The 70,625-nt window shown below is 48.9% G+C and overlaps 2 protein-coding genes across 3 annotated transcripts; one reads left to right on the forward strand and one right to left on the reverse strand.

The window, feature by feature from the left end:
* Nucleotides 1–2,045: 2,045 nt before the first annotated feature.
* Nucleotides 2,046–25,321, reverse strand: PGAP4 (post-GPI attachment to proteins GalNAc transferase 4). The gene is made up of 2 exons (XM_065406213.1): nucleotides 25,158–25,321; nucleotides 2,046–6,535 (listed from the first exon to the last, which is right to left on the reverse strand). Exon 2 carries the CDS (start codon nucleotides 6,408–6,410, stop codon nucleotides 5,223–5,225), a length of 1,188 nt encoding a protein of 395 aa, XP_065262285.1. The 5' UTR covers nucleotides 6,411–6,535; nucleotides 25,158–25,321; the 3' UTR covers nucleotides 2,046–5,222.
* Nucleotides 25,322–43,894: 18,573 nt separating this feature from the next.
* On the forward strand, nucleotides 43,895–70,302 carry RNF20 (ring finger protein 20). 2 transcript variants are annotated; one of them, XM_065405991.1, is made up of 21 exons: nucleotides 43,895–43,937; nucleotides 48,200–48,253; nucleotides 50,734–50,894; nucleotides 51,125–51,292; nucleotides 51,397–51,544; nucleotides 51,720–51,902; nucleotides 53,076–53,194; nucleotides 53,555–53,701; nucleotides 53,979–54,056; nucleotides 54,426–54,545; nucleotides 55,858–56,037; nucleotides 56,284–56,419; nucleotides 60,392–60,513; nucleotides 60,923–61,311; nucleotides 61,904–62,021; nucleotides 64,279–64,428; nucleotides 65,642–65,854; nucleotides 66,856–66,981; nucleotides 68,138–68,278; nucleotides 68,729–68,830; nucleotides 69,093–70,302. In XM_065405991.1, the coding sequence occupies exons 3-21, from the start codon at nucleotides 50,766–50,768 to the stop codon at nucleotides 69,267–69,269; spliced, it is 2,946 nt and encodes a 981-aa protein (XP_065262063.1). In that variant the 5' UTR covers nucleotides 43,895–43,937; nucleotides 48,200–48,253; nucleotides 50,734–50,765; the 3' UTR covers nucleotides 69,270–70,302. The 2 variants fall into 2 exon arrangements, with proteins under 2 accessions (XP_065262063.1, XP_065262064.1); XM_065405992.1 differs by having other exon boundaries at nucleotides 43,914–43,962.
* Nucleotides 70,303–70,625: the final 323 nt, after the last annotated feature.

Consider the following 70,625-nt stretch of genomic DNA (forward strand, 5'->3'; position numbering starts at 1 on the left):
AGAACCAACATTTAGGATTATTTTAAATTCTTTGGGGCAGGGTCTGTGTGTGTGTGTATATATGTTTCTACAGGGCCTAGCCCAACATGTCCCTAATACTCCTAAGACCGGCCTTACTGGGTCAGACCAAATGTCCATCTAGCCCAGTGTCCTGTCTTCCGACAGTGGTCAATGCCAGGTGCTCCAGAGGGATGAACAGAACAGATAATCATCAAGTGATCCATCCCATTGCCCATTCCCAGCTTCTGGCAAATAGACTTAAGTCCAGAAGGAACCATCATGATTGCAGGCCACAGAACCTCACCCACCCATTCCTGTCCTAGACCTCTAACCTCTGGCTGAGTTACTGATGTCCTCAAATCTTGATTTAAAGATTGCAAGTTACAGAGAATCCACCATTTACTCTAGTTCAAACCAGCAAGTGACATGTGCCCCATGCTGGAGTGAAAAACTTCCAAGATCGCTCTCAATCTGACCTGGCGGAAAATTCCTTCCCAACCTCAAATACTGATTGAGGCCTTTACATCCTACCCTAATATAAGTATTTAAATAAAGATTGATGATGATGCAAGGAAGGAAAACTGTGCCCTAAGCTTGGGGAAAAGGAACGTGATGGCTGAAGTTGCCTCACACCATTTCACAATCTGCCACCACATCAGAAATGGACAAGAAGGTTAGATTAAAACCCAGTCTGCACCGTAAAACCTGTCCTTAGCCTTGGCAACACTTGTACGCCTGGTTATGCCCATAAAGTGACTGAAATGGAACTGGAAATATACTGACTGGTGGAAGTGTGTGTGAGCGTGTATGTGTGTACACGTGGAAACACAGGACTGACAGAGCATGGAGAGGGTGCTCTGTGCATGGTGGGGTTAAAGTGTGATCTGATGTAGATTAGTATTCATGCGTGACTGTTTACCTTTCATCTCTCCTCTCACGTTGGCAAGAGCTGCCATGTAGCTGATTTCTGTGCCTTAGGGTCTTGCTCAACCGTCTCAAAGTCCAGCTGGTTTGTCGCTATCTAATCAGGGAAGTTGTTTGTTAAAGTGGTCTGTTTTCCCACTCCACCCCACAATCCTCATCTCAGAAATACTGGCCTTTAATCAGCGTTATGAGAAATCTTCCGCAGTCGTGGCTCCACAGCAATCAGCGCAGCCTCCCGGCAAACCTGTCAGGGAGCTAGTCATGTGGGGTGCCTCTGCCTCATGTCAGCAGGAGCACCAGCAGGCACTGTGGATCCCAGATCCCCTTATCTACAGAGGGAATGGGCTTGCTGCACCATCCCTGCACAGTACACTCCTCTCTGCATCTGGCCAGCTCCACCAGCATGGGCAGAAGGGGAGAGGCCCTCAGCCTGGCCTCTACCCCACCTGCGTGTGGATTACTTACACCCAAAGAGGCACTAGGAGGGACTGCAGTTTCCCTAAAGAGAATCTATGTGAAATATATATTGTGTGTGGGCCTGATGTGACTAGAAAGACTCCCGCTGTGGGCTTTGGAGAAGGCACCAAATGAGCAATGCATTGCTTCAGAGACACTATCCAAATGGAGAGGTACACTCCTGCACCTAGCAATGTCATTTGGCTGCGTAATCTTAAGAGGGCTCCCTGCCTTTATCTAGCTGCAAGCTGGCTGGGTATAATAATCCTTGCTTGAATGAAGACAGAGGGCTTGAGTGTTTAAACAGAGCTAGCATCCCTTCCCAGGGGCAAACATGCAACCTATGCATCCCTGCTTCTGGAAAGCCCTTAATGCCTGTGCCTTGTGGGCTGCCCAAAGTGATTTAGGCCAATTCTATGCTACAAAGTTAGGTCAGCCCAGCTATATTGCTCAGGGATATTTAAATCTACATTTCCGAGGGATGTAATTAAGCCACCCTAACCCCCAGTGTAGACAGTGCTAGGTTGATGGAAGAATTTTCAGATTTAAAGAGTCTGATGCAGCATCCACTGAAATCATTAGAAAATTTCCCACGGACTTCAGGGGGCATTGGCTCGGGCCCGTAGTGGTAAGGAAGAAAAGTAACATGCTGACAAAATGATGAATCATTTCCCACACCAGAACATTTATTAACTGAGCATTATCACTTGGTTCTTTCTCTCTCTCTTTTTTAAGCCAAACAATTTGTAACTCCTTGCTGGGGGCTTTTGTTTTGCACTAACATGAACAACCAAGCACCAAAAAATGGGGTGTTGTTCTGGATCCATACAGTACAAAGATTAAAAAACAAACCCCACATCTGAAACATTCAACACTCAAGGCAGCATAAATAGATAGTCACCTTTCCCTCTATGTGCCCAGGCACTTAGTGAAATAAATTCACAATGACCCCCAAATTCTACAACCTGACAAAGAACAACACTACCGAGAAGATATTTGTGTGTGTGGCTCTCTGCGAGGGAGACACAGGGAAGCCAGATACCAGCTGCACTTAGTCTGGGAACAGGTTTCAGCATCTGTCCTGATGGATGCTGGTGACTGCTGTGTCGAAATAAAATGTAATGTTTTGTCAGCTCTTACAGTCCATGCCCTTGTGCATGCAAGGCAAGGCATGCCCTTGTGCAAACAACAGTGATCCTCTAAAATAATCCCAGCTGATCTAGCAAGAGGCAAAGTTCAGGTGCTTGAGCTGGCATTGTTCTGTGCTCTAGTGACACCCTGTGACTGACTGCCTATCTCCTTTGTGCTGAACACTTTACAAGTCAGTTGCCCCTCCCAGCCTGAAAAGGAACTATAGCCCACGAAAGCTTATGCCCAAATAAATTTGTTAGTCTCTAAGGTGCCACAAGGACTCCTCGTCGTTTTTGTGTGAAATTTACTTCTTAGGAGGCTTGTGCAAATATTTTCTTTGGTTTCAGTCCACAAGGGTTCACACACAGACACACATCTACCCTTATTACTCCTAGTTTTACCATGAGTTCCAGGCTCTGACAAACGAAAGAAAGAAAACTGAAAGTGGAACTCTTTTCCCCCCCAAAACTGTTTCACTTGGTTCATTCTGAAGCCAGGAAAATTTGTGATTTGCACACAGTTTCACCCAAATGCCACTCAAAACTGGGCGTAGGTCTCCTCATATAGTGCCTGGTCCAAAGCACCCTAAAATCGATAAAAAGACTCTGACTGCAATGGGCTGTAGATCAGGGCCATGGGGTACAAACTTTTCAAAGGCAGTTTTGAATTTGTAACAATCCCCAAGATCTTATTTCTCATGTGGTTTCTGTTTTCAATGCACCCAGAACAGTTCTGCTAGAAAGCAGCCAACTCTTGGAAACCATCCAAACTCCCCGCCAGTTGGATCAGAAGATTAGTTATTTAACGTGTCTATTTAGAAGTGGCCCCTTCAACATGACACATTACTGAAACTTGCTCATCTGACCATGCCCAGCTATTCATGGTAGGAGCAGTGAACTGTGTCTTCTGCAGCTGTCAGCTATATCTAACTGCAGGCTGAGGCAAGATAAGTGCACTGTGACACCATGCTGCTGCAACTGTTCCTTCACCTTTCCCGTAAATAACATGATCATGCTGGATCATTCATTGGGCTGCCCAAGGCAAACTGGAGCTTCTCCATGCTGCAGGTGGAATCCATGGAAAATCAGGATGGGTGGCAACCCGTCTAGGGCCAGTTTTAAGGGCTTGCACTCAATAAAGCTAATGAGTGAGCTCCCGGTGATACAGGATCAGGGCCTAAATGGGGAATCTGCTCTTCCTCACCTATGAGAGGTAGCTGTATGTGCAATCTCAAAGATTGTTCTGATGTGAGGCTGTGTGGGTGTGTGTGAGTATGTGCATGGGCCAGCGAATCCAAGCCACATACAGCGAGCGGGAGGTTGTTTGGTTTTAGTGTTCTTGGCTCCATCGGGGACCCCAGCTGAAGCAATGGAGAAGAACATGGACTTTATGTTTCAGATCCTCTGCTCCAAGGTGAAAAGAGAGCTTTGGGGGAAGAGGCATGTTACCCATGAAATAAAAGTATTCTACTTAACTGCCAGGGGGCAAATTTGTCACGTACACATGGGAGATATATAGCACAGCTATGCATAGTCTTAACTCAGGAAGTTCCTTCGAGAGGAAATGTAGCCAAACTCTAAACCTGGAGACAATGGAATTTTCTGTGCCTGCGTCCTGTAGATAACTAACTGCTTGGTTTGCAAAATAACGCGGGGGGGCGGGCAAGTAGATGAACAATAAGGGGTCACAAGAAGGGCAGATATATGTAGCTTGCTAATTATGTATGGTAATGATAGCAAATTTTGGCCAATCATAGAGTGATAGATTATCATAGTCAACTGCATATAATGCTTTGGTGTAAGTGTTTTCTTTGTTCTTGCTGACTTATGAGCTCGAACCCAATTGCAATTGAAATAAACGGATCGCCCCTCCTGGGGCTCCCTGCTTGATTAACTGTGTCCGCCTCTCCTTATTCTTCAGCTGGAACGGACAGGAATTTCTAGGACACCCACATAGGAGAAGATCTGGAGGTGCTGAAGCAGCATGAAACATGTTCGCAGAACCATGTGCAGAATGTGGGGTAAGGAGCTCATTATATGCATCGTGCCTCTTGTAAAGGTCATCAGGGTAAGATATGGAGAAGGTTGGGGGAAACAAGGGCTATTCTCCAGCTCCATATTTCCTCCTAGGTCAGCTTGTGCCTGATGCACTCACCCTGGCTAGCATTTCCAGTACCTTGAGACTGGGACATATGTGACCACAGGAGTGGCATTGACTAGCATGGAGGGAATTGAGACAGGGCCATTGTAGGTGAGGAAGGACGCGGGGTGGGGGAGGTGCATGAGGCAGCTAAAAAGACAAAGGAGATCTCAAACATCAGCTGATACAGCCAAACTGTCTCGGGTCTGTGATACCAGAGACTGGTTGTTGGATACTGCTGTAGGAGGCACATTCACGTGCAAATGGCCAGTGTGTGTGTGTGTGTGTGTGTGTGTGTGTGTGTATATTGGGGTCTCCCCCCCAAAATGACTAAGAATAGTAGCAAAGCTTCCCCTTCCCTGAAAACCTCCACCCTCCTTTCACTTCATTATAAAATAAATGTAGCTATAGGTTTAACTTTTTTTTAAAGTTCCTTTCCCTCCACTAGGTGGCGCTGGTAGTTCTGAGCACAGTTGCAAGTGGCATGACATCTGGAGTCACACCTGATATGTCTGTCCAAGGACAAGGCTCCCTTGGCTCCCAGTCTTTCCATAAAGGCATTTCTCGGTGGGTCACAGTAGCTTAGGGCTGTCATTTGGCCTGAGGCTGGAAAACATCCCCACGTGCCTGACCAGATTGGGCTCCACCACGTAGGCCCTCTCACCCTTGGTGCGCAACAGGGAGTAGAGTGCAGTGTCCTTGGCAAAACCCCGACGGCAGTGCAGCTCCTGAAGGTAACCCAAGACACGGTGGGCGGAAGGGGAGGAGAACAGCATGGCGGGCGTGCAGCACTCGGTGACCGGCACCACATTGTAGAGCACAGGGGCCAGCCGGCGCAGCTCCAGCAGGTAGTGGCGACCCACCAGCTCTGCTAGTGCCATGCTGTACAAGGCAAAGAACAGGACAATGGGCCAGGTAAGGCTTGGGCGGCCAGACACCCAGGAGTACAGAAAGCTCAGCAGGGGGCCCAGAAACATGCCCAGGCCGAGCCACTCCAGGATCCTCATGGGCTCCGGGTTGATATAGCGCTGAAGTCGCTCGGGATGGTACAACTTCAGGTAGAGGGCATCTTTGAGGTGTGGCTTTGAGAGCCGTGCCAGCAGCAGGTGCTGCAGGACAGGGAATATCTCCTCTTCGGGAACAGCATCGTCTTCCACCAGAAGGACGTACTCTGGACTGTAGGCCAAGAGCGACTGCTCCAAGCAGAAGGCATAGTCCCGCTTCTCCTTCTCAAACTGGTTCAATGCGGCATCGGGGTCCTCCCAGTTTTTGTAGCGGCTGACCATTGCAAAGAAGTTACCCAACAGCCTGGCATCCTGGTGGCTGCCCGGGTCCTGCTCTACGTTACAGAGAAAGACCTGGTGGCTCCGGCAGTGAGGGCCACACTGCTGGAGGAGGCGGTGGAAGCGGGAAGCCACCTGCAGGACGTAGTGGAACTCATTCCGCCTCTGCACGGTGATGATGGTGACGAGCAGCCATGGTCTGAGGGCCTTGTCGCCTGAGATCTCCGAGGAGTTAGGAGTCCGCAGGTCCTCAAAGTAACGGAGGGCAGTCTGGCCATCCTCCTGGTTCTGCTTCAGGAACTCCTGGCTCATGGGGTTCAGATGCCAGCGGCGTAAGTAAAAATAGGAGTGGAGGAGCTGGTGGCAAATCAAGGGAGCCAACACGCCAAATGTCACCACAGTTAAGGTAAGGAGCTGAGTAATGGGACTGGAAAAACGGCACCACTTCCCATAGAGCCGCAGTCCTCGGAGGAGCATGGCTGCCGGATACAGGGTGTGGCCCCCGTGTGCTCATGCCCCAATTCATTCACTCCTCTGCTTCTGCTCAGAGTAGCAAGCCATCAGTGGTGCAACATAAGTGAGGCCCAACCAATGCAGCCGACCTACAGGGAAAGAAGGAAACATTTAAAAACATGCACAAATCCACCAGTATCAAAGGAAGAACTTCCAGACCTAACAATCTGGTGAGAGCAAAAATCTGTGATGAGCTCATGGGGAAATGAATGCCATGCCACTGAAGCAGCAGTGGGAAAAGGTCCCTAGGCATCATGCTCAATGGGTCCCATATTGGGACAGCATAAGAAATAATAGGGTGACTTATGAAGGACTCCAGGGATCCTTCCTGAGTCGCTGAGCTCATTGGGGCTATTACATCACAAACAATGGCCAGAGAGTCCCATGAGATTGCTGGGGACTCTGATCTTGTTAGTAACATTATTATTATAGAAGCACGTAGAGGCCCCAACTGAGATTGGGACCCTACTGTATTCGGTGCTGTACATATACCTGTGTCTGCCTCAAAGAGCTTGCAATCTAAGTAGACAACTCAGACTCAGTGGAAGAATGCATTATTAACCCTATTGTCTAGATGAGGAACTGAGGCACGGAGAAATTACATGACTTGGTCAAGGTCACCCAGTGAGTGTGTGGCAGAGCCAAGATCTAAACCCAAATCTCCAGAGTCCCAGCCCAGTGCCATAACTAGAAGACCATACTTCCGGTCCTGATAGAAACATGTACTTCTCTTCTGTAGCTCATGATTTCACAAGTATTCTTTGCTTCTCTCCGGTGCTGTGAGGCTTAATGCATTGTGGAGTCTGATGGCAGTAAATGAATGTCTGAACCAGGCTCAGGCACATAACCATGAATCTCCCCCTCCGTCTATTAAATAAAGCAATTCCGATCCCCTACTCCCAGGTTGCTCCCTCTTTCTGGACTACTTTGAAGAGGCAGATCAAGTCTCTCAAGCTGTGTCTACATTACAGCCCTTATAGCGGCACAGCTGTACCGCTGCAGCTGCGCCACTGTACGGTGTCCCATGGAGCCGCTCTGCCATTGGCATAATTAAACCCCCCCAATGAATGGCGGCAGCTCTGTCAGCAGGGGAGCATCTCCCGCCAATACAGGGCTGTGCACACCGGCACTTTTGTGGGCAAAACTTATGTCGGTCAGGGAGAAAAAGTTTTACCGACAAAAGTGCTAGTATAGACAAAGACTCAGGAGCAACCGGATGTATCTTCTGATTGAACAGTTAACTCAGATTTAGAATTAAGAGTTTGCATTAAACATTTGAATTAAAAGTTGAACCAATCAACCCCCTCTAACTTCCTAAAAATTAGTATTTGTCCATCTACTCTGCCCCACTCTTCTGGGCTGCCACTAGCCCTGTCATAACTATAAAGGGAAGGGTGGCAGCTCTCCTGTGTACAGTACTAAAATCCCTCCTGGCCAGAGACTCCAAATCCTTTTACCTGTAAAGGGTTAAGAAGCTCGGGTAACCTGGCTGACACCTGACCCAAAGGACCAATAAGGGGACAAGATACTTTCAAAACTTTGGGGGGGGGGGGGGGAAGGCTTTTGTGTGTGCTCTTTGTTTTAAGGGGTTGTTCGCTCTTGGGACTGAGAGGGACCAGACATCAATCCAGGTTCTCCCCATCTTTCTAAACAAGTCTCTCCTATTTCAAACTTGTAAGTAAAAAAGCCAGGCAAGGCGTCTTAGTTTTACTTTGTTTTCTCAACTTGTAAATGTACCTTTTACTAGAGTGTTTATCTTTGTTTGCTGTACTTTGAACCTAAGACAGAGGGGGGTCCTCTGAGCTCTTTAAGTTTGATTACCCTGTAAAGTTATTTTCCATACTGATTTTACAGAGATGATTTTTACCTTTTTCTTTAATTAAAAGCCTTCTTTTTAAGAACCTGATTAATTTCTCCTTGTTTTAAGATCCAAGGGGGTTTGGATCTGTATCCACCAGGAGTTGGTGAAAGGAAGGAGGGGGGAAGGGTCAATTTCTCCTTGTTTTAAGATCCAAGGAGTTTGGATCTGTATTCACCAGGGAATTGGTGAGAGGTTTCTAAAAGCTTCCCAGGGTAGGGAATGGTGGCAGCGGACCAGAACTAAGCTGGTAGTTAAGCTTAGAAGTCCTCATGCAGGCCCCCACACTTGTACCCTAAAGTTCAAAGTGGGGATACAGCCTTGACAAGCCCACTCTTAACAGTCTCACTGCGCCTAGTTTACACAAAGTTAGTGTAACCTTTGGGTGGGCTATAGTTCACTTCATTGCCCTTCTCCAGTGCCTAAAAAACCCCAACTCCCATAGAAAAGTAGCTGGAGACCCAGAGTTCAGGCTCTAAGGATTTTCAGCAAGGATTGCACAGGGTTAACCTCCCCACATTCAACTCCGCAAAGGAACTAAATAAATGAATTTAATTAAATAACTTTATCAAATCTTATGGTAAAGAAACAAATAATCTAATTTTTACAGCATAACATGCCTATTTTATAATCCACAGACATTCCCTTCAGTTATACATAAACATAAATAAAGAAAACAAATTAAAATCTGAACAGTTCAGTCCCCACAGAAACACAGTGAGAAGTAACTGAAAGTTCCCAAAAGCTTAGGTTTTGTTCACCTAAATCTCAGTTAGCGTCTTTGATCACCAAACCTATCAATCTGCTGAATCTAAAACAACATCTTCCCTCCCCTGGCTTGTAGGAACCTTCAGCTGGAATCCGTGCAGACTCTTCCTCTGGTGAAATCACTGCTAGCCGGTCAGCTGACTGATTAACCAACCACTCACTTAAGTGTTTAGATTTAAACAAAACCCTGTTACAAGAAAATACAAAACTGAGAATAGTAAAATAGAAATGACTCTTTCCTCATTACTACATTTAAAGAAAAGTTCCTGAATCAGACTAGTTGAGACAATTTAACTAGAACGGTTTGGCTAAAATCAAAACCACAAAGCGTACAATTAAAATAGAAGTTCTTTTTCCCTCCCAATTTCCCCTGGCTATAATTAGCATTGCCCAGGCTTCCCTGTTGGAGGGTAACAATATCCCTAACCTGCTGCAAAGTGCTTCAGAGTTAGGGACAACAGCCTGCTTCCTGCTCCTGACTCAGCTTCTCCTAGGGTGACCAGACAGCAAGTGTGAAAAATCGGGACATTCCTCAGCTGGAACGGACAGGAAGGTTGGGGGTAATAGGAGCCTATACAAGAAAAAGACCCAAAAATCAGGACTGTCCCTATAAAAATCAGGACATCTGGTCACCCTAGCTTCTCCCAACTCACCCAGGGCACATATTGGCCTTTTGTAAAGCAGCTGCCTTGACTGCTCCCCCTCACGGAGTCTGACCCCAGCAACAGGGAACCTATTGGAGCAGACCCAACACTACTGTCCACACACAATTCCAGAAGCTTCTGGACGTGGAGTGCTTAATCGGCCTAGCAACAGTGACCCAGACACAGCTCACTCCTACCTCCCCACAGTGGGTCTCTTAAGGAGATATCTCCCTATTAGGCACATGGGTTACATTAGCACATGTAGCTGCTCAGTGGGTAGCAGTAATTTTCCTTTCTAATTGCCCTTTTGACACTTCTTTATACTTTCCTTCTCTGTCCTTTAACTGGCTTTCCTTCTCCCATACTCTTCTCTTTGACTCTGCATTTTTTCTACTTCCTGTGAGCCTAATTCTTGTACCACAGCTCTCTTCTCCAGTGGAGGAGTTCCTGCTGGGGCTGCTGCACTGTTTGCTATCTTCTCCTCTCACCTATTGTTAAATCTCAGTTAACCTCCCAGGTCTAACTTTTGTTACTCGCACCCTTGCCATGTGATGTAACTAACATTCTGCTTGAGGCTTGATGCTGGGGGCTCTTTTGCACCCTCCTGTTAATTAGTGTTGTTCCCTCGTTTGCTCCAGCCCTGCTGTGAGATGCTAGAGGAGCATTGGTTTCATGGTCATCTAACTCCCCATCACAGACAGGCTATGATACCAGTTTCCGTACACACTGATCTTCCTCTTTCCTCCTGGGGATGGGCACCAGAATCTTGGAGACTGAATGATTTTGCCCAGGAAGCATCAGTGCCCTGTGAGCAGCAGAAGGTGCTAGCTGAACTTTGATGCATAGTTTTGGAGGAGACAGGGCTTGGTAGCACTTACCTATCCCAGAAGAGAGTATGGTTAGAGGTGGGGATGCTGTCTGCCAGAAAGTTTGACCAGGATCGGTCAGTCGCTATAGGGATGGGTCAGTCGTTATTGAGCACACAACGGGCCTAATTCTGGGGCCACGTTGTGACTCCAGCCAGCGCGATAGTCACTGGATTTGCAGTGTTTACTGTGAAGAGGGTTACACTTCCTGCAGCATGAACAGCACTTTGACATCCTTAGATGAAAGGCCTTATATTGGTATAAGTGCAAAATATGATGGATTTATCCCACCTCTGTTTGTTTTCTCTGGCTTTGTTTCAGACCAGGCTTCTTCTCGCTGCAGGATAGTAAAGAACTTCTGGCTAGACAATGACATTACAGTGCTGTGTCACTCCATAACTCGTGACAGTGCATGGACCTGCATGGACTCTGGCTGATTTCTGCATTGGCGGTTCTTTCCTTCTCTGATAACCGGGTTTTGTTTTATGTATAACCTATTGTGTTGAATGTATGAGCTTTGCAAGAGTGTTAGAGCAGAGAATTGTACTCTGCATATGGGGCCAGGGTCCTCAGGACTCAGGGCATGAGGACCCGAAGGCCCAAGGACACTAGGGACTTGAGGACCACTTCTGAAGCGATCTTGGGCTAATTTGGTGAATGCACTGCCCCTGCTCCTCAGTTTGTCAGGCGCAGTGGTGAAAGGAGCACTTGCATGAAGGGCCGGATGCTGCAAAGCCTCACTCGCACAAGTACATGGGTGAGGGCCCATTGATATCAGCAGGGCTGCTTGTGTCTGTAAGGCCCTGCAGGATCAGGACCCGCATCTGTGGGTGGGGAGCACAATCAATGGTGGCATTAACATTCTCAGCGCTGGAGGAGCTGTGGGCCCGCAGCAAGCTGTTCTGGCTCTGTAGTTTTCAGGAACACATACTTGGGTGCTAGGAAATCCCTGTCTGAGCAGGTCCCTGCCCCCAAAGATGAGCATTATCTGAGGGTGGCGTGTCTGAAGCAGGGAAGAGCAGGAAGTGGATGCCACCTATTCTTCACACACCCTTCAGGAGAGGCATCTTTGAACTATTTGGGAGAGAGAGGAATGCAGGACTGGCTGCCAGCTCAACAGATGCTTGGATGGAACACAGTTTGGTGAATCAGAGGTACCCTGACACCTGTGCCCTTGCATAGGGTCTCGCTGTCTTGGATCCTTGCTATGCACACACAGCCAGTCATCAGGGTGCCATCCCCAGATCGCTGTACCTGCAGGTCACCCCAGAGATGCTTGCAATTCCCTGTCTTTCTCCTGGCCTGGAAAGTTGTGTTGTGGCTCCATCTACTGACTTCCTGTTCACATAGCAGAAGTAAAAGGGTCACCAAGACATAAACAGGTGAAGGAGGGGAATTACCACAACTTGTGGGACTGGTGCGCAGCCAGATGGGAGCAGAGAGGCGGTTTCCTGGGTATGTAGAGATATGGGGGGGGGGGGAGGGAACTCAAGTCAAATGGGCCAAGAGAACTAGACCGGCCCCATAATGGCCTGCCAAAGGCTAGCAGGCCCTTTAAGGAAAGTCAGCCTCAGCCTTGCCTGTTACTTAGCAGTTACCCCCCAGCAGATCCTGATCGGGTGGCTTAATTACCAGTAATGACCCCAGCTGGGAAAGGGTCAGGGAGGACTATGTAGAGAAAGAACTTTGTCAGAAAGGGGAACTCTAGGACAGAGGAGCGATAGAAGTGCCAGCTCTCTGGGAAGAGTCTGGTGAAGGCAGGGTAGAGAGAACCACAGGGAGCAGGAGAGGGTCTAAGAAGCAGGGAGGTCCCTGGTAGAAGTTACCAGAGTCCCCAGGAAGGGGAGGTAGTGCTGACTCAAAGGAGCAAAGAAATAACTCTGCAGTGCCCAGGAGCTGGGGTGAAAAGCAGAGAACTTCAGTACAGCTTGAGAGGGACAGAAGGAGCTCTGTTTGGGTGTTGGTGTGGATTCTTTAGCTGGAAAGAGACAGAACTGCAAAGAGAGGACATGGCTGGAAGGCTGGGCCATGAAAGATGAAGACAGAAATAGGCCATTGCAGAGCCAAAGAAGTGGTCAACTGGGGTGCTAGAAATGGACACTCCCTGCCCCCCCCTCCAAAAAAAGCCAGGGGGCGCTACAATGGTGAGTGGAACCGCTTAAACGGCCAGATCCCAAAGGTCAGGGTTGTTGGAGGCCGCGCTTTTTAGAGATTGGTTCTGGTCCCACTCTCGGGCATTAACCTGGATGTAGACTCTCATTTCAGGCTCTTCTCTACTTATTAGAATGCTTCATATTTTGGCATTACCCCCATTTTTCAGATGTGTTATCAATGTTCTCACTGAAATACTCATTTTACAGTTCTCTATGTAATCTCCCTTAAGATTTTAGTGATATTTGTGGTGGACTTTAAATGCATTTTCAGTAAAATATTTATCCAGGGCATGACTGGATTTTGTAATTTTTTTAAACCCTCCCCCACGTACAATGGCTGTATGTTTTTGTTGTAACAGTGTAAATGCTTTCAACTGATACTACTCTTATAAAGCTCTACAGGAGTGTGTATATCAGTTTCAGCTTATGATAGATTTCTTGTCTGAACGCTTAGCTGAAAAATATAACTTGACCTCACTCGCTTTTTTAGGGACCATCAGCCCCATGACAACATCCTTCCAGAGATGTGGCACTGCGTACAAATCAAATCCCCTTCCCGTATTTATCATATCCCCATTTACTCTGAACTACATTGTGCCACTCAGGCACAGCCTGAAGTCAGGGGGGAGTAAAGCTTCCACACTGCCCCCGTGGTAGCTCAGAGACACCCTGCCTAGCAGGACTGCGGTTGTGCTGGGGGGTGGAGGAAGGAAGACATATGTAACACCCCTCTTCAGGGTGCAGCATATTCTCCTCTGTATTGGTGTGGAGGGGTGGACAGCCATGGTTCTGCCGCCTCCACGCCTGCTCCGTGGGGAGCCCACGTATAGTCACCACAACAGAGGGATTCCTTACTTCCCACTATGTGCTCATGTAAAACAAGGCCACAATCTAGTCCTTTACCATTAAATGGCACCTTGGGTAATCCCACTCTGCCACCCTAAAATTTGTTCACTGGAAAAGCTATTCTTCCATTCCCCTCCTACCATAACAAAACCTGTTCTCCAAAGTCACTGCTTTAGAGTTCCACCTGAAAGTGACCACACTTCCTGATGAGCTCCCTTTGGGAACCATATTGTTCTTCTTCGAGTGCTTGCTCATATCCATTCCAGTCAGGTGTGCGCGCGCCGCGTGCACGATCGTCGGAAAACTTTTACCCTAGCAACACCCGGTGGGTCGGCTGTGGAGCCCCCTGGAGTGGCGCCCTCATGGCGCCGGATATATACCGCAGCCGACCCAGCGCCCCCTCAGTTCCTTCTTACCGCCCCTGACGGTCGTTGGAACTACGGAGCACAGCTTAGCTGGTCTCCACACTCCCTAGCGTCTAGCTTATTTCTGTAGATAGTTTAGATAGTTGTATAGTAGTTAGAGTCTTTAGATAGTTGTTATTTAGCTGGTAGCTGTTATAAATTGTGAGCGGGGGTTAAGGGGGTTGTTCTCCCCCCTTTTTTCCCCCCGGAGCATACCGGGCTCATGCCCAAGGCTCCTGGCTTTAAGCCGTGCGCGTCCTGCGCGAAGCCGATGCCAACAAGTGACCCGCACGCCTCCTGCTTGAAGTGCCTCGGGGAAGCCCATCACGCAGATAAGTGCCCAATCTGCAAGGCCTTCAAGCCTCGAACGAGGAAGGAGCGGGACTTTCGGCTTCGGCAGCTCCTCATGGAGGCGGCGCTCAGCCCGGATCCTCCCTCGGCGCGCCCGACCCCGGCACCGAGCGCGTCGGTGCGCAGCGCCCCAGCGGCTCCGACCGGCGCCGCGGACAAGTCCTCCCGGCACCGGCAGACTTCGGCACCGCGCCCACCTCAGGGGACTCGGCGCCGATCCCTCTCTCCAGGCCATAAGAAGGCCCGCAAGGCTCAGGACACTGCTGCCCTGAAGACGCCGGCTCCCCCTGTGCCGGGGGTAGAGCCGCGTCCGCCTTTGGACCGCCAAAAGCAGGCGGCCACACCGTCGACTCCGGCACCGAGGCCGTTGAGTCCGGTACGGACTGCTTCCCCACCTAGGCTGGTGGTGGAACCTTGTCTCCCCTCGACTCCGGAGACGTTTAATACCGCGAGGGACCTGATCGCACTCACGGAGCCGGCACCGTCGCAGCTCCCGGCACCGGTGGCTCCGCGCATTGTGCAGTCGAGAGGCAAGCCTGCACTGGTGCGCCCACCGTCTCCAACCGTGGACTCTCGGCACCGCTCCAGGTCTCGGAGCAGGTCCCGACGCCGCTCGGAGTCCCGGCGCCGACTATCACCTCGGCGCCGGTCGTACTCGCGGTCGAGGTCCTCTTCGCGGCGCCGCTCCACATCTCGGCACCGTCGCGACCGCCGGCACCGATCGGACTCGAGGCGCACCTCCCGGTACCGGTATGAGCGCCGATCGAGGGACCGCTCCCGGCACCGGGTGTCGTCGCGATCGTCGTCCCGCTCCAGATCCGGATCGCGGCACCGGCGGGGCTACCGGCACCGATCCCGATCCAGGCACCATTCTCCGGCACGCTGGGACAGATCGTCCTACGACCGGCACCGACCGGCACCGCACCAGCCGGGGACGGATGCTTCGCGTTCGGCACCGCCATGGCCGTCAAGATCCGCGTCCCACTCCTCTGAAGGGGCCTCTAGATCGGCCTACCCTCCACAGGGACAGGCGGCTTCGGCGGACTTCGGGCACTCGCAGGACATGGCAGAGGACCCTACGCAGGGACCTGCTCACTGGTCCTTTTGGACCCCATGGGCCTATCACCAAGCCCAAGGGGCCCCACCGTCTGCCTCCCGCTCGGCACGCTCTGAGCCCAGAGCCCCGGAGGCCACCATCTCCCGCCCCCCGCCAGGGGGCATGGAGGCTCCAGTGCCCACGCCGGCGCAGGCCATAGACACTGGGACGAGCGAGGCCCAGCTCCAGGAGCACCTGGAGCAAGACTTGCCTTTGGACCCCTTGCCACCGGGCGTATCCTCCTCCTCCTCGCCTGATGAGGCGGTAGCGGGGACATCCGCCATGGGTCCGCCCCCCATAGACCTCCGGGCCCACCAGGACCTGTTGCGCCGGGTGGCGCGCAATATGGACCTTCAGATGGAGGAGATCGTGGAGGTTCACGACCCGATCGTGAACATCCTTTCAGCGGACACCCCATCCAGGGTCGCGTTACCGCTGATTCGCTCCATTCAGACCAATGCCACCTCCATCTGGCAAACCCCGGCCTCTATTCCCCCCACGGCCAAGGGCGTGGAGAGGAAGTACTTTGTACCCTCCAAGGACCATGAGTACTTGTACACTCACCCTCAACCGTGCTCGCTGGTGGTCTCATCAGTAAATGCACGGGAGCGCCATGGTCAGCAGGCGGCAGCGCCGAAATCGAAGGACGCTAAGCGCTTCGATTTGTTCGGGCGCAAGGTCTATTCCGCGGGGGGGCTTCAGCTTAGGGCGGCCAACCAGCAGGCGCTCCTAAGCCGATATAGTTTTAACACCTGGTCCTCCATGGAGAAGTTCAAGGAACTGGTTCCCCAGGAATCTAGGGAAGAGTTCGGAACTTTGGTAGAGGAGGGTAAGCGGGTGGCACGCACCTCCCTACAGACCTCACTGGATATAGCCGACTCGGCCGCTAGGACCCTAGCGTCGGGTATAGCTATGAGGCGAACCTCCTGGCTCCAGGTGTCGGGCCTGCCACCTGAACTGCAGCAGACCCTCCAGGACTTGCCCTTTGAGGGTCAGGGCCTGTTTTCGGAAAAGACAGACTCGAGGCTCCAAAACCTTAAGGACTCTCGAACAATGATGCGCTCTCTGGGGATGCACGTCCCGGGTCCACAACGCAGACCCTTCAGGCCCCAGCCTCAGAGGTTCTACCCTCCCCCGCCTCGCCCGAGACAGGACTTTGCCAGGAGGCGGGGTCGAGGCGGTAGGCGACGGTCGACCGGCCCTCAACCCGGTCAGAACCAGGGCCAGCCGAGACCACCTTCAGGGCCTAGACAAGCCTTTTGAAGGTGCGGTCGAGGACGGCACCAGAACCAGCACCCAGGATTCATCTCCCCCCTTCCGGGATCGCCTTTCCCGTTTCCACCGTGCTTGGTCCCTTATAACATCAGACCGTTGGGTCCTTCGCACGGTGGAGAAGGGATACGCCCTCCAATTTTCCTCGCCCCCCCCCTCCCACTCCCCCTCCCCGTCCCTCTTCAGGGACCCTTCTCACGAGCAACTCCTTTCACAGGAGGTTTTTGGGCTCCTCTCTATGGGAGCCATAGAGGAGGTTCCGCAGGAGTTAAGGGGCAGGGGGTTTTATTCCCGCTACTTCCTGATCCCCAAATCGAAAGGGGGTCTACGTCCCATCTTAGACCTGCGCGGACTCAACAAATTCATAGTAAAGTTGAAGTTCCGCATGGTATCATTGGGGACCATTATTCCCTCGCTGGATCCTGGAGACTGGTTCGCCGCCCTCGACATGAAGGACGCTTACTTCCATATAGCTATTTATCCGCCTCACAGGCGCTTCCTGCGATTTGTAGTGAACAAGGTGCACTACCAATTCGCAGTCCTTCCCTTCGGCTTGTCCTCGGCTCCCAGAGTGTTCACGAAATGTCTGGCAGTCGTCGCGGCATACCTTCGCCGACGAGGGGTACAGCTGTTCCCGTATTTGGACGACTGGCTGGTGCGCGGCCGCACCAGGGACCAAGTTCAAGCTCACGTCCACATGGTGACACAGACTTTCCACGAACTGGGCATTCTACTCAACAGGGAGAAGTCCACTCTGGTGCCAACACAGAGAATAGAGTTCATTGGAGCGATCCTGGACTCCAGAAGCGCACGAGCCATTCTGCCAGAAGGTCGCTTTCAGTCCATCGCACGCATCATTCATGGACTGCGGGCATCTCCGTTCACCATCATAAGAACATGCCTTACCCTGTTGGGTCACATGGCCTCGTGCACCTACGTAACCAGCCACGCCAGACTGCGGCTTCGCCCACTGCAGGCTTGGGTGTCATCGGTGTACCGTCCTCACCGGGACGACCTGAACATGCTGGTCACGGTCCCGCCCTCGGTCTTGACCTCCCTCACCTGGTGGTTGGATCGCGCAGTGGTCTGTGCAGGAGTGCCTTTTCACGCCCCACAACCTTCCCTCCACCTAGTCACGGACGCTTCATCTCTAGGATGGGGCGCTCACCTCGGGGAGCGTCATACCCAGGGTCTGTGGTCCGCTTCCGAATTAGCCCTACACATCAACGTCCGGGAACTGATGGCGGTGCGCCTAGCCTGCCAGGCATTCCTCAGCTTCCTACAGGGCCGTTGCGTGCTGGTCCTCACCGACAACACCACGGCCATGTTTTACATCAACAAGCAAGGCGGAGCCCACTCATCGCTCCTATGCCAAGAGGCCATTCGCTTGTGGGACTTCTGCATCGCCCACTCGATCTATCTCACCGCATCATTCCTGCCTGGAGTCCAGAATACGCTGGCGGACTGTCTCAGCAGGTCCTTCCAGACGCACGAGTGGTCGATTCGCCCGGATGTCATCTATTCCGTCTTCCGGAGGTGGGGATTTCCCCAGATCGACCTATTCGCATCCCGGGCCAACAGGAAGTGCCACGCATTCTGCTCCCTTTACGGACGAGCTCCAGGCTCTCTGTCGGACGCATTCCTTCTAACGTGGAAGGGTCACCTGTTCTACGCCTTTCCCCCATTTCCGCTTGTCCACAGGGTGCTGCTCAAGATCCGCACCGACCAGGCACGAGTAATTCTAGTGGCTCCCGCTTGGCCGAGGCAGCACTGGTACACCACACTGCTAGAGCTGTCGGTTCAAGCGCCGATCACGCTCCCCTTGAGTCCGGATCTCATCTCTCAGGACCACGGCCGTCTGTGTCACCCCGACCTGCAATCGCTCCACCTCACAGCGTGGATGCTCCATGGCTGAGTCAGACGGAGCAACAATGTTCGCAGTCCGTCCAGCAGATCCTGCTGGGAAGTAGGAAGCCCTCTACACGGTCCACTTACTTAGCCAAGTGGAAGCAGTTCTCCTGTTGGTGTCAGCAACGGGCTACGTCCCCCTTGCAGGCACCTATCCCTCTCATACTGGACTATCTCCTGTCACTAAGACAGCAAGGCTTGGCGGTATCTTCAATCAGGGTTCACCTCGCCGCCATTTCGGCATTCCACCCAGGAGAACTCTCGTCATCGGTCTTCTCTAACCCGATGGTCGGTAGATTCCTCAAGGGCTTGGACCGGCTGTACCCACAAATACGCCAGCCGGTCCCAACGTGGGACCTCAACCTTGTTCTCTCCAGGCTCAAAGGGCCCCCGTTTGAACCATTAGCGACCTGTTCGCTCCTGTACTTATCCTGGAAGACGGCCTTCCTCGTAGCCATTACCTCAGCACGGCGTGTTTCTGAACTCAGAGCGCTGACGTCCGAGCCCCCATACACGGTGTTCCACAAGGACAAGGTGCAGCTTCGCCCCCACCCTGCCTTTCTTCCGAAGGTGGTTTCACCTTTCCACGTAAACCAGGACATCTTTCTCCCGGTCTTCCATCCAAAGCCACACGCTACTCGTCAAGACCAGCGTCTGCATTCTTTGGACGTACGCAGGGCCCTGGCTTTCTACATTGACCGTACAAAGCCGTTTAGAAAGACGACGCAACTCTTCGTTGCGGTGGCCGACCGGATGAAGGGCTCACCGGTCTCCTCACAGTGCCTGTCCTCTTGGATCACGTCCTGCATTCGTGCTTGTTACGACCTGGCCGGTGTCCCGACGCCACGCCTCACCGCTCACTCCACGAGGGCCCAGGCCTCCTCGACTGCCTTCCTGGCTCAAGTCCCGATCCAGGACATTTGTAGAGCTGCAGTGTGGTCTTCGGTGCACACGTTCGCAGCGCACTATGCGCTGGTGCAACAATCCAGAGACGATGCTGCTTTCGGGTCAGCGGTTCTGCACACAGCAATGTCTCACTCCGACCCCGCCACCTAGGTGGGGCTTGGGAGTCACCTGACTGGAATGGATATGAGCAAGCACTCGAAGAAGAAAAGACGGTTACTCACCGTTGTAACTGTTGTTCTTCGAGATGTGTTGCTCATATCCATTCCAAACCCGCCCCCCTTCCCCACTGTCGGAGTAGCCGGCAAGAAGGAACTGAGGGGGCGCTGGGTCGGCTGCGGTATATATCCGGCGCCATGAGGGCGCCACTCCAGGGGGCTCCACAGCCGACCCACCGGGTGTTGCTAGGGTAAAAGTTTTCCGACGATCGTGCACGCGGCGCGCGCACACCTGACTGGAATGGATATGAGCAACACATCTCGAAGAACAACAGTTACAACGGTGAGTAACCGTCTTTTACTCCTTTTTGACCCAAGCGGCTAGCCAAAGTTTGGGGCCCTGGGCATGTTCCAGGTAGGAGTAGAAATTGGTGACAGACTGGTATTTCTCTGATGCAGTTTTGTTGATTTACACAGAATGTACAGAGTCCTGTGTCTCTGAACACAGTAGGAATCAAATAGTAAGAAACAACTTTTTGATAACAGAACCAAGAATAATCTTCTCTGCCTGTGCTCCTGACCCAAAAACCTGTCCTCATGCTTCTTCCAGGGTCAGACACTGTGCTTTCAGCTGCTCCTTCTGCCGGTCTCTCCTAGTTTATTTTCTGTTCTGCCTACACACATGCCCACATGCAAACCGCCCCAAAACAATATTCAGCAAAAGCTCCTGAGTGGGTTCACATACACTAAAAACTCAGAGTTACGTATACCTTGGGAATGGAGGTTGTTTGTAACTCTGAACAAAACATTATGGTTGTTCTTTCAAACGTTTACAACTGAACATTGTCTTAATACAGCTTTGAAACTTTACTATGCAGAAGAAAACCATCTTAATTTAAATGAAACAAGCACAGAAAGTTTCCTTACCTTGTCAAATCTTTTTTTAAAACTTTTCCCCCTTTTTTTTAGCAGTTTACATTTAACACAGTACTGTACTGCATTTGGGTTCTTTTGTTTTGTTGTTTGTGGGTTGTTTGTTTTGTTTTTTGTCATTGCTACTGTCCAAATGAGGTGTGTGGTTGACCGGTCACTTTGTAACTCTGGTGTTCATAACTCTGAGGTTCTACTGTACTCCTTTTGTCTTAGGTGAGGGCTTTTCCTTACTGTTATGTTAATTGAGGCTATGTTCACACCTATCAAACTTAGTGAGGTTTTAACTCTACTTAAACAAGGTTTCACCCAGCTCATAATATGTAGACCCTCAGGATAGAAGGTGTTATGGAAATATCAACTGTTAGGATTACAGAGGTGTGCAGCAATGTGTGGTTGTGTCTCAGGGGAAAGTCTGACTTGTGCCCTGCTCCTACAATGACACCCATGTGAGCAGAATCTTGCATCTACACCAAGCCCCCGGGCATCACAGGAGGTTCAAGGTCCACCTACATGGGATTCAATTGCAGGTTCAGGGCCTAGCAGCCCTAACTACTAACCCACTTTGCTAGAGACAGATGAGTTCTGTCTGTGGGGTGATATTTTTAGTGTGGTGATTTAAGCAGAAGTCAGGTGGTTAAAACCCACTGAAATATAAAGAACTTTTAGAGGTAAACAGTTGCGGCTACACCTGCAAAGACCCTGCTGGCAGACCAGTTTAAACCCATAAGAAAAATAGAGTTCCCTTTGTGTTCTCTCCCACTTCATGTACCACTTTACACCATCAGCGAGGTCAGAGGTGGGCAAACTACGGCCCGCAGGCCACATCCGGTCCGCGGGACCCTCCTGCCCGGCCCCTGAGCTCCTGGTCCAGGAGGCTAGCCCCCTGCTGTTCCCCCTCCCCCATAGCCTCAGCTCGCCCCGCCGCCAGCGCAATGCTCTGAGCTGTGGGCTGCGAGCTTTTGCCAGACAGCGCAGCTGCAGAGCCACGGCCTGACCCGGTGCTCTGTGCTGCGTGGTGGTGTGGCTGGGTCCAGCCAGGCAGCGCGGCTGCCTGTCCTGGTGCTCCAGGCAGGGCGGTAAGGGGGCAGGGAGCAGGGGGGGTTGGATAGAGGGCAGGGGTGGGGGGTCAGTCAGGAAAGGGGGGGGTTGGATGGGGTGGTGGGAGGTCCGGGGGCTGTCAGGGGACAGGGAATGGGGGGTTGGATGGGGCAGGAGTCCTGGGGGGGCCCCCCCATCAGGGGACGGGGGGATGGATGGGGCAAGAGTCCTGGGGGGGCCGTCAGGGGGCGAGAAGCAGGAGGGGTCAGATAGGGGGCGGGACCGGGCCATGCCTGGCTGTTTGGGGAGGCCCAGCCTCCCCTAACTGGCCCTCCATATAATTTTGGAAATCGGATGCGGCCCTAGGCCAAAAAGTTTGCCCACCCCTGAGCTAGGTATATTACAGGGGTTTCAAGTTCTGCTGGAGCCTCGGGTCTCAAGCATTGCTAGAGACAAGATACTGGACTATGAGGACTACTAGTCTGACCTAGTATAGCAACTCCCACCCTAAATTCCGATAGGCTGGAGATTAGTCAGGAGAGATCATTTTCGGGCCAGATTTTCTGAAGAGCTCAGCACCCAATTGCTCCCATTGAGAGTAATGGGATCTGTTGGGTGCTGAGCACTCGTGAAAAATCTGGCCATTTAATTTAGTGACAACTGAGCTGTTATAACAAATTAGGCCTTCACTGCAAAACTATTTACAAATACAAGAACTAAAATATCTCTGAGGCAGCAGCACTCTATCTTAGCTAGAGACTGGTCAGTTAAATGTGGCCTGTAAATGACTGCTATCCGCTGTCACACTGCTCTCTGGCCCTCATCATCCACTTCAACCAGTCTTGAAAATGGTTGTCATGCTGATGTAGACAAACCTAAAGCATGACTGACCCCTGCTAGAGTGAACGATTAGCCAGGCTGGCTTATGGCAGGTGTTGAACTTGTTTGGCTTAGTCTGCAACAGTGGGACAGTCATTTCCCACACCAGTCAGAAAGAGCCATGCTTTGTCCAAGCTGGTTTGTTTCTTAGCCTAGACAAGTGCATGAAGATTGACGGAGAAGAATTAAACCTTGTTTACCTCTGTTTGAACAGGCTTACTGAAAGAGAGTACCGAAAAAGGAAGGTGAAACCAGAGTCAAGCTGTTAAATAAGTGAGAGTAAATGGGTATGGTAGCCAGAGGTTACCCTTACAATTTGCCCTGAGTAAACTATGCCATCCCCGGAGCAGACCAACCACCGAATTATGACTCCATTATAATTCCTTCCCTGTTACCGCCTTTGCTTCAAGGGTGAAGTTAATCTGCTTTCCTCTTGGCCAAAAAGCTCCTCCATGCTGGCTTAGCTCTGCTGATTAGCACATTGGAGGCAGTGGGGTTCTGACTCTCTGTCCCGGAGGGGTGGGGATCCAGCTCTCAGTGCCCCATAATGCCCCACTTCAGTCAGTGTAAATGCACCTGGTGAGGATGCATCCTGCCAACAGAAGGAGCATAGTGTGGACACGAAGAGAGATTCAATTACTGCGGTGGCTGTAGGTCAACCTACCTTAAGTCGACTTAATTTTGTAGTGTAGATATGTCCTGAATAAAAAGAATACAAGGACTTTTCATTAGAGATAGGCTGGGAACTTCCCCAAGTCTGGAACATGGGGGTTGATTTGGGCTCATCTCTCTTTTAATATAAATACAGATGCAAATTTTATTCTCAAATCACATATGGCTGCCCTCGTATCATTTGCTCTGCACTACAGGAATTTCAGACCTACAGGTAACTTCCTCTCCCTGGTGTTATCATCATTTGTATGATGTAGCAACTAGAGGCCCCGACTGAGATCGGAGCCCCCTTGTACTAGGCACTGTACATAAATATAGGAAGAGACAAGCCCTGCCCTGAAGAGCTTGCTGCCTAAATAGACAAAACCTGACAGACAAAAGGTAGGAGGGGAATCAGAAGGGTGTAGAGGGGAAGTGTCTTGTCCAGGATCACACAAGGTGAGGAACTGTTCCTACCACCCTGCACCCCGGGCATTTAACACTCATTACTAGCAAAACCTCTACATTAGCCACATGCATGGCAGTACAGCTCCCCATTCCCTTGCCTTGAGTGGTTGGGCTGGGGGGCAAAACAGTAGAATGGCGTCATCACTGCACCGCTCAGGAAACGCTGCACCCAGGGGTGAAAGTAAGATAAAGGACTTACTGGTATGCCGGAGTCCTCAGCAGGGGCGTGGCCTCAACCGGAAGAGGCGGAGCCTTTAAATCAAGCTCTGGCTGGGAGCCCCGGGGCCTTTAAATCACCCCCAGAGCTACCAGCTGCAGAGGCTGCTGGGAGCCCAGGAGCAATTTAAAGGGCCCAGGGCTCTGGCTGCCGCTACAAAGGCGGGGCGCGCCGGGCCCTTTAAATCGCCGCCCAAGCCCCGCTGCCGGAGCCACGGGGTAGCGGCAGCAGGGCTCCAGCAGTGATTTAAAGGGTCAGGGGCTCTGGCCACTGCGGGGAGCCCTGGGCCCGTTAAATCGCCAGCCTGGGGAAGTTTACCAGCTTACTTTCACTTCTGGCTGCACCTCTCAGTTATCTAAAAACAGCCTCAGGCACACCCTTCCTTGTGATCAAAGGCCGTTGCTGATAAGTCTGAAAGTTTCCAGCCAGGACAGATCAGCAGCACAATAAAAATGTAGCAGGTGTGAACCAGAGAATCCAGATTCCAGCCGGTGTTCAGAGGCAAACATTAGTCACTTATTTTGAACGAGACAGTTGAAGATCTTAAGCAGCATTAGCTCATTTTCTTTGTACTCAACTCAGAAGGATTCAGAGCTCTGTGGGCAGCCTTTCCCTGAGCATGAAACAAGCTCTGTACCACCCCCCCCCCCCCTGCAAGAAGTGACCGCAAATGTGATGCTACTGGCTCTAGGGCAGAGCGCTGATCGATTTAGGTCCATCCCTACAGCTGGTAAGGGCGGGTGAATGGGAAAAATAGAGCAGCTGGAAAATATGTTCTGTGCACACACATATTTTACACACACCTCATTTGAGAGGCAACAAAGCAGCAGGCTTTGACTAATGGTAAAGGGGACCAGCTTGTTCCCCTGTCCTCCCAGCAAATGCTAGCTGAGGTGTTGAACCACTGTGCATTTATGGCAGTTCAGAAGTTGTGCATGAAGCCATCTTCCCAGCAACTTTAGAGAGAGCCATCACCAGTAGTTCCGGTTACAAATACTTCACACCCCCCCCCCACACACACAGAGTTATTAAGAATATGCACAATGTTGTACCATATAATCATTGTAGATCTTAATTCAAGGAAAACAGCTCTTTGCAACCATTAAGTTTCTGCCTCCCTCTTCCCCCTCCCCCCCCACCCTCCGCTAATGTCTCCCCCACAGGAACTGTACAGTCGGCAGGAGCAAAATATAATGTTTTCGGACTAGATAGTGCCTTTCATCTGAGAAATCAATGGTCCTTTGAGATCATTAAGCCTCCTGGCACCCCTGTATAAAAATAACAAAAATCAAACTCACCATAGCAGCAAAAGCCATAATGGAAAAACAGCACAGAAGCTGGGCTGGAAAATACAGGAAGAAGGAATTACCCGTTTTCCCATCTGGATTCTTGCCCAGCATGTAGAGAAGGAAAGAGCTAGTAATCCTGAAAACCTGAGCCGCTGGCTTTATGTAAATCCTGGGTGTCACCCCTTTCCTTTTCAATGTTCCCTAGCAGCACAATATTCCACCCTCCATGCTGCTTGCTCTGCTATCCATGTTATCTTGTTGCTCTCTTCTCGCCTGCAGTTCCCCTCCTCCTCTCTCTCAGGCCAGGAGGGTGGGATTAAACAAGGCACCTAAAACCAAACATGTGACTACATAAACAACAAACAGAGAGAGAGAGAGACACCAAAAACGAGAGGGAAAGAAGAGGTGTGAAAGAATGAGAGGAAAAATAACTAGGACAAATGTCAACAAAGCCAAGGACTGAGCTCCTGTTGCAGCTAGACTGGTGGATTTCTGCTATGGTCTATTAACATTGCAGTAGGACTGATGAAATGTTAACCCCTTCACTGTTGGAGACAGCTGCAATTCCCTGTTCTGGCTGGTAATCCAGTCAGATTACCCCCTACTTGCCCTTTTCCTACTCTAGACAGGATTTCATGTACACTGATCATTCCCTGGCTCCTTCCTCCACCTGATCCTTTATGACATAACTGCATTTCTCTTCTGTCATGCACCGTGATACCACTGTATTCTCCAGAATAAATGTCTTTCTTGATTTATGCAGTGTTGTTGTAGCTGTGTCGGTCCTAGGATATTAGAGAGACTGTGTGGGTGAGGTAAAATCTTTATTGGACCAACTTCAGTTGGCGAGAGAGACAAGAGTTAGGCCTTGTCTTACACTACAGCATTTTATTGATGTAAGTTATGCCGACGTACAGTTGTAATTAAACTGCTGGGGGGGGGGGGGGGGTGTTGTGGGAGTGTATGGGAGAGAGAGAAGCAGCGTATGTGTTGGGGGGGAGAGTGAGTGTAGTGTAGACAAGGCCTTAAAGCAGTGGTTTTCAAACGATGGGTCGCGACCCAGAACTGGGTCACGGAATGGAAGGGACTGGGTCACGGCGGCTCTGGTCAGCACCACCGACGGGGCCCTTAAAAGTCCTGTTGGGGATGCTGCCTGGCTAAGGCAGGATAGGGCCTGGCAGCTTCTGGGGCGCAGCGCGGTCCACGGTGCCAGGATAGGCGAGAAGCCTGCCTCTGCACCCTGGCTGCATCACTGACGCGAGCCGCTGGAGGTAAGCCCGCACTCCAACCCTCTGCCCCAGCCCTGAGCCCCCCACAAACCCAGAGCCCCTTCCTGCACCCCAACCCCTCATCCCTGGCCCCACCCCTGAGCCTGCACCCCCAGCCCAGAGTCCTGACCCCCTCCCACACCCCAACTCCCTGCCCCTGTCCAGAGTCCCCTCCCACACCCTGAACCCCTCATTCTCAGCCCCACACCCCAAACCTCTGCCCCAGCTCTGAGCCCCTCTCACACCCCAAACCCCTCATCCCCAGCTCCGCTGGGTCACGGGCATCAACAATTTTCTTCAACTGGGTCACCAGAAAAAGTTTGAAAACTACTGCCTTAGAATTTACACAGCACTCTTCTTCAGGTCTGGAAAATGTGCGCAGAGTCAGGGGCGGCAAGTTTGTATAATTTGTGGTGGTGCCCAGAATGGGTCCAAGTCGTGGCCTCCCACTCCCAGGGTCTGGGAGGAAGTTTGGGTGCGGTGGGGGGAGGGGTCAGGCTCTGGGAGGGCATTTGGGTGCGGGGTGCAGCATGCAGGCTCCTGGTTGGGGCAGGGGGTTGTGGTGTGGGAGGGGGTTGAGGTCTTGGCTGGGGCAGGAAGTTGGGGTGCAGGGAATGGGCTCTGGGAGGGGGTTGGGGGGCAGGGTCTGGCCTGGGGCAGGGTGTGGGGTGCAGGAGGGAGTTTGGGTGTGGGGTCTGGGCTGGGGTGCAGGAGGGGGCTCAGGGCTGGTGGGCAGGGGGTGAGGGCTCTGGCTGGGGGCACGGGCTCTGGGGTGGGGAGGGGCTGAAGAGTTGTGTGCCGGCAGGCTGTCCCCAGCTGAGGCCAGAGAGGACGACTCCCCCCAGCCCTCCCCCCACTGGCAGTAGCAAGCTCCAGGGGAGGAACCCCTCTCTCCCCCTCCCAGCAGCACGCTCACCCGGCACCACTGTCACTGCATGTGCGCCTAGGGCCCCTCTCAGGTCCAGGAAGCCCCCTTGCCTCCCCTGTGGTGGGTGCAGGGGGGGGGGCCTCCTCCTCTGCTGCTACCCCTCACCATAGCCTCACTGGGGGTGGGGGATAGGGCTGCCCCTTGCCCAGCGTGGGGCAGGAGCGGTGGCGGGCGGATCACGGGGTCAGACACTCACCAAAGCCCCAGCAGCTGCTCAGGCGAGTGAGGTCCAGATGTCTTCCGACTGGAAATCCCCTGACTATTGCCTTCCAGTGGTGGACAGGGGAGGGGAGGGCTGCCAATCATGTGTGCACCTCCTCCCTGCCGCAGGTGCAGCAGCTTCCTCAGTCTGCCGCCCACGCTGGTCTTGTGCTGTAGCCTCACCTTAGGCAGCAGTAGCTGGCAGCGCAGGTGAGGGAGAGCAGCGCAGCCACCCGCTTTCATTCAGGCAGCGACACTCCGGGAGGGCGGCAGGTGGGGGACGCTCCTGGAGCGCAACAGACAGGGCTGGGGGAGAGACCCGGCTCCAAACATTCCCAGCCCTGAATATTCCTGGAGCCCCGGCCCCTGCGCAGAGTGTCACAGCTAAATACAAGGTGGAACAGATTGTTTAGCATAAATTATTAACACATATATCAAGGGACCATTCAAGGCCAAGTGGCCTGTTAACACCTCTCCACTCATAAGGGGGAAAGAGGGAGGGGAAAGCAGCTGGGGGAGAGGGTTGTTAGTGGGTTATGGTTTGTTGTAATAAGCCATAAATCTAGTGTGTCTATTCAGTCCATGATTTCTAGTGTCTAGCAAAGTTATGAATTTAATCTCCCACACTTGTCTTTTGAAAGTGTTGTGCAGGTTTCCTTTGAGGAGGAGGACTGAGGTCAGATACAGAGGGATCTCTTTGTGAAAAGTGTTCACCCACAGGTGATAGGGTATTTTTGTCTTTTATCAGTTTCCTGTGTGAGCTCATTCAAGAGTCATTGTCTGGTTTCACCCACATAGCTGTTATTGGGGCATTTAGTGCACTGGCTGAGGAACACCACATGTTGTGATAGGCATGTATAGGACCCAGAGGTCCTGAAAGGTGTGTTGTTGGGGGTGCTGATCATTGGAGATAAATCTGCAGGCTTCGCACCTGTTGTTTTGGCAGGGTCTTATGTTGCTTGGCATTGGTGTGTCCTAGGCTGAGGCTTGGAAACCCCCTCCAACCACATGCCCCTAGATGTCACCTACCACTCTACACTGGAACCCATATGGGGTATCATCAAACAGCTACAACTCATACTCGATGGGGATCCCCTCCTGAAATAAATCTTTCCTGAACCCCCTCTTCTGGCCTTCAAACAACCCCCCCCCCCAACTTCTCCAAGCTCATATTATTTAACAATTTACAGCGCTTTCAGCTACTGTTCCTTTGAAAGATGTGGTAGAAAACAAAGTTCAGTTTTGCTATATCTCAAGTATACCTCTGTGAGTCTGTCTCTATAGGGAAATTTCTGCAGAACTCTTTAGTGCTTGATCTAGCACAGAAGAGCTGTATATTTGGGTTAAATTACTTTCATGCTGCTGGCCAGCCTGTGAACTCACCTGTTGCTAGAAAAATTCTGCAAATACAGCAAAAAATAATGTACAGTGTGTATTTCCCTTTAATATACCACATGCTGTTTAATGGAGGTATTGTTTTAGGGCTATCCAATCACATGATCAGAAAACTCTAGCCAGGATGCTCTCATCTCATATACATGAATTTTATTGCTCCATTTATATTGTTTGATCCAAGGAGCATTATAGGCAGAGGTAATTAAATTATGCATGCCTGAAATCCTCCTTTACTGTGGTTTCCAAAACTATATCCATATATTCGAAAACTTCCCGTTGCTGAGTTAATGCCAGGAACAGCCTGAAAGGAACTGCAGCATTCAGGGCGAAGATGCAGTTGAGTAGCATTGATGGTGTTTTGGTTCCTATCGAGATCTGTTCTCCCAGGAAATGGTGAGGTCACCTGGGGGAATCTACAAATGTGCTTAGATGTCTGCTACCTTGTTATTTTCCCAAAGTCACCTGGGGAAAGACAATGCAAAAAAAAAAAAAAAAAAAAAAAAGTGGTTCCCTCTCCCTCCCCCTTCCCCCATAGTATTTATTGATATTTGGATACCACGCTTAGATTTCCACATAGATGCTCAGATACCACAGTACTGGGCATGATAAAAATACTAGAATAGACTAGAGGGGCAGGACTCTAGGGGCACGTCTTCACTGGCAACATTAAGTATTAAAAATACTTGATGCTTTTCTTCTTCTACAGAAGGCAGACTAGGTTCCTCAGACTGACAAGGTAGAGCTCAGACAGCAAGCAACTGCTACTCCTAGCTTTCCCCCTGCCCACCTGTCTAAGGGGAGGGGGAAGCTGAGCTGACTACCTGGGACTAAGTCCTGCTCCTGCTAGGGTCTTCCTGTCACTCTGTATGGCTGCTGTGACCAGCTGCAATTGACAAAGCACTGTAGGTGCACTCACATATCACTGGGCTAACTCTAACTCTATGCTCAGCATTCCAAGCAAAGCCACACAGCAGACAAAGGGTTAAAAGCATGGCAGGCAGGTCTGGCAGCAGAGTAGTGCATTCACTGCAAGAAGAATGAATGGCATGTTCAGCAGCACAGCACATGCTCCCTGGACCCTCCCAGCGTGTTCAATAGTGCAGCAGGTTTGTATGTCCCCTACGGATAAATTCAGTGCGCTGTCCCTGGAGATCAACAGCACAATGGGTGTCTCCTCCCAGGCGGGGTATACTGCTTTTGGCAAGAGTTTACCAGTTAATTTTTCCCTTTACTAATTAATTATCTGTAGAAATAAAATACAGTAAACCACTAAATAAATAAATAGCTACCGCTTGTATTTTGTGTTTGTAATAAGAAACATACGTTCTTGATTGATTTGGACAGCACACAACTGTAAATTCAGGCCAAATTTCATAATGCAGGTTTCTGTTTTTCTGTTACTCAATCCAGACCCAGAGACTAAAAGTCTAGCATCCTCCTTGTCTACAAAGGACACAATGAGCTTAGGGCTCAGCAGACATGTCCTGACTGCTCTGTTTGTTGCTATACAACAGCAGTGAGATGAACTGCCAATGAACTCAAATAACAATGAAGTAGCACAACACACAGCTATGTGGCAACACAGCTAAAATAACACTGCAAATACAATGAAGGGCATTCTTTCTATTTTATATCTATTTACCTGCCTATCTATCGGTTGTTGGATTCAGTCTGTGCAGAAGCCTGAATTCCATTTTCAATCATGGTCTGTGGACTGGGGCATACATTCAGGACTAAAATACTTACCCTCAATCCACCTCCTGTCCCATCACTGCCACCCCTCTGTCCAATCTCATATATCCAAATGTCTTTCAGACATCTCTTGGATGTCCTACCATCGTCTCAAGCTCACTCTCTCAAAAAACGAATTAATCTTTCAGATGGTACTATCATAGCTATTTTTAAAAGTTCTGTTTAATTGACTGTATAGACAGATCTTGGAGGAATGATAGTTGTGGTGCAGTTATTTTCAGAGGACGTGTATATCCCTAATAAAAGTTTGTTGACTGCATTTGTGCTTCTGACTAAATCCTTTCTTCAGTGCAGCTGCTGCCTACAGGAAATATCCATGCAAGCACACAAAAATTTTACATTAAATTATTCTATGAAGTTAGAAGCCATATAAGTGCAGGAACAGCTTAAGGCTACTACACTATGAGTGTGATTCCCAGTTTATGTAGACATATTTGCGCTAGCTCTCATCTGAGCTAGCATGCTAAAAATAGTAGTGTACCCACAATAGTATGGGCAGCAGCAGCATGTGCTAGCAGCCCCCACTACATGCCCATGGGACGCAGGCAGTTTTGTACTCAGAGCGGCTAGCACAATGCCAACACTGATTGTGCTACTGGGGCTAGGCTACTAATTTTAGCATGTTAGCTGAGATCAGAGCTAGTGCCAGTATGTCTGTGTAAGCTGGGAATCACACCTCTAGCTCTTAGGGTAGACATAGCCTAAGAAACACACGTGCTGCCCAATATCAGTAGTGTAGATCTATTAATCTAGATCTCTAATGGTCTGACTGTCTTGTCTCTCTATGACTCTTGCGGTGAATGTTGCTGAGTAAGATGTGCAGAGCTGTACAAAGTAAAAACAAACAAAAATAAAATGGTATAAAGGGCTGTGACAATCTCTCTTACAATCACAGTTCACACAGTGCGCTGAAATCTCCGGTTTAGAAGGAACATCTTTTTTGTGTAGTGACCGGTTATAGACAGCTCACAGTTGCCAGGAAAATGATCTAACAACCAGATGAAAAACAAACAAGGCTGATCTAGAACCTCTAAAGGAGAATCTGAAGTTACATAGACAGTTTACAGCTTCAGGATGATAAATAAAACAAACAACCTAATACCCCTGACCTACCCTTTTACATGGCTTTCATCATGCATAATTCAGATGCTACTCCTGGCTCTTAGTAAGGTAAATGTATGCAGAGATCCTGTTTGGAGCACGGGGAGTGGATGACCCCACCAACAAGCACGTACCAGCCAATTGCGCTGAGCCAGATGCTTCATACTTATTTTTTTGACTAAGAGTCTCTCAGAATAGGCCCCTACTTGTGCCAATTGGTGGTTAACTCTGGTGTTGCTAACACAATGGAGGAAAAACAATGCAAATCTAGATCACAAAACAATGTGGTTAATTAGGTACATGCCAATTTACGAAGGTATCTTTCCCAATGGATCTATAGTAGTTAACCCTTTCAACTATTTCCCAATGAATATTAGCTCAGGATTTGACTAACATTCCTAACTACCTAAAATAAACTCCCACATTTATGACAGACTATATAGACTGAGTGCGGTACAAGAAGCTTGCACACATAGTCTCATTTTATATCCGTATACACTTAGAACGTGAAAGGCAGTTGTGGTAAGATGAGGCCCTGAGACATAAACCCTTGTATTCAAAACAGTCTTGTTCAGTGTCGGGATACCAATACTACATCCTGACACAGCAATATTTGATAAATTGGTTACTGTCTATTCGGTAGATTATCTGGAAGACAGCATCCATAAGAAACAACTGGGTTTACGTCAACTCCTGGTGTATCACAGAGCAGTTCAACTAGAGCAGTTCTGCTCAATGGAACAGAGAAGCTAGCCACTTCTGTTTCCTGCCCAGTGACACTTACCAGAGGGTGACAACCAGCAGTAAGGGTAATCTATAACATGGATGGACTGTACTGTATAGTAACTAATTACAATATATTTATATATAAAGGCCTCAGTGGTAGTGTCACTATTTAGTCACTACTCCAAATTTCTGTTTTACTTCTCACATACATAGCACTATGGGACACATTATCACAATCCCTATCCCAGTATTTCAAAACACTCAGTCTACTACTAATAATGATACAGATGGTAACTGTTGTGGAAAAAGTCACCCACGCATTGATTTTAGTTCACAGACTCAAGCCTGAGGCCCGTTTATTGCAATACATACCAACGCGCTGGGGGTAGCAATTAGAAACTGCTCCCCCGAACAGAGTTCGCAGGCTCCTTTTATTCTTACAAACCACACACATGTTACAAGTTATACGTCATTTACGAAAAATAAAGGGTTAGGGTCTGCTCCCTTTCGCGGCAACTTCCCCCTTTATTTTCCGAGAATTGGGTGCATATTGGGTGGAGGGCTTCTCGAGAAGCCTGATGCGGTCAAAACTTGGCACCAGTTAGGGTACGTTCTCAGTAGGGTGCATGTTAGTTTTCCGGGGTGTTACCAATAGTGCACCGGGTGGGGGGGGTTTACTGGGCACCCAAAAGAGAGACGCGATTGGCTAGTTTTGCATTTAGCTAGAAATTCGGGGAGGTCACAGAGCACCCAGAAGAGAACCATGATTGGCTACCTTGCATTTAGCTGGAATCACGGGGGGGCACAGATCACGCAAAGGAGAAGCTGTATTTAGTCAGTTTGCATCCAGCTAAAGTTACCTATTGCTTCACACAAGCGGTTATTATATTTCACCAGCCATGAACATATTTCATTAGTGCTGCTGCTGGGACTTTTCATTCTTTCCCTCCTTGGCCCCCCTCCCTCCTCCGGTCATGACCCTTGACCGAGACTGGCAGAGAACATGACACTTAGTTTGGTTCAGGCTTGTGGCCTGCAGGGCGGGCATATATGATGAGTCTTTGCCGATGTTCTGATCGGTGCAAGGGAGGCCAGCCAGGCCTATTCCCCCACACTGTCATTGCCCTAATAAAAGTGGGTTGCTATCTGCAGTACCACAAGGGCCAAACTACAACACCAGCCTGGAAAAGAATTGTTATGCTTGGATACAAAGTGCTGTTATATGTACACATACATACTATACATATATGCTCATATACACTACAAATATATACACCATATCCATCGGGAGTGCCTCTAAGACTCAATTATAAATTATAAACCTTCCCAGGCCCACCATAAGGGACTAAAAATAATTGGATAATAAAATCTGTCTATCCGTCATATGAGGGAATGTGCAGACTAAGGGACAGATGGGGCATGAGTGTATGGATGGTAAAATAAGGTAACCACATAACTGAGTGGGCTAAACACTTATCTTTGGTCCATGCATTATGCTTTTCCAGGACGATGGGTAAACATTCTCCCCTTAAAAAGACAAAAAGTGGGGGAATGTGGTAAGATGAGGCCCTGAAACATAAACCCTTATATCAGAGGCCAGGTATGAAACCTAAAGCCTGAACTAAAGTAATGGTCAAGAAGAGGTCTTTCTCATCTGGATTCAAAACCCCAGTCTCTTCTTCGGGAGAATTGACACATTCACTACAAAAACCTCTGAGATTTCCTGAATTTTTGGAGCTCTACAATTTGTTTCTAGCAAGCACTTGAGATTATCCCTCTCAGCCCTCAATTCACAAATCTCTTCACCTGTCCTATGCCACGGCTCATATGCTTCTGTGTGCCTCCACCCTTTTGTCTCTCAGAATCACAGCTGGCAACCAAATGACTCAGCAAAAAGGAACTATACGAAATTTGCAATGATATCCCTATCTGACTTAGGGAACTTGATGTCCAGTCTCTAACATGAACAAGAGTTTCCTGAAACTAATCAAGGACCCAATCTTTACATCCTAAGGGGTCAAACCCCAGCATCCCTATCTGTGTAAGTGGTCCAACATAAATGGAGCAGCCTTGGCCTGGGAAGACAGTACACCTCTACCCCGATATAACGCGACCCAATATAACACAAATTCGGATATAACGCGGTAAAACAGTGCTCGGGGGGGGGGGGGGGACACTGCGCACTCCAGCAGATCAAAGCAAGTTCGATATAACGCGATTTCACCTATAACACGGTAAGATTTTTTGGCTGCTGAGGACAGCGTTATATCGGGGTAGAGGTGTATATGGCTGACTGACTGTGACTGAGGTATATCTGCAGTGTAGTGTCCAATACACCTCTACCTCGATATAACCCTGTCCTCGGGAGCCAAAAAATCTTACCGCATTATAGGTGAAACCGCGTTATATCAAACTTGCTTTGATCCGCCGGAGCGCACAGTCGTCGTCCCCCGGAGTGCTGCTTTACCGCATTATATCCAAATTTGTGTTATATCGGGTCGCGTTATATTGGGGTAGAGGTGTATATGTATTGGATTATGAGTATCACAAAGTGGGATAGTGATTGAAAGAGAATTAGCACAGACAGTTCTCTTCCTCCAGGTATGGTCTTTGGTGCTCTTTGCCATTGCTCTTTCTTGAGGGCTTCCTCTGGGGAGATGGGAAAGTAGTCTGCTTCTTCTCAAGACCAGTATTGGTTTCTCAAGATTCACAGACTGCAACAGTATAAACACTTTACAAACTAAGGAAACACATTTAAACTAGGGCACCACTGATTTTCAAATCCAATTTGTTTTCAGTCAATTAAACAGAAGAAATTATTCTGTTGGCTGCTTTAACATGAAGCTTTGAGCTTCAAGCAAATGTTGCCTCTCTGTGTCTGCCTTGTTAGCAGCAAAATAAGGCTGAAGAAAATGGACAGAAGAGCTGTTTCCTTTTTTTTTGCCACAGGGCTGCTTGGCACTCTGTGGGAAAAACTGATTTCATTGACAGAATCAATTTGGAACCAATTTTCAATAAGTTATAAGGGCTTATTAACACAGAAACTGTTCCTCTCTCCAAAGCTATCTAAGCTAGGGTTACCATATTTCAACAATCAAAAAAGAGGATGGTGGGAGCCCCGCCCTAGCCCCGCCCCTCCCACTTCCCGCCCCCTGACTGCCCCCCTCAGAACCTCCAACCCCCCCCGCTCCTTGTCCCCCGACTGCCCCCTCCTGGGACCCCTGCCCCTAACTGCCCCCCAGGACCCACCCCCTACCTAAGCCTCCCTGCTCCTTGTCCCCTGACTGCCCCCTCCTGAGACCTCCCCCCATCCTAACTGCCCCCCTAGGACCCTACCCCCTACCTGTGCCCTGACTGCCCAAAACCTTATCCACACCCCCAACCCCTGACAGACCCCCGGGACTCCCACACCCCATCCAACCACTCCCCAGCCCCTGACAGACCCCCTCCCCAGAACTCCTGACCCATCTAAACCCCCCTGCTCCCTGACCCCTGACTGCTCCGATCCCTCTCCCCACCCCTGCCCCCTGACAGCCCCCCCCCCAGAACTCCCAACCCCCCTGCTCCTTGTCCCCTGACTGCCCCCTCCTGAGACCCCCCCATCCTAACTGCCCCCCTAGGACCCTACCCCCTACCTGTCCCGACTGCCCAAAACCTTATCCACCCCCCCGCCCCCGACAACGCCCCCCAGAACTCCTGACCCATCCAACCCTCCCCCTGCTCCCTGTCTCTTGACTGCCCCCTCCAGAACCCCCCTGCCCCTTCTCCGACCCCCTGGCCCCCTTACCGTGCCGCTCAGAACACCATGTGGGGCTCCACGCGGAGCCCGACACGCTGCCACGCTCCCCCACGGAGCGCATAGCCCGGTTCCCGCCCTCGCAAAGTGCTGCAGAGCGGCACGCTGGGCAGCAGGGGAGGGGGAGGAGCTCCAGACTGCTGGAGGCCCCAGAATGGCCGGCGATCTGCGAATGCAGGGAGGGGAAGGGGAAGGGAAAGGGGGGAGAGAGAGGAGGGGAGTGATCTGAAGCTGCAGGGAAGAGGAGGGGGGAAGCGGAGGAGGGGCTCTGGCTGCCGGAGCCCCGTGCGAGTGGCTCGATCCGGCTGGCTGCCCTGTCAGCCGTGCCGCGCTCTGCATGGGGGGGGGGGGGGGGCGGGTAAATCTGGACATTTACAAATTCCCCCGGACGCTATTTTTAAACTCAAAAAGCCGGACATGTCCGGGAGAATCCGGACGAATGGTAACCCTATCTAAGCCCAATGTTAGGCACCATTTTTGGAGGGTCAAAGACATGCAACCCCATTTTGACCTAAGCAGTTAGCCAAAGTCCAGATCACTGATTTCTTTGACTGCAATCCTCTGTGTGTGTGTGTGTGTGTGTGTGTGTGTGTGTTTGTTTTTTACAAAGAATGTACAAAGTCCTGTTTCCCTGAACACAGAAGGAATCAAAGAGCAAGTGACAATACTTTGCTCACAGCTCCAAACCTCTTTGAGTCAGCACTTCACCCTTTCTCTCTCTAGCTTTTTTTTAAGGCCACAGTACTAGTGCTTCTGCCACTGTGTCCGGTGCTTCCTTGCTGCCTTGTTTCTCAGCTGCTCTGGTCTTTCTCCTGTTTCTTTCACAGGTTCACAAACCAATAGCCAGAAAAACCCCTCCACGCACATGTGCCTTTCACATGCTTTTGGTTTGGACAGTGACACGTGCCTGTGTTTTGAGTGGTGGCTGCTTTGGTTTCAGCTAACTGGTCAGATAAAGGAGCTACATGGCTCCTTTCTATTTCTCTTGAATGAAAGGTAGCTCCACTTCAATATAGTTTAACCCAAGTCACACAAGAATGATTTTAGAAACAGAGCCAAGTGGCTCTCAAATAGCTCACCTAAATTATCTTCGCTCTTGGGTAATTGGCCCAAGTTGAAAGAATAAACCAGTTTTACATACCTTTTATAGTTTTTGTTTAAAAAAATAAGCAAGCAAATATAAAATTAAACGTATCACTGAGACTAAACCATTTGAACGTCACTGGACTAATTAGGAATGAAATGATACTACTGTCAAATCAAGGTCACAGTTGAAACTGAATCAGTAGATCAATGGCTTCAGATGCCCAAATCACCTAATTAATACAGCAGATAATCAAATCCATTGGTGAAGTGGGGCCAGATTGCAGTGGAACAGCATACTGGCATTTTTCCTGCATGGAGGATGCCATTTTGAGAACAAAATGGCATCCTCAACATAGCGTAACTTCACGCACCCCTTGCGTGAGAGATCACGCTGTATGGAGGAGGCCATATTAGAGCAAAATGGTGTCCTCTGTAAAGTGTGACCTTGCACGCACCATGCATGTGAGATCATGCTGGTGGGAGCGTTCCACTAGATGCCCTGTCAGGACTACACCCCTGATACCAGAAAGAATTTCTCTGTATGAATCCTGCTTTAGGAGACTGCTTTAGGTTTTAGGTGGAGGAATTCAATGTTCCAGTAAGAACAGGGGTCTCAACTTAGTTTTATCTGCATGGCATGTCTAGGAAAGAGAGGAGCACTTTGTTTCAGATGTTGTTGCTGGACCAAGAGAGAGCACTTCTCTGCTGCATGGTCTTGACCTTTCTAGAGATCACTTCCCACTTGCTGTGCCTCAGGGACAACCTCTACTTTGGTGCCAATTAGAGGGCCATACATTCTGACTACAAACAATGTGGCCCAATCCTTTTATGGTCTTTAGAGCATTATGGAAAGTCTTGCTCATGAATGACCATTGCCTTGCAAAATCTGCTGCTATAACAGCATGGAAGATGCACTTCAAAAATACAAGAACTAGGATATGTGTCGAATCTATGCTGGAAAAACTGGTACCAGCTTTCCATCTGGGGTATTGAATGCGGGGCGGGGGGGGGGGGAGGATACTAAGCAGTGATGGCACATACACTCCCTCATATTCTGTCATTAACCTCATAACAGTTACTTCCTTACAAATAATTAAGGAAATAGCTATGGGGTCTATTCAACTAGGTACAAGTTCATGACTTACCACAATGATTTTTAACCTAGAGTCAAGAAGTTGCTTTTACATTTCTGTCAGAATAAATTCCATTTAATATCAGACAATTAAAGTTTTCTCAGGCCCAATTTAATTATGGGCCTATCAATAGATTGCTGTTAATGTGGGAGTGAGGGGGTATCTAGTGGGGCCACTCGGGGGTCAGTCCTGTATCCACTATTATTAAATATTTTCACTGATAACTTGGATAATGAAGTGGAGAGTATGCTTATAAAATGTATAGGTGGTACCAAGATGGGAGGGATTCCTAGCACTTTGGAGGGCAGGAATAGAATGCAAAAGGATCTAGACAAATTAGAGAATTGGCCTGAAATCAACAAGATGAAATTAAATAAAGATAAGTGCAAAGTACTACACTTAGGAAGGGAAAATTAAATACACAGCTACAAAATGGGGAATAACTGGCTAGGTGGTAGTACTGCTGAAAGGGATCTGGGGCTTATAGTGGATCTCAAATTGAATGAGAGTCAACAATGTGAAGCAGTTGTGAAAAAGGCTAATACCATTCTGGGGCCTACTAACAGGAATGTCACACAAAAGACACAGGAGGTAATTGTCCTGTTCTATTCTGCACTGGTGAGGCATCAGCTGAGGTATCAATTCTGGGCACCACAGGAAAGATGTGGATAAATTGGAGAAAGTCCAGAGGAGAGCAACAAAAATAATAAAAGGTTTAGAAAACAAGACGTATGGGGAAAGGTTAAAAACCTGGGCATGTTTAGCCTTGAGAAAAGAAGACTGAGTGGGGGACCTGCTATCAGACTTTAAATATTCTAAGGGTTGTAATAAATAGGACGGTGATCAATTGTTCTCCATGTCCTCTAAAGGTAGGACAAGAAAGTAATGGGCTTAATCTGCAGCCAGGGAGATTTAGGTTAGATATTAGGAAAAACTTTCTAACTATAAGGATAATTAAGTTCTGAAACAGGCTTCTAAGGGAGGTTGTGGAATCCCCATCACTGGAAGTTTTTAAGAACAGGTTGGACAGACACCTGTCAGGGATGGTCTGGGTATACTTGGTCCTGCCTTAATGCAGTGGGCTGAACTAGATGACCCCTTGAAGTACCAGCTCTACATTTATATGATTCTATGTCCCTCACACTATTCACCAAAATATCTCTATTCATCTTCAAAATTTTCCACATCTAAAGCTTTCTTCCACGTAGCTTTGTATTACCACTTAAGCAAGACAGGGTATACATTGGTGACTCATTTTAGGTGTTTGTTACATAGAGTCCCAACAGATGAAACTCCATCTGTATAAGGATACCATATCTGTTCCAGCTTTACTAACGTGTCCAAGCTGGAGATATTAGTAGAAATGGGATGCTGATGAAGTTAATGTTTCTGATTCCCTTATAAAATATGTATTTTGTCATCACTTAGGTCTGGCGAAGATACAATTCTCCCTTCTTCCCATTGCTGTAAAACTTTGCTTCTAAGGGCTAGATCCACAAAGGAGACTTAGACTCAGCATTGCAACCCCTAACGTTTAGGTGCCCTGCCATTTCATAGAATCCATAGTCCCTATGAACCCGCTCCTGGAATCAGGAGCCTAAGCCACCTCTCACAAAAAATGAGGTGGGGCTCCCCCTTATAGCTTTTAGCCCAGTGGCTAGCGCACACACCCATGATGTAAGAGATCCAGTTTCAATTCCCTCTTCCAACTGAGGTGGAATAGGGATTGGAACCTACCTCTCTCACAAAAGTACCCTAACTACTGGGTTATTGGATATTTTGGGGCGAAGGGCACTCTTAATCTCTCCCGTTGAAGCTGTTTCATTTTGTAGCACTAATTAAATGTTCATTGGGCCAGAGAAAGAGTGGGAATGGCTCTCTAGCCCAGTGGTTAGGGCACTCCCCTGGGATGTGGGAGTTTGTGTTCCTGTTCCAATGACTATTTATATGAAATTGAATGGTTTCAAGGGCAGAGACTCTGAGACACCCTTTTCCCGCCCCATTGCCTGGGCACTCTCCTGAAAGGTGAGAGCTGTGGATGCGAATCCCTGCTTCACAGCAGGAGAGGGGGAATTAAACCCAAGTCTCCTACTTCCTGGGTGAGCACTCGAACTGCTGAACTAAAAGTTATGAGGGGGTGCACCTCCTCCTGCAGGATTGGGCCCATAGGTAAGATAGGCAGGGCACCACCTAATTTGAGTATCCTGCTGGGGCTTTGATGTGAGCTGGGTATCCAGGTGTTTAGACTGAAGTGGCTGTGTGCATGCCCAGTAGTAGATTTTTAGGTGATTAAGGAACTTAATTGGTAGAACCTTAAGCATCTAGAGACTTTAGACATGTACAGGGCTAGGTGGCAACTAAACAGGGGTTTTGAAGATCTAAATTTTGGACTTAGGCATCTAGTGTGCCAGTTAGGCACCTAAATCCATTTGTGTATTTAGCTCTAAGAGCCTAAGGCACACAGGGATTGTAAACCAAAGTCCATGAAGCCCAGAAGTGATTTAAGATGTTTGAGAACTGCCTTCCATGGTATATGGATTGCACAATCCTTGATGACACTCTCCAGTTCATTCTTACTAATCACAGTGAAAGTGCTACTGATTTCACAGGATTTCAGCAATTCCTTAATATAAATGAAGCTTAAAATGGATGCTAGATCATGCCAGACCTGTCATTGCCTAATGAGGAAATTTCATTAGGGTGGAACAAAACTTTAGTGTTAGGACAGCTTATTTAAATTAGAGAGAGGCCCGAGGTGCTGATTTCAGATACATATTTATATCCTAGTTCAGGGGGGTTGGGTGCTATTTGGCACCTTCCTTCCTTCAGAGGGAACAGGGAAATGTTCATAAATACTAGCTAGAAATTTCTGCATGGACAGTGCTGTGAAAATGTCTGATTTTGCCAGTTAGGGAATGTTGTGCAACTGAACCACACAGGTTAGAGGCTACCTATTCTATTCTATATAGATCCTTTCGCTGTCCTCATCACTGCAGTATCTGAGCACCTTCCAACAGTGCATTAAGACTTAAGTGATGTAACTAACATCTGTCACATGTGATTCATTCTTTCTCATTCTCCCCCCTCAAGGAGAATTGTGTGTACAGTGTAGTTTTGTTTTGATTTTGGATTTTTTTATGGGTGTGTGTTTGCATGTGTGTGTGCATTGATTTTATTTTAATCTGCATGCTGCTCTATGTTTATATTAGAGAAGGCAGGTTGAAGAAGAACACCTTGCCCCTGAAGTGGAAGGTGGTGAAGTTTGTGATGGTCCTTTGTTCCTATGGATATTCATGCCACAGCCTCAAACCCACCCCCAAGAAAGTTCTGTCTCCTGCACAGACGAGCTATCTGCTTACTTGATTACTTCAGTGGGAGCTGAGGATTCTCAGTACCTCATGGGATGGCAGAATGTAACTACCAGAATGAGATTTGGGAGGCAGATGTAATTTAATGAATTGGAATTTCTATAGCCCATAAGTGTTAACATCCTTATTCTAACATAAAGAGCCATGTGGTCTTTAATGAGATCTGCCTACTATATAATAGCAGTTAAAAAAGCTTCTCTGTCTTCTGAATGCAATATAGACTGTATTATAATCACATTATACTGAACAATGATACACTCTCTTCTGGAGTGCTAGGTTTGTCTCTCTTTAAGAAAGGCATATAACTCAGACTGAAAAGGTCCAGAGAATGTCAATGAAGATGGGTTCAGTGGGACTTTGACATGAGGCACTGCAAAAACTAGGATTAGTTAGCTTTGAAAGAAGAAGAGGTAGAGGACATCACTGAAATACAGTATTTACGATTATGAGAGATACAGTAAAAACTGATCAGCCCCCTCATTCTTATATGATCCCATAATAAGAAAAAAAATGTTTGGTTCTTAATGAAGTTAGTGGCAAAACAGTTTAAAACAAAGAGAAATATTTCTTTATATATCATATGATCAGCTGATGGAATTTGCCATTGCAGGAAATCACAAAGTGAAATGCTATAGCTGGATTTTAACAAAGGCTGGATAATCTTATGGCCATTAATAACATGCCTGGTAAAATAAGGATAATCAAAACTCAAGCACCAGTGGCTAGGTGTGCTGTGCGGATTGAGGTTTGTCTTCCTCTGAAATAATAGGCATAGGCCTGAGAGAGAGAGGAACTAGATTTAAAAATCTGATAGCTCGGTTTTCTCTGTCACATCCTATATTCTAGTTACCTGCAGTAATAGTAACACTTTCATGTTCAGTTCCCTGCACAAACATTAATTAATCCTCACAACATTCCTGTCATGTTCGTTAATGCATCACTGTGGATGTGGGAAACTAAGACACAGAGAAATGAACTAATTTGCCCCAGTCACAGAACAATTGTAGGCTGATCTTATGTTTCCTACTGCTGCCCTCTGGCCCCTGCTCATTTGCTTCACAAATTGTCAACATGCAGGTTTGAGTTTTCAACTGAAAGGTAGCATCTCTAGGTATGCAGTGCCTGCTAGCACCATGCTGGCCCATTGCTTCAGTACTGACTCAGAGGGAAGTCTGCCACCTGCTGGATTATATAGCACAATGCAATTCCCCCCCCCCAAATGGTAAAAGAAATGTGCTGACATCAAATTAACCACCTAGTTACAACTCTTCTCCCCCCCCCTCCCTTCCCCTTGGTTTGGCTGTTTTGCTACCACACAGCTGCAGGGGCTAGTGACTATATGGAGGGCTATGGAACAGGAGGAACGTAGACCAAGGTCCTCCAAGGCATTTAGGCTCCTCGCTTCCACTGATTTCAGCGGAAGTGAGGAGTCGTTAGAGGATCTGGGCCATGGGGTCAAACCTCACCCCATTCTTCCCACCTCCTGCTCTGGAGCCTCTCCTTTACCCCATTCACTGCTTCTACTCTCCCCCTCAGCCCAGCCACTTCCTCCTGACCAGAGGCAGGGCTGGAGCAACCATTGGCATGAAGGGCACTCTGACTTCACACACCTAGACACCAGTGAGAGATGGAAGCCATGGCAACTAAGGGCAGAATGGCTGCAAAGCCTATCGAAGGAAGGCAAAGGGCGCTGGCAGCCATGTTTACTGAGGGCAGCCTGGCTTCCCAGCCTATGGATGGGCATGGGCGCTGGCAGCCATGTTTACTGAGGGCAGCCTGGCTTCCCAGCCTATGGACGGGCATGGGCGCTGGCAGCCATGTTTACTGAGGGCAGCCTGGCTTCCCAGCCTATGGACGGGCATGGGCGATGGCAGCCATGTTTACTGAGGGCAGCCTGGCTTCCCAGCCTATGGACGGGCATGGGCGATGGCAGCCATGTTTACTGAGGGCGACAAACGACGTGAGAAGCTGGCGGGGATTGGCTGAGCGGCTGTCACCGACCGCTTCCTGCAGGGTCAGGGGTGGGAGGCCGGAGGTGAGGCGCAGTGGCCGGGCCGGGGGTGAGCGAGTATCGGGGGGCGGCTCGGTCCCGGGGTGCCTGGGCTCTGGGGAGCGCAGTGCCTGGAGGGGGGGGTGCCTGTGGGGGGGGAGGAGAAGTGGGACTCGGCCCCTGGGCTGGAGCGTGGGGGAGGAGGGGGAGCTTGGCCCCTGGGTGGGGGTTTGCAGGGAGGGGGAGTGTCGGGGGGGGAGGGGAGAGCTTGGCCCCTGGGTGGGTTTGCAGGGAGGGGGAGTGTTGGGGGGGGAGGGGGAGTGTTGGGGGGGGAGGGGGAGCTTGGCCCCTGGGTGGGGGTTTGCAGGGAGGGGAAGTGTCGGGGGGGGGAGGGGGAGCTTGGCCCTTGGGTGGGGTTTGCAGGGAGGGGAAGTGTCGGGGGGGGAGGGGGAGCTTGGCCCCTGGGTGGGTTTGCAGGAAGGGGGAGTGTCGGGGGGGGAGGGGAGAGCTTGGCCCCTGGGTGGGGGTTTGCAGGGAGGGGGAGTGTTGGGGGGGGAGGGGGAGCTTGGCCCCTGGGTGGGGGTTTGCAGGGAGGGGAAGTGTCGGGGGGGGAGGGGGAGCTTGGCCCTTGGGTGGGGTTTGCAGGGAGGGGAAGTGTCGGGGGGGGAGGGGGAGCTTGGCCCCTGGGTGGGTTTGCAGGAAGGGGGAGTGTCGGGGGGGGAGGGGAGAGCTTGGCCCCTGGGTGGGGGTTTGCAGGGAGGGGGAGTGTTGGGGGGGGAGGGGAGCTTGGCCCCTGGGTGGGGGTTTGCAGGGAGGGGAAGTGTCGGGGGGGGGGAGGGGGAGCTTGGCCCCTGGGTGGGGTTTGCAGGGAGGGGAAGTGTCGGGGGGGGAGGGGGAGCTTGGCCCCTGGGTGGGTTTGCAGGAAGGGGGAGTGTCGGGGGGGGAGGGGAGAGCTTGGCCCCTGGGTGGGGGTTTGCAGGGAGGGGGAGTGTTGGGGGGGGAGGGGGAGCTTGGCCCCTGGGTGGGGGTTTGCAGGGAGGGGAAGTGTCGGGGGGGGAGGGGGAGCTTGGCCCTTGGGTGGGGTTTGCAGGGAGGGGAAGTGTCGGGGGGGGAGGGGAGAGCTTGGCCCCTGGGTGGGTTTGCAGGGAGGGGGAGTGTCGGGGGGGGAGGGGGAGCTTGGCCCTTGGGTGGGGTTTGCAGGGAGGGGAAGTGTCAGGGGGGGAGGGGAGAGCTTGGCCCCTGGGTGGGTTTGCAGGGAGGGGGAGTGTCGGGGGGGGAGGGGGAGCTTGGCCCCTGGGTGGGGGTTTGCAGGGAGGGGGAGTGTCGGGGGGGGGAGGGGGAGCTTGGCCCCTGGGTGGGGGTTTGCAGGGAGGGGAAGTGTCGGGGGGGGGAGGGGGAGCTTGGCCCTTGGGTGGGGGTTTGCAGGGAGGGGAAGTGTCGGGGGGGGGAGGGGGAGCTTGGCCCTTGGGTGGGGTTTGCAGGGAGGCGAAGTGTCGGGGGGGGAGGGGAGAGCTTGGCCCCTGGGTGGGTTTGCAGGGAGGGGGAATGTCGGGGGGAGGGGGAGCTTGGCCCCTGGGTGGGGGTTTGCAGGGAGGGGAAGTGTCGGGGGGGGAGGGGGAGCTTGGCCCTTGGGTGGGGTTTGCAGGGAGGGGAAGTGTCGGGGGGGGAGGGGAGAGCTTGGCCCCTGGGTGGGTTTGCAGGGAGGGGGAGTGTCGGGGGGGGAGGGGGAGCTTGGCCCTTGGGTGGGGTTTGCAGGGAGGGGAAGTGTCGGGGGGGGAGGGGAGAGCTTGGCCCCTGGGTGGGTTTGCAGGGAGGGGGAGTGTCGGGGGGGGGAGGGGGAGCTTGGCCCCTGGGTGGGGGTTTGCAGGGAGGGGGAGTGTCGGGGGGGGGAGGGGGAGCTTGGCCCCTGGGTGGGGGGTTGCAGGGAGGGGAAGTGTCGGGGGGGGAGGGGGAGCTTGGCCCTTGGGTGGGGTTTGCAGGGAGGGGAAGTGTCGGGGGGGGGAGGGGAGAGCTTGGCCCCTGGGTGGGTTTGCAGGAAGGGGGAGTGTCGGGGGGGGGGGAGGGGAGAGCTTGGCCCCTGGGTGGGGGTTTGCAGGGAGGGGGAGTGTCGGGGGGGGAGGGGGAGCTTGGCCCCTGGGTGGGGGTTTGCAGGGAGGGGGAGTGTCGGGGGGGGGAGGGGGAGCTTGGCCCCTGGGTGGGGGTTTGCAGGGAGGGGAAGTGTCGGGGGGGGAGGGGGAGCTTGGCCCCTGGGTGGGGGTTTGCAGGGAGGGGAAGTGTCGGGGGGGGAGGGGAGAGCTTGGCCTCTGGATGGGGGTTTGCAGGGAGGTTGGCCCCTGGGTGGGTTTGCAGGGAGGGGGAGTGTCGGGGGGGAGGAGGGGAGCTTGGCCCTTGGGTGGGTTTGCAGGGAGGGGGAGTGTCGGGGGGGAGGGGGAGCTTGGCCCCTGGGTGGGTTTGCAGGGAGGGGGAGTGTCGGGGGGGGGAGGAGGGGGAGCTTGGCCCCTGGGTGGGTTTGCAGGGAGGGGGAATGTCGGGGGGAGGGGGAGCTTGGCCCCTGGGTGGGGGTTTGCAGGGAGGGGAAGTGTCGGGGGGGGAGGGGGAGCTTGGCCCTTGGGTGGGGTTTGCAGGGTGGGGGAGTGTTGGAGGGGGAGCTTGGCCCTTGGGTGGGGTTTGCAGGATGGGGGAGTGTCGGGGGGGCAGGGGAAGCTTGGCCCCTGGGTGGGGGTTGTGGAGAGGGGGAGTGTCGGGGGGGAGGGGGACTTGGCATCTGTGCCGGGGTATGTGTGTGTGCGGGGGAGTGTCAGGGAGAGGAGGAGGGGGACTCAACCTTGGGATGGGGGTGGGGGTGAGTATCAGTTCATTGGGGTGTGTAGGGGTCAGTCCCTAGTCTGTGTATGTTGGGGGTCAGTATCAGCTCTGTCTCTGGTCTGAGTGGGTGGGGTCATTTGTCAGTGGGGTTTGTGGGGTGTCAGTCCCTTATCTATGTGTGGTGGTGGGGATATCACCTCTGACAGGGTACGTCTTCACTTACATCCGGGTCCGGATGTAAGCAATCGATTTTCTGAGTTCGATTTATCGCGTCTGGTTAAGACGCGATAAATCGATCCCGGATCGATCCCGGAAGTGCCCCGGATCGATCCCGGAAGTGCTCGCCTTCGACGCTGGTACTCCAGCTCGGCGAGCGGAGTACGCAGCATCGACGGGGGAGCCTTCCTGCCGCGTCTGGACCGCGGTAACTTCGGACTAAGGTACTTCGAATTCAGCTACGTTATTAACGTAGCTGAATTTGCGTACCTTAGTCCGAAGTGGGGGGGTTAGTGTGGACCAGGAGAGGGTAGGAGGGCATGCACAGATATTTTCTTAGAGTGTTTTTTTCCTGGCAGCCTGTTGGTTCTGGTTTCTTGTTAACAATGCTCTCTGTGGAAAAACGATCACCCAAATAACAAAAGCATGTTCTGCTGAAAAAGGGGGAAATTGTTAAATACAAGGAACTGAAAATCTTCCTTCAGTCAAATTTTAGAGAGAGAAGGGAGTGGGCGAGGGAGAGACTTGAACTTATAGATGTTGGACATTTCAAGGCTCTTTATAAGGACATTTCAAGGGCTGTGTGGACCTGCTGTAACTATCTGTATGAAGGTGACTTCAAAACCTGAGACACTTGAATGGGTCACTTAAAAAAGAGCATATTGCAAAATAAGGCTCTGATTGAGCAAATGCAGTGGCTCTCAACCTTTCCAGACTAGTGTATCCCTTTCAGGAGTCTGATTTGTCTTGTGTACCCCCAAGTTTCACCTCACTTCAAAACTACTCGCTTACAAAATCAGACATAAAAATACAAGTGTGTCACAGCACACTACCACTGAAAAACTTCTTACTTTCTCATTTTTACCATATAATTATAAAATAAATCGATTGGAATATAAATATTATACTTATGTTTCAGTGCATAGTGTATAGAGCAGTATAAACAAATCGTTTTCCATTTGAAATTTTAGTCTGTACCGACATCGCTAATGCTTTTTATGTAGTCTGTTGTAAAATTAGGCAAATATCTAGATGAATTGATATACCCGCTGGAAGACCTCTGCGTACCCCCAGGGGTACACATGCCCTGGTTGAGAACCACTGCTTTAATGCATATGCCAAATTACTTTATTCACATATGCTTGCAAAGCAAGTGTTTGCTGGTTTGCTGAACCTAATCCCTTAGCTGTATTAGAAATACCACCGTAAATGATTAAGACGGAAAGAAGTTTCAAAACTATATTTGTTTATGCTATGCATTTTATTGACCTTTTCCTTTTGTTCAGCTTGTAGGTAGAGGCACATCTTCAGCTCCTGTGAATGGGCTCAGCATCAGAGAGGTCAGTTGAACTGTGTCCATTTACATCATCTGAGGATCTGGCCCTGAAAATTAACTAGTCTGTTTCATGCAGGTTCTCCTGCACTAGTACAGTGCTGCAATGTTTGGGTTAAAAACATTTCCAGGAAATGTTTATTGGTTTGTTTGTTTTTGTTTTTTTTAAATTCCAGTGTCGGGGAGGAAACCTGTAATAGAAATGGTGGTCTTGAGTTTTGCAAATTATTATTTTTTAAATTATTTTGGGACCAAATTAAAATGGAGAGTGGCCCTTTAAAGATATTGTTGAAACACCCACCGCAAAATTCTTCATAAGATGGACAAACTAAAAACCTGCTCTTAGAATCTCCTTTCAATTCAGTAGGACTTGTAGGGTCTCTACCTGTCTTTATATCAAGTGGCCAGCACCCTCAACTCCCGCTGTCTTGGATCCAGGGCCGACTCCAGCATTTCTGCCCCCCCAAGCACCAAAAAAAAAAAAAAAAAAAGCCGCAATCGGCGGCGGCAGTTCGACGGCAGGTCCTTCGCTCCCAGAGGGAGTGAGGGACCTGCCGCCCCCGAATTGCCGCAGGTGCCGCCCCTCTCCGTTGGCCGCCCCAAGCACCTGCTTGTTAAGCTGGTGCCTGGAGCCGGCCCTGCTTGGATCTGACTATGGTGGGAGAAATTTGGTCAATAAGGATTGTTATGGTGCCACTTCCCTGATGTAGTCTCATAGGCTCATCTAACAATTCTCTTAAAAATGCAACTGAGGGTCATTTTATAAAAGTAATAAGATGTGGGGAGGCCAAGGACTGAGCAGGCACAGAGGCTGACCTATGCTTTCTTGGATCTGGATGTGGTCCCACCAGCTTAGAGGTGGGACAGTGTGGGGAAACATGCTGCTGCTTTCATTTCAGTCTTCAGGATCATCAAGCTAATGCCTTTCACTAGCACTAGGTCAGTGGTTCTCACTTTTGTACTGGTAACCCCTTTCACATAGTAAGCCTCTGAGTGCGAGCCCCCCTATAAAGTAAAAACCCTTTGAAATATATTTTACACCATTATAAATGCTGGAGGCAAAGCAGGGTTTGGGGTGGAGGCTGACAGCTTGTGACCCTCCCATGTAATAACCTCGTGACCCCCTGAGGGGTCCTGATGCCCAGTTTGAGAACCCCTGCACTAGGTTCAAATGGCCCCTAACCCATTCACATGCACTTCATTTTAAAACGGTAAGATATAGGGAAACTCTGTGATTACACAGGCTATTTCAACCAAGTTATGGTGTGTTTGCAGCAGGAAGTCTCCACTCCTTCCTTTCCCAATATGTAGGTCAAGGAGTATTAATAAGCTTGTAAAAAGCAGTAGGTTTCAGTGGATTTAAAAGGAATATCCTCAGACTTTCTCTCCAGTGTTCCTATTTATACCCTTCAGATGTTGGCAGATATAAAAAGATCTGCTGCTGAGCTTTGCCCGTGCACCTCAGCCCTGAACCACAGCATTTCCTTCTTGCACAGTTGTAATAGAGTCCGAATGTGCAGTAGACATATGGGGTATAAGGAGGAGTGTTACCAAACCCTTTAATCCTGAGTCCGGTCAGAATTAGAATGTGAGAATCCTGATGGGGAACATTACTGTACCAATCCCTGCCACATCCGAGACCTCTTTTGTAAGCCATCAAATGAAGCAGTTCTGTCCCCGTTCTTGTTTGTTGGTATTTTTTATGATTGTTGCATTTTTTAAGTCTTTTATTTAAGATCCATTACAATAAAAATGGAGAGAAACAAGTAAAATACATTTGTATATGAGAAATTAACTTTTAAATATCTATATTGTAGTAGGTCATTCAAGATAGGAATCCCATTATTCTGAGCACTGCACAAATATGTAAGATGCAATCCTTGCCCAAAGAGTTTATATTATAAGAAATATTCAGGTCTTGACAGTGGTCTCAGCCCCTATCCTAAAAAGCTTACAGTTAAAATAAAAAATAAACAACATATAGCTCTTATATATCACTTTTGAGCAGTAGATCTCAAAACATTTTAAAAAGTATTCTTAGATTTCTTTGCATGTACATGTCAAAGTTAGATGACCATATCCACTTGCAAAGCTCTAATTTACTTCTAATGTTCTAGGATATTCTCTCCAGGAGCCTGATCCCAAAGACCATTGAAGGCAATAGAGTCTTTCGTTAAGGCACTAACAGGGTTCAAGGATTTGTTCTGAACTTGTTGGAGTAATCTCTTTTTATTGTAGTATCTCCTCATACATTGTTCTGACATTCATAATACTAGCCCAACCAATTTCTTGTAATGTTTACTTTAAATTCTTACCTTCTAAATCCTTCATGGCATCTATTTCTGGTGTATACAATCTGTTGTTGTTGTTTTATGTTCCTGTGGTGTGTAAGGCATGCAGACACCATAGTGATAGGCATGTTAGAAATCCCTAAAATAGTACTGGTTAGAGGGTAGATGTTTATTAAACTTGTTCTTTGTGTTTCAGGAAGAGCTGGGAATCTCCACTCTTTACCCACAATGTCTGGGATCGGCAACAAGCGGGCGGCGGCAGAGCCTGGCCCCTCTGGGCCCCCAGAGAAAAAGGCAGGGGTCGAAGACTCAGGAACCACAGTGGAGACCATTAAGTTAGGAGGTGTTTCCTCAACGGTATGTATATCTATGGCACCCCACTCAACCTCTTCCTTAATGGACCCCCAGCTCATTGATCCCAGCCATGTCCTGCAAGTAATACAACCAACCTCCTCGCCTCCACCATGTTATTTTGTTTTCATCCTCACTCAGGCCCAAAGATGTTGCTCAAAGGCCCTTTTATAGAACGGGATAGAACAGGCCTGTGCTGCATTAACTGCACTGATGTGATTCTCACCTCTGCACAGGAGGAGCTGGACATCCGGACGCTGCAGACTAAGAACCGAAAGCTGGCGGAGATGTTGGACCAGCGGCAGGCCATCGAGGATGAGCTGCGTGAGCATATTGAGAAGCTGGAGCGGCGGCAGGCCACTGATGATGCCTCTCTGCTGATTGTGAACCGCTACTGGAGTCAGGTTCGCGGCATGCTCAGTCGAGCTGTCTTGTTCTCTCTGTTGTCCGGTCTCATTCACTCTGATGCTATGCAAGTTATGTATCTTCTCATTGTCCCTTCTTCCAGTTTGATGAAAATATCCGCATCATTCTTAAACGCTATGACCTGGAGCAAGGTCTTGGAGACCTTCTGTCTGAACGAAAAGCCCTGGTGGTGCCAGAACCAGAACCAGACTCAGACAGCAATCAGGAACGTAAGGATGAGAGGGAGCGAGGTGAGGCCTTGTGCCATGTAGTTATCTGTGGCAGTTTGGGAAGATGGACTTCATTGAGGGAAGTGTTGATGTTCTGTGCCCTCTGGGAAAATGAATGATTTGCAGATACTGGTGACTACTTCTCCCACTACACACAAATATACACTCGTCCATTTCCTTCACCTCTGTCTCCCAGGGGAAGGGCTGGAGCCAGCATTCTCCTTCCTAGCTACCCTGGCCAGCAGTACCAGTGAGGAGATGGAGTCTCAGCTGCAGGAGCGTGTGGAGTCCTCCCGCCGAGCTGTCGCCCAAATTGTGACAAAGTATGACAAGCTTCAGGAGAAGATGGACATGCTGTCTCACAAGCTAAATAGTGGAGGTATGACAGAGCCGGTTGACTGTGAGGGCCTATGCTCACAAATTCCAACTTTCTTAGCACATTGAGTCAGGGATGAACCAGTTCCTGCCATGTAAGTGGTAAGGGCCAGATTTTCCCTCTCAGACTTAAGCATCAAAATGAAATACCCAGGTTTTCCAAAGCACTCAGCACCCATCAGCTCCTATTTGAGAACAGTGGGGTCTGTTGGCTGCTGAGCTCTGTTGAAAATCTGTCCCTCCGTGCTAAAGTCCTTCTTCAGATAGTTAAACTACTTGAATGCTGAAAACTGTGCCTTGTATGTGGGGTCTAAGTGGAGGGCACCTCCAGTGCTGAATCACCTGTTGATCCACTTGGAAATACTTAAGTCCCAGTGGAACCATATAACCCTGACATAATCTGCCACTACACAAAAGCTGCTGCCAAGAGCAGCAGTGTGGAAATTATATCCAAAGTGGGAATGATGGAAACTGGTACCGTCCTCCTTCCTTTCACAATTCACCAGCAACGTGGGCTGCTGGAGGACAGTTCTTGGATTCCTTGTGGTTTGAGGCAATAATTCACCTGGACAAGATGTTAGCTGTCTGATTCCTTGGGTATGTAACTATTTGACACAGAGATGTATGGTAACCACATAGCGCTGAGGGAAGATTGCAAATTCCAAACAGGCTAATTCCTTGAAAAGGTTCTTTGTGTAAGGTTCACATGAACTCAAGAAAAATTCTGCAAAAGCAGCTGAGATTTCCATGTATTTCACCTAAAAATAAAAATGACCTCAGGTTCACTTAATTCTCAGGCTCTGTTCCCTGAAAAGTCTGTGAAGCTGGCCTGAGTTTTGAGTTTGTATGTTTAGGAAAGCCTCACTCAGCTCTGCACAACAGACAATGAATTCTTGCTCTGTCCATAATTTTCCCCACTGCCCAGATGCGCCTAAATGTCGCGGTACACATGGTATTTGGGAGCCTGCTAATTGAAATGGCATAATAGATAAGAATTAAGGGTTGAGCAACTGTCTTCGTTCAGATTCCCCTCCACTTTTCTCTTTCCACCATCCTAAATAAGTTTATTATGTTGTTTCCCCTTCCCCTTTGCTTGCTGAATTGAAGACACTTGTCCATGACTCCCTTTTCATTCTCGCCCTCTCCCCACCCCCCCGCACACACACACTTCCTTCAGATGCGTCACTGGTGGATGAAGCGGTCCAGGAACTAAATTCCTACCTTGCACATGAAAATGGACGGCTGCAGGAACTGGCTGATCTACTCCAGGAAAAGCACCGAATCATGTCTCAAGAGGTACAAGAAAGAAAAACAGAATCTGTCTTTGTGTTTGTGCTTATTTGATCCCTGTCTGGAATACTGAACGATTCTGGTTACTGTCGCCCAGGAAGCATGTTATTGCCATCGAGAGGCTGAACTGTAGAGCACCAGGGATGATTAGGTCTGAAGAATTCAAGTTCTGAGCAAAGGTTAAGGGAGGAGTAATTAATTTTGGAGAACTGTAATGTGCACTGTACTTCTATGTGATTCTGAAGCAGAATCATGTGGTAAAGTACCTGGCAAACTTGACTGGAGCAATAAACTGATAAACTAAGGCTGTGAATCCGACACTGCTGCTTATCCTAACCCATGCTCCCCTTTGTCCCTTGGCTGCAGTTCTCCAAGTTGCAGGAGAAAGTAGAGATGGCAGAGTCGCGGGTGTGCGTGCTGGAGACCATGATCGACGACCTTCAGTGGGATATTGACAAGATCCGCAAGAGAGAGCAGCGGCTCAACCGACACCTGGCTGATGTGCTGGAACGGGTAATCGCCAAGCCCTTTGAAAGGAGATCCAGGGCTAGAGCAGTTCGGAGCTCAGCAACACCTGTTAACATCTTCATAGGGAATATTGCTGAGAGAAAGAGAGGGGAATCTTTATGGAGCCTTCCTCTACCGTACTAAATCACTGCTAATTGGAATGGCGTAATAAACGTGAGCTAAGGATGGAGTGACTGTCTTTTGTTTGCGTGAATGGTTTAGGAAGTGGGGCAGGATTCAAGCACTACACACTTTTGTTACAAAATCTTTATCCTCATTGCAGGTGAATTCAAAAGGTTACAAGGTATATGGAGCTGGGAGCAGTCTCTACGGGGGTACGATCACCATCAATGCTCGCAAGGTAAAACCTAAGGCCGTGGGGTTGGCGGGGTGAGGGGAAGCTTTGATTGGTGAAGGAGAAGAAGGATGGTACAGTGGTTAGGGCAGTAGCCTAGGGCTGTGGAGGCCTGAATTTGAGCCCCTGCTATGCCACAGACTTCCTGTGTGACCTCAGGCAAGTCACTTAGCTTCTCTGGGCATCAGTTCCCAAACTCTAAAACAAGGATAATAGCACTGTCCTATATATGTCACAAGAGTTATGAGGATAAAAACATTAAAGACTGTGAGGTGCTCTGATACTATGGTATTTTGGGTCATATGAGTACTGTAGATAGATGCAAAATGGGTTTTTTCAATACATTTAAAAAAAACTTTTGTGTTTCTTCTTCAGTTTGAGGAAATGAACGCTGAGCTGGAGGAGAACAAGGAGCTGGCTGGGAACCGCCACAGTGAGCTGGAAAAATTGCGCCAGGATCTCGAAGAGGTGACGACACAGAATGATAAACTGAAGGTATGAGCAAAATTCTCTGGGGAGCCTGAAGACGGATGGATGTGATTGGCTCCTCTCTGTTTCACTCTGTTGAATCTGTGTAAAACCTCTTTAGTACCTTCTGTGAAGCTAGATTTTCTGGTCAGTCTCTGTCTCTGTTTCAGGCACATTCTCTGTGCTTGGATGATGTTTTACATGCAATAGGCCGGGATGCTAATGGGAACCTGGGGTTTTGCTGTGACTGGCATTCCTGTTATAATGGTGACACCATGTGGTCAATAAAGGGAATCGTAGCTCATAGACTCATAGACTTTAAGGTCAGAAGGGACCATTATGATCATCTAGTCTGACCTCCCGCATGATGCAGGCCACAAAAGCTGACCCACCCACTCCTGGAATAATTCTCTCCCTTGACTCAGCTGTTGAAGTCCCCAAATCGTGATTTAAAGACTTCAAGTCGCAGAGAATCCTCCAGCAAGCGACCCCTGCCCCATGCTGCGGAGGAAGGCGAAAAACCTCCAGGGCCTCTGCCAATCTTAGCTGTCTGTTTCCTGTTCTGTGTGTTGGTTTTATTGATTCACAGCATCTTCAGTGACCACCTGTCAACACTAATAACTGCCCAGAAGGACAGGGGTTACCTTTTTTCCCCAGCTCATAGTTTGGTTGTGGGGAACTAATGCAGAGCTCAGTGCTCAACAAATCCAATTATCTGACAGAGAGAGAGTCTCTAGTGAATGGAAGTGAAAGAGGAAAAAAGGGGGTTTTAGAGCTTCTGCAATGCGTGAAACAAACTGACTCATAGAACTGTTCTAACTTGATGCTACTACATTTTTAAGACCTATTTTTTGTTTTGTTTTCAAAATTGCTTGCACTGCTGCCTCTGTGAAATGAATTGTCGATTTCAGTCTGGTTCTTGGTAGTCCACATTATAGAAATCTCCTCTCCCCCCAACTGACAGCCTGGGTGATAGGAAGATGGAGTGAGCCAGGAGAATGAGTTCTCTCACTCCTAGAGCTGGCAGGCATGCTAGCTGTGTGGTGAAGGGAAGTTTTACCATGCTGCTGTCTGTGCGGTGTCTCTGGACTCCAGGCTGTTAAACCAGTAACTTTAATCAGTACTGAATTCATACAGATGATAAATTCCTGCAATGGGATAGTTCACAAAGCCATTACCTTGCCCTGTGGAAATTCTATCTAGTCAAAGAAAGGATGTGGAAGGAGAATGGGCTTTGGAGTTCTGTTTATCTCCCTGTGTTTGGAATCCACTCTGAGGTAACATTTCTATCCTCTCCGCTTCTCTCCTTTTCTTCATGGGACTGTATGTCTCTGCCCAGGTGGAGTTGCGGAGGGCGGTGGAAGAGGCTGTGAAGGAGACTCCTGAGTACCGCTGCATGCAGTCCCAGTTCTCGGTCCTGTATAATGAGAGTCTCCAGCTGAAGGCACATCTGGATGAGGCACGCACTCTGCTTCACGGCACTCGCAGCACACACCAGCGCCAGGTGGAACTCATTGAGGTAACCACCTCCTTCCTCCATCTTCTCCTCTTTGAGATCTCCCACTCTGCCCTCGCCCTCTGACTGGCCCCTGGAGTGAACCAAGCCCTCTGCAGTTGTCTTTGCAGGCTTAGTTGTTCTTCTGTTTTTTTAGGAGGGTAGTAATCCTCTCCTCTTTTATAAAAGCAGGTTGATGAGGAAATGTGAGATACCTAGATCATAGCACTTATCTCTCTCTCTCTCTCTGTGTCCCTTCTTGCTCCCCAGCGGGATGAGGTCAGCCTCCACAAGAAGCTGCGCACAGAGGTGATCCAGCTAGAGGACACTCTGGCACAGGTCCGCAAGGAGTATGAGATGCTGAGGATAGAGTTTGAACAGACACTTGCTGCCAATGAACAAGCAGGTACCAAATTTTGTTTGTAAACAGAGGTTGCATTTCAGAAAGCTAAGGCACAAAATGAGTCATGACCAGCAAGGGACAGAAACAATAAGAGGAGGTTCTAAAAATACATTAGAAGTAAGAGAATGATGGAGGAAAGTGTTAGTCCACGACTTAATGGGGAAGGAGAGCAAATAATGGATGACACAGAGAAGGCTGAAGTGTTTACTTCCAGTCTTCACTTTAACTGTGACCAAATGCTTAACATCATTAGTATTAACAAAGGATAAGGATCTTTGGTAAGAATATGCAAAGAACAAATGAAAAAAATCATAGATATTTTACATGTATTCAGATTAGCCAGGCCTGGTTAAATTCGCCCTCGGGTACTTAATCTCTGAATGTTCAGTGATTATCTTCAAGAACTTCTAGAGAATGGTGAGGTCCCAGAGGCCTGGAGAAGAACAAACATAGTACCTATCTTCAAATAAGGGAAAAAGGAAGACCTGGGGAATTACAGACTAATCACCCAAACTTTGATACCTGGAAAGACACTGGAATAAATTATTAAACAATATGTTCAAACCTGCTGGGTAATAAGGTGAAAAGTACTAGGCTGTGTGGATTTGTCAACAACAAATCATGCCAAATCAATCTGAGTTCCTTCTTTGACAGGGTAGTGGATTGGGGGAGAAGCAGTAGATGTGATATGTATGGACTTCTTTAAGGTTTTTGACATGGTCCCAAATGACATTCTCATAAGTAACCTATGGAAATATGGTCTAGATGAAATTACAATACGGTGGTTGCACAAATGATTGAAAGACCACAATCAAAGAGTAGTTATATATAAAGCTACAAATCTGTCATGGAAGTCATGGATTCCGTGATTTTACAAGACCTCTTTGACTTCTTGAAAATTGCAATAATTCAGCCCTGGGCGGAGGGGCTTGGGCTTCGGTCCTGGGTAGCAGAGCTTGGGCTTCAATAAATCTGTGATTTATTGTTTGTTGCCCGTATCCTGTCTGTGATTTTTAATAAAAATACCTGTGCCAAAATGATAGCCTTAGTTATCAATGGCTCACTGACAAATTGGGAGGATGTATATACCAGGCTACCACATAGGTCTGTCTTGGGTCCAGTACTATTCAATATTTTCATTAATGATAGAGTGGGAGGTCAGGATTAGAATTGAGAATGATCTTGGTAAACTGGAGAATTGGTCTGAAATCAACAAGGTCGTTGGGCAGCGATCGATCCAGCGGGGATCGATTTATCACGTCTAGTCTAAACGTGATAAATTGACCCCCGAGCGCTCTCCCGTCGACTCCTGAACTCCACTGCCTTGAGAGGCGCAAGCGGAGTCGATGGGGGAGTGGCAGCAGTCGACTCACCGCGATGAAGACACCACTGTAAGTCGATCTAAGTATGTCGACTTCAGCTACGTTATTCACATAGCTGAAGTTGCATAACTTAGATCGATTTCCCCCCTCCCCCCAGTGTAGACCAGGCCTTAGGAAGGAAAAGCAAATGCACAACTACAAAATGGGGAATAACTGGCTAGGTGGTAGTACTGCTGAAAAGGGTCTGGAGTTATAGTGGATCAGACCTACCGTGAGTCAAGAGGGTGATGCTGTTGCAAAAAAATCAAATGTCATTCTGGGATATATTATCAGGTGTGCCAGGTGTAAGATACAAGGGATCATTGTTCTACTTGGCACTATGAGGCCTCAGCGGTAGTACTGTGTCTAGTTTTGGGCACCACACTTTAAGAAAGATGTAAACAAACTGGAGAGAGCCCAGAGGAGAGCAACAAAAGTAAGAGGTTTAGAAAACATGGCATATGAGGAAAGGTTGAAATAATTGGGAATGTTCAATCTAGAGAAGAGAAGGCTGATGGGGGATGTAACAGTCTTCAAATATGTAAAAGGTTGTTATAAAGAGGAAATGATCAGGTGTTCTCCATGTCCACCGAGGGTAGGACAAGAAGCAGTTGGCTTAGTTTGCAGCAAGGGAGATTCAGGTTAGATATTAGGAAAAACTTTCCAACTGTAGGGATAGTTAAGCAGTGGAACAGGTTACCTGAGGAGGTTGTGGTATCCCTGTTCTTGGTGGCTTGTAAGAACAGGTTGGTGTGACAGTGGCTCACAGTTCTGCATGAACTGAGCATAATGTGTTACCACTCTGCCTTAGCAAGAGTGTGAGCTTTGCTCCTGCTAAGTTGTGTGTCAGTTCCCTGACACTCCGGCCTGTCTGCCTTGCCAGCAAACTCTTCAAGTCTCTGAACCCCAGTTCCCCCAAGATGTCTCCCAGTAGTGTCCAGTCCCTCTCACGGGACACTCACAGCAATTAAGTTTGCTGCGTCCAAAGAGACAGAGCACACATCACAACATGTTAGGTTAGCTGAGGACTCACTTAACTTTAATATAAAGCCCTGAGATGGTTTTGTACTAAAACAAGAATAAGTTTATTAACAAAGAGCAGAGATTTAAGTTATACTAAGCAAGAATAAAAGAGACAAATATGGTTACAAATAAAATAAAACAAAACAAAACATGCTTTCTAGTGACTAAAACTTAATTTTAGCAAGTTACAATCTTTGTCTAAGCAATTTTCTTTCTTACATCAAGTTGTCAGCATCCCTAACCCTCCATGCTAGGGGATCCAGCTTCCACAGGGGTGCTGTACCCAATGTCCCCTCAGTGGTGGATAACTAAAAGATCTTTTTGCTCCCCTTATATTACTCAAAGTCCATTGTCTCTGACTCAGGAGCCAGGAAGGCTTTCTAGGGTGCAGATTCTGTCCCCCAGTATGATTGTTAACCGGTTGTCTCCTCTGCTTGTTTAGCTTGATGAATTTGTTGACCTTGCATGAAAAGGTACTCATTGTCCTCTGCCTGTAACCAAGCCAGTCAGACAAGCGAAGACGCATTTCTTTGTTTAGAGCAGGCTGGGTTCATGCGATGCCTCCCAAACACATTTTAAAAACATATTTTCAGTGCACCTCTATACATCTTTGTACATAACCTGTACATACACAGTGATTTCTGGGACCAGTGTGTCACCAGTTTACATATGATACATTATATGACACCTTTGCCCCAACACACAGTTGTCATAATGTACAATGTGTCAGGCCCGATGTGAGTTACTTTATTGGAGGGGACACTCTGCCAGGGGCTCCCGGAGTCACAGTTGGACTAATGCCTGTCGGGGTGCTTCAGGCAGGGGGATGGACTAAATGATCTCTTCAGGCCCCTTCTAGCCCGACATTTCTATGATTTCAGCAGAATGCCTTCTTTGGAGCTTTCTCTGCTCTTGTTAAATACTTGTTTGCACTGTTCTGTCTCAGAAAAAAAGCTCCTTAGACGTATAAGACAAACTGGTGTCAAGTTATCTTCTGTCTTTCTGGCTGTGGCCAAATGTTCTTACAAGGATTTCCAGTATGTTTGGGAATTAGTTGGTTATTGGCAGTGGAGAGATTGTGTAGGGAGAATATCCCTCTTACACTATCGGAAGCTCTTTTTCTGAGAGAGGGGATTTTGTCTAGGAAATTGGGCTTATACCCTGGCATATTTAACTTCCACCAGAGAGGGGCAAAAAGGTATTTTTAAATAGCATTTAAATAAGAGACTTCTGTTGGGGTAGCACTGCCTTCCCATACTCAGATTCTTGATGGGAAGAAGAAATCTGTGAAGCAGTGATGCTGAAAGAGACCTACAGTGGTGATTTGCAAGAAGATATGGTGGCAAATAGGACCAGTACAGTTGTCCAAGCCACCATGCCATGGAGCAGGGAGATGAGTCTTTCTCTGTGACAATGCCTGTCCCTGGCACATTTCATTCAGTTCTGGGTACATCATTACCAGAAATATACTGATACAATGGAAGGGCTTTTCAAAAGACCAACAAAAATACTCTGAGGTCTGGAGGGCAGAGCTGATTGTGGCCTGTGGTAACTAGCCTGTGTGTGTGTGTGTGGTTTTTTTTTTTTATAGGCCCAATAAATCGGGAGATGCGTCACCTCATCAGCAGCCTCCAGAATCACAACCACCAGCTGAAGGGGGAGGTGCTGAGGTACAAGCGCAAGCTGAGGGAGGCCCAGTCCGACCTGAGCAAGGTACCGGAGCTGGAGATCCTGGGAGAGAATGGGGAAGATGGAGAGGGAGGAAAAACCTGCTACAGCAAAGCATAGGCTACCCGTCTGTCTCATAGTTTGCCTGTGTAAATGTCTCTCTGGTGCCACAGGCTTTGGGAAAAGCATAACAGGCCCCAGGGGATAAACTGCACAGTTTTCTACCGGGCTCTACGCAGAAGCCTCTTCTTGGATTTCCACCTCCCACAGAGTGGACCTCCCTCCATGGCTGCATTGTGCTCTGTAAAAGCATTGGCAATAGCATCTGTGAGGGAAACATGCAAGGGAATCCTACAGGGCTGGCAGTGAGAAATGTGTTCTGGCTGAGAACTTCTCCCATTCACTTGATTGGTTTCCCTTTGTTTCTTCCCCACTGCTCCCCTTCCCCCCCCAGACTCGCTCCCGCAGTGGGAGTGCCCTCCTGCAGTCCCAGTCCAGCACTGAAGAGACCAAGGAGGAACCACCGGAGGTCAAACAGGAGCCTGATGATTCCTCTGCTCAGGCGTCTGTGCCCAAGGCTGCCCCCGAGGATGCCAGTGATGCCAAGGCCAAGCGAGATGAAGAGGAGAGGGAGCGCGAGAGGCGGGAGAAGGAGAGGGAGCGTGAGAAGGAGAAAGAGAAGGAGAGAGAGCGGGAAAAGGAGAAGGAGAAAGAACGGGAGCGGGAGAAGCAGAAGCAGAAGGAGTCTGAGAAGGAGAGAGAGTCCACCAAGGAGAAAGGGAAGCATGAGGATGGGAGGAAGAAAGAAGCTGAAGTGATCAAGCAGCTGAAGGCTGATCTCAAGTAAGAAGTACTGTTGAAATTCTTGTTCCTATTTTCCAGCATCGTGCCCTAATCTGGGGTGTCCGGGGAGCATAGCTAGAAACCCCTGATTAACTCCAAAAGCTAGTGTCTTAATTCTGGTACAGGTAACTCTTTCCTTGAGTCACTGGTGTTATGATTGTGCCCAAGGGACACATAGTGGAGGTGGTATTTAGGTCCTCCTCAATCAACAAACCTAACTGGTTGCAGATATCTGTAAGGGATGGGGCTTGTCAGGTGCAGATTTCCAATCAAAGACCACGCTCCTCCTTGTCTTGGATCAGTCACTGAGAAAGTCTAGAGTTTACTACCAAGGTAAGTTCCTCTGCTGCTCTCTTTCCTTCTTCGTCTGAGTCCACTTTAGCATGTCTCTGCTCATCCTCCGATGTATGTTTCTGCATTGTTCCATGTACAGTATGTACATGTGCCCAGGGTAAGACGAGCCCAGTAGTCACACACGAGCCTACGCTGGAAGATGCTGAGAGAATGTCGTTCTTGCGTTCAGGCAGACAGCATCACACCATAGCATTTCTCCCAAATATTCAAATTGGTGCTTTTCTTTCACGGTTGCCAGGAAAGCCCAGGAGAGCCAGAAGGAGATGAAGTTGCTGTTAGACATGTACCGCTCGGCCCCAAAGGAGCAGAGAGACAAGGTTCAGCTCATGGCAGCTGAGAAGAAGGCCAAAGCTGAGGTAACAATGTCCAATCTCGGTCCTCCTTTTTCTCTTGCCCCTCACCATCTAATGGCTGTTCTTGAAATGCCCTCCTCAGGCTTCTTGTAGGGCTGTTGTTTCCTCTTCCGGACTCCAGAATGTCCCTCCCCTTCTTCCTCTGTCAGACAGTTTAAGGTTGGGACAGACTGGGAGTGCAGGCAGAGGACTGGCCTTAGAATGGTCCTTCATCGTTGAGGTTGTGAGGTGTCCACCTGGCTGACGATTCACTCGTCTACCTTTTTGGCAAAGTAATGTTACTATCCTGCATGATGATGTGTATCTTACTGGCTCTCTGGTGTGTGTAAAAGTAATAGAGTGGTTTGAATAGCAAGGGGGAAAAGGCTCCCTGAAGGGGTAGAACTGGGATGAAAATTAAACTTGAATGATTAGGGAGACATTTATTATGGTGCAGTTGGCCTGTGGAATAATAATCTCCCAAGGGAAAAGGTACAAGCCCCATCTCTTGAGGTATTTAAAACTAAACTAAATAATCAGACAAAGATTTGTGATTAAAAGTGAAGGATACTATATCCCAATGATGTGGCAGAGGGAATGTAGATAGGCAGAATGTAATTATCTGTACAGGATTAACCAGGAGAGTAGGGTTAATGTATTTACTCTTATTAACAAGAAAGTGTCATGGAATCTTTAATGGTGATGTTGGTCAAGAATTCAGTTTATATCTCATCCCGTAGATGGAATAAATGGGCCCAAAGAGTTAAAGGTGTTAACATGACCCTGTCACTGTTCAACATCACACATTTTGAGAAAAGGTTTGGTATACAGAGACCTCTAGTGGCCATGGCAAGCACACCCCTTTTTTTAACCTTTTATTAAAGATACAGGGAAAAAGGGAAAGCATTTGAAATGTAAAGTATTACGTAAGGCTTTTATTTTAACATGGCTTGTTCCCTTTCCTCTTAGCTAGAGAGAGTTTTTAGAGGGAAACCCCCCTATGTGACAGTTGTTTAGATGGTATTAAAGATAGCAGTAACTGTTCTTTTGGGGCAAAGAGAAGAAGTTAGTTGAGATGGGCTGGAGCTGCTGTTAAAGTTCAATCCATTTTCTGAAAGACAAGATGAACAAGGTGGTGGGGAGAACAGCAATGATAGAAAATGCAGCTTCTGTTTTTGGTAGTGAGTTTTTCCAGCAGCAAGGCTGCAAGTAAAACAGGTATATCAGGTCTTATCAACCGATTAGCGATCTGGCAGATTTGTTCCAGTATCAGGTTGTTTAGGGCATTGCTTTTAGTTGCCTCTCTAGTCATAGGCTCACAGCAGTGTTGCAAAATATGCACTCTTGGCTGGCTAAACCAGACTCTTGTCAGTTAGCAGGAAAAAGGAGAGGGCTAGGAAAGAAAAGAAATAAAGGTGGGGAAGGAAAAGGACATGTGTGAGAGAGACAGTCTTATATCCCAGGTAGTGTTTGGGATTTAGGTAGAGCCAGTGAAGGTGGAAATGTCATTTGCATCCCTTTCTTGGTCTGGTCTGGTCGGGACATCTCTTGTGATTAGGTCAATGAAGGCCCAGTGGTATTGCAATAGATCCTTGGTTCCCAGGAGATACCACGGGTGGCAGCTTTGATGGTGAAGCTTTCTCCTTTTCCTTCTCCTTTCAGTTAGCAGTTGTCCCCCTTTGCTTTGCCTTTGCTAATTTTTACCCCCAAAGACTTTTTGAGGACCCCAAAGGGAGTGATTGGTGGAATAGCCCACCCCCTCATTATTTTGCACTCAATTAGGCCTAATTTCCAACACACCAATTTTGGACCATTGATTTCCAGTCCCAAACTTTTCTTGTTTACCAGGCATGATTTTAAAACAGTGCTTGAATTATATCAGTGGGCCTTTTTGTTTGGATTAATTTAATCTATCTATTTCCCTTTTGCACCTTTTCCCATCAGCATTGATTGTTATAGATTATTGTGACATCTAATCAGCTCTCGCTCTTCACATTTAAGTTTAGTTAGTGTAAATTTGTGGGCCAGTTATTACAGCAACACCTCCAATGCACCTCCTAACACCATGCTGGAGAACTGGACTAGATGAGAAAATGGGTCTTTTTCCCTTTCTTTAAAAAAAAAAAAAAAAAAAAAAAAAAAAGGTTTCTCCGTGGTGTTGGAAAATTGTGGGGAAGGTTGATTCCTTAGCAGAGTCCTTCTTGCTGTTCTATTCCCTGCCTAGCCTCAGAGCTCTTTCGCTCTTCCCCCCCCATCTCATCCCTTTTTTTCCTTGCTGTAGCTGGATGAGCTGAGGCAGAGGGTGAAGGACCTGGAGGACAAAGAGAAAAAAGAAAGTAAAAAAATGGCAGATGAGGATGCCCTACGCAAGATCAGGGCAGTGGAGGAGCAGATCGAGTATCTGCAGAAGAAACTAGCCATGGCCAAGCAGGTGAGAGGAGCTTATGGAAATGCCCTCTTAGTGAGGCCTTCTTGTGGGGCAAACCTTATCAGGAAATGGCTGGAATTAATCAAGAGAGAGCACGTCTACCCCACATCCACCACCTCCATCAGATGATATTCCAACTCTGCCCAGGACCGTGTAAGGCAATATCATCATGGTGTAACTGGGACAGAGTGAGGAAAGAGTTAATTTCTATATACACACAGCGGGCTAGAGTAACACTGCTGAGGCGAGTAATGCGTGGGGTGAGTGAGGAGAGGGGAGGGTCAGTCTGTGGTGAGTTAAGATGATGTTTCATTTTTAAAATACACTTGATTTATACAGAGCTTGGCTAAACAGGGACACTCAGGAAAATTAATCCAAATTAACTAAAGTTGTGAATGCATAATGGATTAGTTAACTGCATTAAACTCCTGTGTGGCCACTCTTATTCAGAATTAAAGTGGCCTTCATTCTGTTTATCTTAATTCACTTCAGAATTAAAGACAAGCCCACAGTTTATATGATTTAGAAATAGCAACAATTGGTGTAGTCTATATGACACAAGTACCAATGTATAAGGAACAGATATTTTGGCTGATGGGGAAAATCCTGCATTACGAAAGCAGGATTGTGTGAGGGTGACTAGAGCACCAGTACTTGGGGCATGTCCCTGTTCCTTGTCAGTTAATAGTGGAGATCTTTGATCCCACCTTGCCTGTTTCCTTTGTGAATTTTAAGACAGAATTTGTTAAGGGGGCTGGATGGCTCAGGGGAGTAGTAATGAGCTATGGAGCCATTGACTTTTAGATTAATTGACCTAAATTCAAATTCAGCCCAAAGATGTTACCATCTGATGGCTGTTCATCAACTAATTTTAAACAGGTCACTGGTCTCTGTCTAGTTCCTAGTGGAGAGGTGGCCAGGTAACAATTAGAGCCAACTTTGACCTTTGTTGGCTTTCCTAGCACAGAGATCAAGGACTGAATGCCTGTGGAGACTGAACTACCATCTGTCCCCTAGTGGAGCATCCTACAGTTCAGTGGTGTTACCTGTTGTTTGGGTAAAGGGAGGTTATCATTCTCCAGGATGTTGATCTGCATCTTTCACTATCACTAAATTCTGTTTCTTAAAATAAAGGTAGGGGGTATTGGTGTTTCAGCGCCCTATAGTGGAGGGGGAAAGAGATTCCAATTACAGTGTATTTCCATCTCTGTTCTAGGAAGAAGAGGCCCTGCTTTCAGAAATGGATGTCACTGGACAAGCCTTCGAGGATATGCAAGAGCAGAACATTCGCCTTATGCAGCAGTTGCGGGAGAAGGATGATGCCAACTTCAAGCTGATGTCAGAACGCATCAAGTCAAACCAGATCCATAAACTACTGAAGGAGGAGAAGGAAGAGCTGGCAGACCAGGTCCTGACTCTGAAGACGCAGGTAACCAGAAGAGGGGTGATGGGAAAACAGGCTGGGTAGGGATACTCCCCCAATGGATCAGGACAAGCTGCTGCTTAGATTTGTTGTAAACCTCTTCAATGGTGTATTGAAAGATGCCAGTGGTCCCCAAAGTTTTCAGAGTTGTCCCTCCCTTTGCCCCTGTCCCCACTGGAGCAGGGCCGTGGCTCCCGAGGTGGAGGGGGGAAGGGGTCCACCGCTGGGGGGCGGTTCTGGGGTTGGGAGTGGGGCCGGGAGCGGAGTTGCAGGGGCAGGAGCGCAGCCGCGGCTGGGTGCAGAGATGAGGCTGAGGACGGGGCCAGGTGCGGAGCCGGGGCTGTGGCTGGGGGTGGGGCCGGAGCAGAGCTGGGGGCGGGGCTGGGTGGCGCTCCCTCCGTGCCCCCCTGAACGTTCCTCTGTGCCTCCCCCCCTCACCCCCCCACCAGGGAGCACACCCCACTGTTTGAGCTATGCAATGAGAGATTGTGTGTAAATGTGAAATTCCTCAGAGAGAGGTTCACCACTACGTGGGGCTGGGAGAAGGAAAAGGTGAGGGATTTTTTAGTCACATGAGAAAAGGTGCTCCTAGGTGCTGTCCCCTCCCACAGCCCTCTTCTTGTAGCCTACATGGAAATGTCCATTGCTTTTGAATGATTCCACTAAGTGCTCTTCCAAAGGAGAGGGATAGATATGTTTAACAATCAGTTATTGGTCTTTGCTTGCTGGGTTTAGAAAGGTTCACCTCGGAGCTGGGGGAAGATGTCCCCTTGGTTGAATGTATAGTTTGACCTCTGTTGATTGTCCATGTGTCTGCAGCCTGAGAGAGAGAAGTGGGGTTGTAGGAGTGGGAGGAGAGAAAACGCAGTGACCGGGAAATGTGATGGTTGCAGCATATAGTTGTGGGAGTTGTGACCTGGGAAGGAGGAGAAAATTCCAAAAACAAAATATCAGCAGCACACGTTCTAAATGTTTCTCTCCCTTCCGCCACCCTTCCCGTTTGGAAGGTGGATGCTCAGTTACAGGTTGTGCGGAAGCTGGAGGAAAAGGAACACCTGCTACAGAGCAATATAGGCACTGGAGAGAAGGAGCTAGGCCTCCGAACCCAGGCGCTGGAGATGAACAAACGCAAGGTGAGCATGAATCCTTGGCTCACAAGGTTGAGTTTTCTTCATCCTGTGGCAGGTATGCAAGGCTGCTAGCACTGGATTTCTCTGATGGGTTTTGGTATTCCATGTCATTACACCATTGTGGCAGAAGGCAGAGGAATACCAACTAATGTTCTAATTAAGGCACAATAGACTGATAAAGAATGCAAGGAACGAGAGCAATCAAAGTTGTTTCATGAAAGACTGAGAAGAGAGCTGAGGGTAAAAGGAAAACTATACTGCAAATGGAAAAAGAGGAGGCAGCCAAATGAATATGATCAGGGTCTGTTAAGGCCTGCAGAGAAAAGATAAAGACAGTAAAAAAGCATAACAACTTCAGAGTAATGAGAGAGGTTTTAACTAATATATCTAGGGGCAATGAAAAAAAGGTGGTCTGTTAATAAGGAGTGGAATTAGATGGACTGGTATCGCTGATTCTACCCTCCTTTCTAAATCTCTTGTCAAGAAAAATATTGGAAAGAAATCTGAACAACTGTTAAGGAAGATAAAAGTATCCCTTTGTAACCAACAGTCAGTGTTCTGGATGTCGCATCCTATGGTATGAAGGGAATTTAGCTAAATTTACTGATCCACTGACAAATTAAAAAAAAAATCATGGACAGCTAGTGGGGTGCTGGAAGACTAGAACAAAGCAAATGAGGGACTGGTCTTCAGAAAAGGAAAAAGAGTGATTGTGGTAGTTCTCTGTCTGGTTTAAATAACAGAACAGTCGCAAAATAGCTACAAGGTAATAGAGCCAGGAGCTACAGGACCCTGGGGACATAGGCTACACATATTTGAAGGGTATAAACACCAAGGAGGGGCATTCGTCCTACTCTGTGTATCTCACTAAAGAATTAAACTAAAAGGGAAAGTTTAGGTAAAAGGAAAACTATACTGCAAATGGAAAAAGAGGAGGCAGCCAAGAACTTGTTGACAATGAAATCTTAGGTTGTTGAGCAGGCCCTCAAGGGAAGTCCTGTAAATCACTTTGCTTGGATCTTCTAAAACTAGACTGGAGGGAAAACCCTGAAAGTACTGTAGGGCACAGTCTTGGGCGGGCAGGGATTGGGACTGGAAGATTTTTCTAGGTTTTTTCCATCTCCAATATCTATGATCCTATGGCCATTTCCTTCGACAGGCAATGGATGCAGCCCAGCTTGCAGATGATCTCAAAGCACAATTGGAGCTGGCTCAAAAGAAGCTACATGACTTTCAGGATGAGATTGTGGAGAACAGTGTGACTAAAGAGAAGGATATGTTCAACTTCAAACGGGCTCAGGTACGTGCCATATACCACAGCCCCTCACTCTCCATCTCTAGTCAGTCTACCTCTGCCTGCCAGAGTGAAACTTCAAAAGGGTCCATATCATACTGCCCCCCCCCCCCCCCCGCTCTCCAGGTTTTTTCAACTTCATTTTGTTTCAGGCTCCATCCATAAGTCATTTTGGCCCCTGCCTGTGTCCTTTTTCTCACTTCCCCAACCTTCTGCACTCAGCCCCTGTGGCTTGGCCCAGTTTGAGATCTGACAATATTCCAGTACAGATCTAATCTAATCGCTTTCTTCTTGTGAAAGGCTGTTCTACAGTGCACTGGGAAGAGGGGGTTGGAAGCACAGCATTGGTGTATTTTACCATGTACTTTAAGGGCCTCAGTTCTGTACCCTTGAAGCACAAGCTCTCTGGAGAAATGGCTCCAATAATTTATTTGTTGGTCTCTTATCCTCCTGCAGGAGGACATCTCCAGGTTGCGTAGGAAGTTGGAGACCACAAAGAAACCCGATATGGTGCCCAACTGTGATGAGATCTTGATGGAGGAGATCAAGGATTACAAGGTGAGAAACTCTGTCACTCTCCCCTGTTTATTCTTTCCTAGCCAAAGGGTTTAGTCTTCATATTCATTCAGTACTGGCCTTCCCTAGCTGTGTTCTGTCAGTGAAGGCCAGCTCTGAGCTGGAGGAACCACCTTCTCCTAGGGCAGAAGGTAAAGTCTGCTTCCCATGGTGGTGTATTGTCCACTTGGGGCACCTGAAAGTTCTGCAAAGGTCTGTCGTGTGTGGTAGCTTAGACTCTCACCACAGCATTTTTCTCCTGCAGGCGCGTCTGACCTGTCCCTGCTGCAACATGCGTAAGAAGGATGCTGTGCTCACCAAGTGCTTTCACGTCTTCTGCTTTGAGTGTGTGAAGACGCGCTACGACACCCGGCAGCGCAAGTGCCCCAAGTGTAATGCTGCCTTTGGTGCCAACGACTTCCATCGGATCTACATCGGCTGAGTCTCGTCACAGAGACAGAGGCATCTCTTCCGCCGACCACCCAGCCCCTTTCTCTGATTGTCTGTCACCAGCACGACAGTCACTGCTTCTCCACCAACCCATGTTCTCTTCCAGAACAAGTGACCTGGGGTTAGGGAGGGGGGAGAGGCAGGTTTTGGATCTCTGCTCATCTTCTCTTCCTTTCTGCCTTTCCCTTCCATCTTGATGGGACCTCCACCCCACAGTGGTTATTCCCACTCACCCCCTCCACACTGCTGAGTCGGGGTTGCTGCTGTGGAGTAATAAAGCCTAACTCAACCCTAACCCCAGGTGTGATGGGAATTGCCCATGGCAGAATAGAGATAAGGCTATTTCAAGGCCTCAGGCTCGGGTATTAAATGGACAATGTTAGGGTAAAACAAATTTTTTTTCTATTAAAACCTTTTCCCCTGCTTACAACAAATCCCTTGGAAGGTGGGAAATTTTGTGTCCTTCCTAGAAATGTCCCTCTCTGTGTGTTTGTGTGCTGGTGATTGTTTTTGTAGGGGTGCTTGTGAGGGCTGGGCAGCACACCTAGCTTTTTTGTTCTTGTAGGCTTGTTCAGCGTGAATAGCCTACCAGTTAAAGGCCTCGAGGCAGAAGGGAACTTAAGCACATGTACTGTTGACTTCAGTGGGAAGACTCGTATGCTTAAAGTTAGGCACGTGGTTAAGTACTTTTCTGATTCAGGGCCAGAATCTGCAAGGAGAGCCGTAGAAGAAGCTGGGGCCGCTGAGAACATGATGCCTTCCCAATCCAAAGGCATGCTGCATACACCTTAATATCAGGAAGGAGAGAGACGCACAGGAGAATCCTCCAGAATAGCATTCCATTGATGAGCCCCACTTGGTCTGGATGAAATATGGACACTTTTTTGTCCCCTCCCACCTGGCTGGGGCCTCACTAGCATTGTCCTTATTTTCCAGAAGACGATTTGTAGTGGTTACTTTGGTACAGCTTTGCCACAAGGACTATTCTTGTACTACACAAACTCCAATAAAAACTGTGGTTCCATTTGTTTTGCTGTTTTTCTTGCCTGTGAGTAGATTTTAATTCTTGCTCCCGGTGCAAGATGAACTTTAAAAAGCCCTAATCCAGTCATTGAAACCACTTCTTTTAAAAAAGCTCTTGGCTTCCACAGCAGAAAGAGCAGTTCTTTCTCCTCTAGTTACCTTTTACCGTGCCAGTGCCCCCTCACTCCTATCCTGTTACCCTGGAGCCTGGGCTTCCTTCAGCAGGGATAGTCTGTTGAGCTAACTTGAGCAGTAATTTTGCTGTGTCAGGAATTTTGCTAAGGTGTAATCACCTTACTCTTGTTTTACCACTGACCCCCAAAGT

This window comes from Emys orbicularis, chromosome 6 (genome assembly GCF_028017835.1).
Source record: "Emys orbicularis isolate rEmyOrb1 chromosome 6, rEmyOrb1.hap1, whole genome shotgun sequence".
In the NCBI taxonomy this organism is placed as follows: domain Eukaryota; kingdom Metazoa; phylum Chordata; order Testudines; family Emydidae; genus Emys; species Emys orbicularis.

What these genes read in the sequence shown, in the direction of transcription:
- PGAP4 (XM_065406213.1), bottom strand. Translation starts at nt 6,410, where the DNA reads ATGCTCCTCCGAGGACTGCGGCTCTATGGGAAGTGGTGCCGTTTTTCC.
- RNF20 (XM_065405991.1), top strand. Translation starts at nt 50,766, where the DNA reads ATGTCTGGGATCGGCAACAAGCGGGCGGCGGCAGAGCCTGGCCCCTCT. An exon ending in GCCAGGTGGAACTCATTGAG is followed by an intron (nt 56,038 to 56,283) that starts GTAACCACCTCC and finishes CTTGCTCCCCAG; the next exon opens with CGGGATGAGGTCAGCCTCCA. An exon ending in AGAAGAAGGCCAAAGCTGAG is followed by an intron (nt 62,022 to 64,278) that starts GTAACAATGTCC and finishes TCCTTGCTGTAG; the next exon opens with CTGGATGAGCTGAGGCAGAG.